Below are 72,089 nucleotides of genomic sequence, written 5' to 3' on the forward strand. Positions count from 1 at the left end.
GCCCAGCTTTCTCAAGCACTTGCTTGAATCCTTTTACCAAAACACCTTCAATAAGGCGTGAGATTTTTTTGCACCTAATCAGGAAACCACAGCCAAATTAATATGAAAGAAGGAAAACACTTAGCAAAAATTATGAGCCAATGTTGCAGACATATTTTATTTAAAATCTTTCCTTAAGATTTTTTCCTCCTGAGAAGCTGAGAGGCCTCAGGGACAGAATGTAAACAATGATTATCTGCTGCTGCGGAATGCAACAAGTGGATCTGTGATTGGTCTCATGTGGATGTTTGGAATTAATGGCCAATCACAGCAGAGCTGGCTCAGACAGAGAGTCTGAGGCAGCTGCCTTTGTTATCATTCTTTTTTTTTAATTTTCTATTCTTAGCTGAGCTAGCCTTCTGAGATGAAAGTTTTCCTTCTATTCTTTTCGTGTAGTTTTAATGTAATATATATCATAAAATAATAAATCAAGCCTTCTGTAACATGGAGTCAGAGCTACATCTCTTCCCTCATCCTCAGACCCCTGTGACCACCGTCACAAGCCAACTTAAATGTGAACAATGTAAAATACAGAATCTGTAATATGAACACCCTACAGCAGCCACAAACACAGGTTTCAATTAACTAATTGCCTGAATCATCCTTTTCCCCATCCTTCTCTTTCTTCAATATTTCTTGGAACTGCTCATATTTCTGCTTGTCTGAGATCTTTGTCAGTTAATTTGTTACAGGTCTTTAGTCACATAACTCAATTGGATTTAATTCATTTACTGTTCTGTAAAACTAGATTTGATCCTAACAATAATTTTCAGAAGCGACTTCTGCACCCATCATTTTTCTGACTCTTTTCTAGCTGTGAGGAACAAAGGAAATTTTGTTAAGAAGCTTCACTCACTAGTTTTCATGTGAACTAAACCAGAAGCCTGCTCTGAGTCACTTCTTCCAAGGAGAATCTTCACACACAATTAGAGATCTACTAGTCGTAATGTATGCTTCTGACCCCTGATTCACACACTCCATTCATTGGCTCTCCTTCCCCCCCCCCCCCCCCCATTGGAAAACAGACATAATTTTAAACTTCAGGAGATGGGAATAATGTGCAAATGATTATAAAATATAGTTGTTCAGGCTTATATTACGTCCCAGCTGATGACTCACAATAAAATATCTCAAAATGCAAGCCAAAAGAGGAACGACTTGTCCTATGCTACAAGATAAGCTGCCACTAAACTGCCTACAAATGCGTGCTGATCTCACTCTGAAAGTATAGATTATAGACATTATGAGATGGTTCTTCACAGCTAAAGCAGTTGCTGCTTGTCTGACTACATTCTCACTCTTTTTTTTTTTTATGCCCATGGTTTGTCATGAATATCTGCAGGTACTTCTTGGGCACGGTGAGATCATAACTGTGCATTTGGCATAACCATCTGGGCTGAAGCCCTAGACTGAGACCCAAGAGGCAGTTTTTACAGCCACAGTTTAATAGAAAGTTTTCACTCTCACTTTGAACTGATCACATAGGAGTAATGTCAGGGAAACTCACTTTTGTCACAGGGATCTAATAAAGCCCCTAATTTCAAAGTGTTCAGAAGTTGGAGTTCAGAAGAGATAACCTCAAATGGGAATAGGAGGAAGCCCTCAAGGTGAATAAGGTCAGTCTTTTGAGACAAGCCTGAGAAGAAATTTGCCTGTTTAGCCACATAAAAGATAGACAATATGGGATCTTTACCTGTGTACATATACACAAAGAGCTGGGAGTACAGGAGGAGAAAGAAATTAGGAAGAAAGAAACGCTGTTATTGCTAAATAACATATTTAATATAAGATCAATTGATCTGAACTAATAATTCCTACAGTTAAGCTAACAGCAGGTCACAAAAACTGTCAGGAGAAAGTTTGTTTTCTCTTAGGAGCTGCGTGTGGAAATATTCAAAAGCCAGGATAAAATTGTGGCAGCCCAGACCAGGATTTGATTGTGCAGGGTATTGTCTATGTGAATTTGCTTAAATGTAAACAAATACACACATATTAATGTCATACCATTATTTTTCTCTTTTTTTATTTCTGAACTAAAGAGTAGCGACAAGAAGCTCTCAGCTTTCTTGTCTTTTGCTTTCTGTATTAGCCTCAAAGTTCCCCTAATTCCTCAGTACCCTGCCAATCTTTCCTGCTTTTTCTTTACTCATATTTGCATGGGTGACAGTTGCCCTCTACAGCTGGTATTGTCGTTTCAGTGCGTCTGTCCTGTCCTTGTGATAATCTGACTTTTTTATGTCTCTGTTTCTGCCATGTTCTAATTTGTGCTCTTTCCCCTTAAATGGCAAATGCCTGCAGCACTCAAATTGCATCACTGACCTTCCCTCTTGGTACAAAACCTTGTTATTTAAGAAATCTAAGAGTTTGTTCAACAGAAAAAAGAAGAATATGGAGGAAGGATGTGTGCTGACATTTCAAATCCTCAGAGCTTTCCTGAAAATTCACAGTGACAACAAACACCTGCAGTTCTCCAGCAGGCTGATCTTTCTCTTCTCTTCACTGGCAACTAGGGAATGCTTTTGGCACCTGTGGGCTGACTGTAACCAGATTGCCCCTGCAATCTAGACTTAACTCTGCAGTCTTCATTGAAACCTAGTTAAATTAGCCACCAGCCCAACTGGTGCTTAAAACTACAGTCAGAACTGAAGAGACATGAAAATGGGCTTTAGAGCCCATTGCAGAGAGTTGCCCCAAAATGGAGAATTTGGCCATGATAGTCTCTCTTGTGCTGTGGTCCCCGGTGTACTGAATGGGCCATGATGTGGTCACGGTACTGTCCCAGTCTGTCCTCTCTTTGGCCACCACAAATGCCAAGCAGTGTCAGGAGCACAGGAACCTGGGGCAGGTCTGAGATGTCAATTACAGTCAGGATGGAGGGACTTGGCTCATTGCAACTAGTGTGAACCACTGACTTCCCTTTAAACCAGGATTTTGCTTTCTGCTTGGTGCTAATACTTTGTCATAGCACGCCAACAGCTCAAGATCTTTTTCCTTTCTAAATCTACCGCATAAAATTCAAATATTTAACTGTGTCTAGGTATGAAAAACCATTTCATGTTGCACTTAGATTGCTGGCCAAACCACTTCAGGTTGCTTGTGAAAAAATGCCAGCTTGTCTTCCTTAAAAAAAGAGACAGACAAATCAATAAAGTGTGGTATTTCATTTTGCCCAGCATAATGGCAAAGCAAATTAGTCAATAATGGGATCTTCTAGGGAAGTCATTCTAACTCCATTTGTTTCACACAACCTTTTGGGATAAGTGTGCTCAATATCTTTATGTAGAATCTCTACAATTTGTTATAATTTTATAGTCTTTTCTCTCTAAGGGCAACAGAATCTCAGCAATGCTTTGGAAATGGGATTAGAAGAGAGGCTTGAAAGGTTTGAAAATCTTTTTCACAGTAAAGCACTGTAAAGCTGTCATCAGAGTAAATTTCTATAAAGGAATTTCCCTAGATTTTTACTGCTGTAAATGAAAAGTGTAGCCCAGTGAATTAGAGTCCGAGGTTTGGCTTGATGTGGGTAATCTATAATCTTACAGAAGCTGGCAAATGTGAGCTGTTCTCAGTAAGCAAATGTTTTCACAATTGAGAAAATGCATGTGTCATAGGAGATATTTCTTCACAAGAACAAGAAGACTTTTATTGCTCATTTACATCTAACTTGCACAAAATGTTTCAAAAACATCTTGCTAGAAAATGTAAATATATAAAAACACAGAGTTTAAATATTGTGTGTTAGTTTTGTCTTAACTATAGTTTTTGGTGAGACATTTGTTGGTAGCACAGCTGATATTATGTATATTAGGTTTTTTAGTGAAAACAAGTATGAAGTGGTAAACATCCCTGTGCATGATAATGCAAACAAGACACATAATTCTGTATCTGACAATTTGTGCAAGCAGAGTTGAGTCATGCAGGGCTCTGTTCAGCTGAAGAGCATACTCCCACCTCACTCAAATAAAAAAGCTTGCAGAGGTTTGAAAGAGAGTTTCACTCAGTGAGTTACTTCATTTAAAAAAATTAAATAAATTGTTGTAATGCATCATTTTATTCTGCTGTACATTACTAAACGAAATTCAACCGTGTCAAAAACCTGCTTGGAGGCACTGTTGCTTTTGAATAGCTGTGTGGATTAATGCAAAAAAACCTACTACACTGATGTTGGAACTATGGAGTACTCCAAGAAAGCTGGGTTAAAGCAGTTAGCTTTTACTTTGAATGTTGATTTTGCCAAGGACATGTTGTACGTCAGCATCTAAACCTTGGTGATCTGTGTTTATTTCTTTTCATGGTGGCAGTGAAGTCTGTCACATGCCCAGAAGCTAGTGTAATGACCCTTAAAAACAGTTTACTGCTTAAAAACTCAATGTTTTGAAAGGCTGAGGAAAATTCACTTTGTAAGAATGGCTTCACAAGAAAACTTTGTTAATTTTTTAAACTATATCTCTACGGTATGACAAAACAATCTGCATTTAATTACTTTTTTTTTTCTGTGTTAGCTTCCCTGGGTTGTAAGATGCAGTGGGGATCCAACTCATATTCCTCTCTCCTTTATCCAAATTGTTATCCTGCTACTAGTGACGTACAAAATTGTATTTTCATGGTTAGGATCATGAATCAAATTTACAAAGTTGGGGATGAAATCAATAAGTAAGAGTATTTATGACACTGAGAATTCATTGTATTATCTATCTTAATTTATCTTAATCATATTGCCAGTTCTTTGTGCAGGAGACGGTCTCACCTTTGTTCTTTGGTGCCCAGCAGGAATGTGTGTCTGCACATGTAAACTCTTTTGTGTTTTGTGCATTCTGACTTCACCAAGATCCCGACCATAGTGATGAAAAATAAGAAACCTTTCAAGCATCTCCATGATATATCTATCAACAGAGCAAGGAAAATAGCTCAGTGTTCAAAGCCTAAATTAATTTAAATTTCCATTACCAAACCCTCATCCATACTCTGCAGGATTGCGTTGCTAGACATTAATAATATTGAGCTGTGAACAGCCTCAGTTGAGAACTACTTCACTCTTACTTCAGAAAGAAACTTCTCAGGCTTCTGCCCTCCAATGGGTAGTCATGGTACACTGAGTCATCCAAAAATACTCCCTAGTTCTAATGAAAAAATCATCTCAGCTGTGTAAATGTTTAACTTCACTAGAAAGTCTACAGGGTGCATTGCTTAATACAAATTGTAAATAATTGGATATTCCATTCTGTTTTCAATCAGGCTGAATATACCTGCTTGATTTCTTCTGGTATCCCAGGATTTCATTTTTTTTTCCCACAAGTTTATTTTGGAGAAAAAATAAGACCACTTCATAGTATGCTGAAACAACCCTGAGAAAAGGAATGAGCCTGGTTGTGTAATGTGATTAGAGACATGTGGAATTGGGTAAAATATCATCTAAAATAAAATAAAAATCCAAACATTTTATTAAATTCATTTTACATTTTTCTAAATAACCATTTGTTATCACATCTTATCTAAAACTATTAAAGAAAATAAAATAAGCTCAATTTGAATGAAAATTTAATGTATCAAAGCAGAAAAATTCCCTACTGACTCAGTACAAGATTTCAAGCAGTTAATTACATTCTTTTAAACACTTTTTCAGTTCAACAACTTTTAGCAGTGTGTGGAATAGTCTCTATTTTCTTTAATTACCTATCACAGAGGAAACATGTAAGTAACTTAGTGCTTCAAATAAGAAACCAACATTCAACATTTTCCTTGCATTGGGAAAGTTAGAGGAAATTTCACTGTGAGGCACAAGGCAAGAGTAGGCATTTCTAAAACAGAAGTGTAACATCTATCAAAGAAATTGTCTTTTACATCATGAGGAGGAAACTACTCTCTTGAACTTTTTAGTAAGGTCAGATGAAAGCCGATATACTTTCAATACCTTAGAAGTCTCACCACTACAGCCTTGTAGGTTCCCAAGGAGGAACCACCTGGTCAACATCTCTACTCTTTTCTGTGGTTTTTTTTTTTTTTTTTTTTTAATATCTGAGGTCTCAGTACTCTCAGGCACATAGGGATGGTGCTGTGCAGGAGTTGGACTCTGTGATCCTTGTGGGTCCCTTCCAACTCAACATATTCAGTTATTCTGTGGCCCCTGAACTTGTATTAAAACATTCCTTCGGCTATTGCTTAGACTGCCATAGAGTTTATCACACTAAAAAAGCCCCAAATCTTCAGGAAGTTTATGATTTCTGTGGGCTGTCTATGATTTCTGTGCTCTTGACTGGTCTCTTCAGCCATCACAGAATGGTTAGTTGTGAACTGGACTGTAGGACATAGGAGTTTTTTCAGCCACTCACACTTCTTACTGGGCTGGGACTAGCAAGAACTGATGACCAAAACTTCATCAGGACTTGAGTTATGCACTTCAGAGCAGTTAAATTTTAAAAAAATGCTTATATCACATGGTTGCCATTTCTGGTTTTAGCAGGCAATTTTAAATTTATCTCAAATTTGCATCTAGTAGCGTTAAAAGATAAAGCAGTCTTAAAAACTTGTTTTCATGAGCACAAGGCTAAAATAATACAGGTGACCAGAATCCCTTTTTTCAGGTGTAAGAGCTTAGGGCTGAAAACTTTAGAAATTAAAATGTTGCATGAAGATACAGGTCAGAGATCTTCGTGCCGTGTGATTGCTTTGCTGTTCTGTGGTCCACTAGTCTGTAAGCAAGTAGATTGTTTGATCTCTGCCTGTTCCATTCCTTAATTACTCACTCCTGAATCAAAGTCAATTTCCACACTGTCTTTGATGAAATAGCCATTAATAGACTGTTGGCTTGCAGGTTTGTTGACATTCATTTGTAAAAGCCACCTGAGACAGTAGCATAGCAGGTGATACACGCAGCTGCTTAAGAAAAGTAACTTATTGTGATGCTGGTTCTCAAGTTTTATTTCTACAAGTATCAGGAATCATCCGGACTAATTGGTCAAAAGACAAAGTAAATAGGAACAGAACAACTTTCCATCCTAATCTTTTTAAGACCAGCTGCCTAAATTTTAAGTCAATATATAAAGGCTGGATATAGTTGGTTTTTAGGCACAAACAGGAAGAATAACAAAAATCTCCCCATGGTAAACAAATTGTTTATACCCAGGTTTTGAAGTGTCTTCCCAATTTCAGTTTACAATAAGAATCCCTTTTTCACATTACCTAGGAAAACTGATGCTATTCACAGCTCTATTCTACAGAGATATACTGCAAACAAATTTTCATTTTCATTTCCTGGATAGCTGCCACATTATGCATACTTGATGAAAAATGAAATAAAAAAATTATTTTGATTTAGTCAGATTAATCATATCTTTGGGATTTGATTATTGAAAGAGATATCTAAAAGAACCTCTAGTCTCCTCAAAATTTCCTACAGTGTCAATTACACCAATGCAAAGATTCCATTCAAATGCAGAATAAAGTTGATTTACTATAATTGTAAAAAATTCAATTTCAAAGCTTTTTATTGCTAAGAAAAATGCTAAATAGAAATTTGTGATTGTAGTAAAATTTACAGATTGAGGAATATATTTAATTTATCCTTTAATTTCTGTGTTAAAATGAAATTACCTAATGTGATCTAAGTGATTTTGTTGTGTAATATTATTTAATACTTTATCAGCTGTCTCTACAGTAGTTTCCATTGTGTAAATCTTGTAGTAAGCTTTCACTGAGACAGATATACATTAAAGAATTTTTAAATTGGCCCAGCTTGTCTGCAGTTATCCACAAGAAGAGCATTCTCATTAAGCAAAGTAGAATATCAGCTTTAGGGAAATAATTTGGCTTCTGACATTGAGAGATACAGATACATCTCAATTTGTGTCAGTATGGACTTTCATCTGAATTTCAAAAATAGCTCATGTTATGCAAAACATTTATATCTAATGAGTGCTTCTTATTAAAGGATAAAATATCCCCTTCTGTTTTCTTCCTTAACATTGTTTTCTACTGTCTTCTCTGGTGCAGCGATGCAGAGATATTCATATGGTTTTCCAACCCCAGAATGTGAAGGAATTGAAGGAGTCTCAGTGTGATTAAAATCACAGAATCATTGAGTCACAGAATATTTTAAGTTGGAACGGAGCCACAAGAATCATCCAAGTCTAGCGCCTGGCCCTGCGCAGGATGGCTCCAATAATCACGCCATGTGCCTGAGAGCATTGTCCAAATGTTTCTTGAACTCAGGCAGGCTTGGTGCTGTGATCAATGCCTTAAACATTTAGCTTTGCACTTTTACTGAGTCACAGACCTTTAACACTGCTGTAGGGGTTTTGTATGTACTGTCAGAAGGATGTCAAACATGGACCTTTATTCATATGAATTCTATACAGAGATGGAAGCTAGGCACAAAAGAACAAGCCATGATTTTCAAAGAATTCTTTTTGCAAACTTCATGGAACAGCAAAATCCCCAAACCAACAAAACCAACCAACCCCAAAAAAAAAAAAAAAATCAGAAAGAAGGTAATTTCAAAATATCAGGCTCTTCTACCATAACCAACAGACCCTAAGGAGAGTGAAAGGCATTACAAAACCAGTAACTACCTGCTGGTTAAATCCTTTATGGATGTTTTCATAACCTACTATAATCAGATAGCATGAAGGACTTTCATCATGCGGATGATGCTGGACTTAGATGATAGATTAATTAATCTAAGAAAAGACGTAATCATATTAAAGCTGCCACGGGGGGGAGGTCTCTTGTGAGAGACACTGAATATGAACATATTGTGCAGTTGCTTTATGAAATACTTTTGGCAAAATATCAGTAGCAAAATCTTAATAAAGAGCATGAAAAAAAACTGTATTGAGAAATACCTGTAGGTTTAAAAAATATATTAACTGAACTAAAAATGGATGGAATGGGACTGATATAAGAACTCATACTGCTGGCTGCAACACCAGTGCTCTGGAGAAAATTAGAAGCTTAGAGTAACATATTCAGGTTTCCTTTCACATCTTTAGAGTATTTGCATTTTGGGGTAGCCTGAATTTTGTGTGGAAACTGCCTCTGTAGTGATGACATTCTTTCTCTGATGTTGAAAACTTCCTGGCATCCAGAAGACTGATCTGGAGGCTTGCCTACATCTTTTATTCCACTTAAGAATGCCCTTCTGCAGTGCATTTTGGCTGACTGTCCCCACTCACCCTGCTGTGGTTCACAGCACGGTGCTTTCTAAGGTATCATGAATTGGGTTCATTCCAGATGCTTTCCAGGAGCACACCTGTCACCAAGCCACATTCTTTCCTTGAGACAACACAAGATCTTGTCGAATGTTAAAAACCAACTAAATAAAACCCTCCAGCTTCCCATCCTGAAATCAGTACTGCTTCCTATTGTAATATTGTCTCAGTTTTCTGCGTAATGGGGTAATCAACACTGACCTCAGGAAAGGCTCATGGAAGTATGTGTACTGGAGAAAACTTTGAATTAAGTTCATTAGGCCTTTTCCTATGCTGGGTAATGGACTAGACGTAAGACAGCAGAAAAAAAGAAGGGAAATCAGCTTTCCCTGCTCTTCCTGCTGATTCAGTTTCTGAGCTTTCATACTTACATAATATCATTGGACAAGCTCAGGAGAAGAACTTAGAAGCCAGTTCATTAATAGAAGTTCTCAAAACACAAAATCACACAAAACTTTGTTGTCTTTACTGTTGCTGATATGGGCATCAAACTTTGCACTTATGTGGAACCATTAAGTTTGGAAAAGGCCTCCAAGATAATTGAGAACAAACATTAAGCCAGCACTGCCTAGTCCGCCACATCCAAAAGCCTTTCAAACACTCCAAGGATGGTCAACTCGATCACTTCCTTGACCACTCATCCTCTGAGAAAAAACTTCCCAATATCTGATCTAAACTTCCCTTGGTGCAAATTGAGGGCATTTCCACTGGTGCAGTCGCTTGTTACCTGGAAGAAGAGGCCAAACCCAGCTTTCTGCAGACTCCATGGAGGTATTTGTAGAGAGCAGTAAGGTCCCCTTTCAGCTTACTTTTCTCCAGGCTAAATAATCCTAGCTCCCTCAGTTCCACCTTGTAGGACATGTTCTCCAGACCCTTTGCCAGCTCTGTCGTCCTTCTCTGGCCATGCTCCAGAACCTCAATGTCTTTCTTTGGGGCTGAAAACTGAAGATTAGAACTGCAGCTTCACTGGTGCTGAGTGAAGGGTAAAAATGCTGGAAAATGTGGCCAGAGATTCTTCTACCTCTCTCATGCTAAGTAAATGCTCCTCCATTTGAGATAACTCCCTCTCATTCTTAATTCGGGACTTTGTCTGTGACTGCTGACATCTTATAAACAAAAGTCAATCCTATTATCTGTGTCCATAGTTGTTTACTCTTCCAGGTACAATCACAATGCTAAGATGACTGCTGAGACTTTTCATTCCACGTGGGAGAATTTAGTGTCCACACTCCCCTAAAAGATCCTTCTATTTAATTGCAAAGGTAATATTATTGAAAAATAAAGTGTATGCCAAGTGATCCTCAGCACTTAATAAATGTAAAGATCCCACAGCTGTCTGTATTACATTTCAGGGTGATACTCCTGAAGAGTCCCTTCTTCACAGGAAGGTTTAATAGCTCATAAAACATGTTTGTCGGGTGTCAGTCTATTATATAGTCACTTGATGGCTCTTCTCTCCTACATAGACCTGTCATATTATTTAATATTGTGTCTCCACAAGGTGGTAGAAGTGGGTAATTAATTCCACAGCATGTAGCATTCATAGTTTGATTGCTTTCCCTTTTACTCTGGTGATGAAAAGATAGCTTAGTCCTTTATTTTATGCATTTTTATAAATATGCCAAATTTTCTTATAAATCTCTTGTTAATGATCAGCATTTCATTTATCTCTCTTGTCATATTTTGTTGTAAACAGTTTTTCCTTTAATTAATCTCATCACTTTTTCCTGAGCTCCCTTTAATGTTGACTTTTCTAAGATTCTTTTATTTGCTGTTTAATTGTACTGGTAAAGCATGATACGTAATGGCTTGAAGCCAAGGTCAGGTAGCTTGGAATGCATGAATCAAACTCTTTATGGGTAGATCTTAAATGAAATACTGAGTGGTGAAGCCATCAAAAGGGAGTCCAGGCCAAAATTGTCAACAGGAATGACTCATTCTATAATGTACACTTCAGAATATTCAATGCTGTTGCAAACTGTCACAGTAAAGAAGCGGAAGAAAAACACTTCTTGTTTCCTTTGTGCTGCTGAGATTTTAATGGGCATCTGAATCCTAACTGTCTAGTGGGAGAACATCTTTCTCTCCATGTGTTCCAGCTTCCTCACTCATGAGCTTTATCATTACTCTCCATAAATGCGTAGACTCTATTTTTGTATACCATGACCATATATTTTCAGTCTGTTTAGATAAACTTTTGATATAAATACAGAGATCACTATTTTAGGATTTAATTAAATTAAAATAAAATACTTTTGTGGATGGTAGTGCAACGTTTATAATTTCAAGTCTTTTCTCACATCAATTGTGATCTATTTTAAGTATCTAATTTTCTCTGGAGTTTTGATTTATATGGTTGAGAAGGGTAGAATACAGGATATTTTTACAGATGAAATATTCTTTTTTTTTTGGCTGCATATCAAATCTGGATATTTAATTTAGGATTTACACATTCAGGGCTTGCCACCAAAATAAGATTTTTTATTACATGTCTTCTAAAACAAAAAAATTTATTATATATCTAAAGTTTTTAAATAAATAGGGCTGAATTAAATAAATGGGACTTTCAACTTACAGTTGTGGAAAATTTGAGTAATTTTGCACTTCTAAACTAAAGAAATATGAATCCAGATTGCCAGTATTCTTGAAGCCTAACCTATGGTCAGATACCAATCTTGCCCAATCCCTCTGCTTTATCTTCTGAGAAAACTAATTAATGAATAGAAAGGTATTTTGAGTACTGCTGAACAAAGGGTTTCTAAGTTGAAAAAACTTTTTGTAATAACCTTCACATGACATTCAGCAAAACCACCATAACTAGTTAAACATCCTTACCTTTTCTGAAGTCTGAAAAAAACCCTCATAGTCTACAAAGCCATAGAACATTAGCTTCAAGAAAATAATTTAAAAAATACTATTTTCCTTTCAAAACAGGTGCTTGTAAGTGCAGGTTACAAGTATGTACAGCTTTGTGACTCAGAAAGTGAAGATTTGAAAAGTTGAGCGCATCTGTCAAGTTGTAAGCACTGTCTAGGCTCTTTTTCATGCAAACAGTCTCAGAAATCCTGAATGAAAAATGTTTTATAACTGTGAAAAAAGGATCACAGTTTAAAGGAATAATTTTGCACACCTCTTAGTTCCTCTTCAAATTGAAAGGAAAACCATTTAATCTGGAACAGAACACAATTCTCTAATGAAGATGCCAGTGGAGCAAATGAACATTCAATGAAGCAAGTTCTGTTCATCTACATTTTTAAAACATCATTCCTAAATATACAGCCTCTTGCAGAAGGACCTGTTGAATGAAGTTAATGGTGTTGTGTGAATCACAGGTTCTCATTTATCTATCTATCTGGTATATATCTTAATGTATATGTTCAGGAAATGGGAACTGAAACTTCTGCATATTCTTCTGCTCTGTTGGCCATAATCAGTGTCTGAGGTACTGTCTTTGATATTTTAAACTCTGCTGGAGATTTGTACATGATTGATCAACTTTTAGAACATGGAGCGTCAATCTTAATCAGGGCTCTAAAACATATCCAAATAAAAGTACAGAATAAATGCAAAGCTATTCCGTAGGCACATTAAACAATATTAAAAAAAACACTCTAAATTCCAGGTGAGTAATGCACTTCGACTCATAATGACCAGAAAATAATTTCATCTTGGAGGCTTTAAAGAAGTAAGATCACAGGCTGCCTTGTTATTAATAGCAAGGAAGAATTAGAAACATCTATCTTGAGTACTGCAGGTATAGACTCCTAACAGTAACATTTGCCAAGACAATGAAATACTGCTTATTTGCAGTAAGGGATTTAATTAGTACTTCATACCATGATTGAAGAATAGTCTTTCCCATCTAGTGAACTTGTTTTCTATTTTAGAAAATTTTAAAATTGAATAATGAGAAGATTGCACATCAACGTAATTAATTTAATCCCACAGAGATGTTTTTTAAGTTACTGTGTGGGCAAGAACAGGAGAGCTGAAATTGGTCTTTGGGTAGATGATGGAATAAAATAAGTATTTCATAAAGGGAGTAACATGACAAACTCGTGATGGTATCATGTGAAAACTCAGATTCAAGTACATCTATGTTGCATGCTTTCTTCACTAATTTGGCATTCAAAAGTGGATATAATTTTTACAGTCTTCATCTGTCTCTCACACGAAAACTTTTCAGTCAAAATGTCCCTATAGAATGCCTTGTCAGAAAAGTACATCTAGGTTAGATGGATTACTGTTCTGGTTTTGACTTGGACAGAATTCATTTTCTTCTTAGTATCTGGTACAGTGCTGTGGCTTGGGTTTGGTATATGAGAATAATGTTGAAAACAAATGAATGTTTCAGCTCTTGCCTAGAGCTTGCCTGAAGTCAAAGATTTTTCAGTGACCCATGAACTTCCAGTGAGGAGCTGCATAAAAAGCCACAAGGAATTATGGCCAAGGCACATGGCCAAAACTGGCTAAAGGAATTTTCCATACCACAGAATGTTGTGCCAAATTTATAAGTTGGGGGATTTACCTGGCAGAGGGTTGAAGAGTGAGTAGGCTGGATATTGGTCAGTGGGTGGTGAGCAGTTTTGTGCATTACTTGTTTCTTTTGAGTTCTGTTATTCTCTCCCCCACTCCTTGCAATTACAATTATTATTATTAATATTAGCAAATACACAACAACAACCAGAATGACAATAATAATAGCAATAATTTGTTTCTGTTATTAAATTGTTCTTATCTCAACCAACAAGGATTACCCTTTCTTTCTGATTATCCACACCCCCAGTGTGCCAGGATGGGGGAATGAATGAGCAGCTGCACAGTACTTAATTGCCAGCTGGGGTTAAACCACAGCAATTACTTAGGGCGAAGAGTTTTGAGGAATGTTTGTTCTTGTGGAAGAGAAATGTCCTTAATTTCCAATTTCTATTCTTATGAGATGTTTAGCAGCTTTTAATCTGAGTTATATTAAACCATGGCAAATTTTCCATTCTAAAGAACTATCACCAAATCAAATCAGGTGATTGCAAAAAGAAGTTTTGGTGAACTTTTATGAACTACAGGCATGAACCTCTTTCATCAGTGTCTTACCATTTTGTTTGTTCTCACACTGCTCTGAAGATAGTGTATTTTTTGACCACAGAAACTGTAAAAATTGAAAAAAAATTTCTATACGAAAGACAACACAAGATGGTAAAAAAAAAGGCGTATAAGTACAAAATGCTAATAAGAACTTCCATTCTCATCTCAAATAGTTTTCCTATTTAATGGCTTAAAAATGAAGGATGAAATATTAGAGAATCTTTTAGAAGTTAGCATAAATGTCCCCATTCTTAGTGGTTGTTGAATGCACTCATAGTTTTGCAGAGAGGTGCAGATATGTTTTGCAGAGGGCTGTTTTTTAGCCCTTGGGTACTGCACATACTCAGTGTGCATTTTTGCATCCCAGTCTAAACTGGAGTCCTGCAATATGCTGTGCACAGAATGAAGGAGAAGCTCATTACTAGGGAATTCAATTTATCTCCATTAACGCTATTATAATGCCTGCCATAAAGATACTTCCTCACTTGAATATAGCTGGAGAAGACAAAGAAATAAGTAAAATTCTTGGGTGTTCCTCACCTCTGTGGCCAATCTGGACTTCCAGGGAAACAGTGTGAAAACCAGGGGAGATCAGACAGTGCAGCACCTGCTCCATGGCAGCAGTGATTTCTTCAACTTCAGAGTTCTTATCTGTTTTCAGAGGTCAAAAATTTTTCTGATGGGAACAAGCAGGCCTTTACAGTAACAAAACATTAATTTATTTGATAAGGAACTTTAAGACCTGTGTGTTTTTTCACTACTAAGAATTGTCACCTGCCACTACTGATGGTCTTACTGAAGGTCACTAGGAAATGACAATAATTACTGACCAAAGTAAATCATCAACCTGCTTTTAAGAACATTCCCTTCAAGATATGAAGAAACCAAGTTATTCACAATGGACTCTGTGTGAAACCATTCTTACATTGAAATGTCACCTAATAATTTAAATATGAGTGATAACATTCTGCTTACTATATTGGGTCAAAAGCACTTTGGTCAATGATAAATTGATCAGTCATACACACAGGAAAAGTATCTCACACTTTAAACCAAGCTGTACTGAGCATGTGGCAAATCTATGGGTTTACAATATCAATAATAGAGAAAATTTCATCATTTTCTCATCGGGTTTTCTCTATTTTCTGCACTTTAAAAGTCTATTTTGACACACTGAAAGCTATCTGGTAGCTGAATCCAATAAACTCTTCAGTCTTTTTTTTTTACTTCAACACCATGACTCTGTAAAGAAAAGCCTGAGAAATCTAATTGAAATTGTCACTGGTTTTATTGAAGAGCAAAACCTCCTGTTTTTCTGATGTCTAAGAATGGCTTGCATGAGTCTGTATTTTTAATAAATTTTGCACTACAAAAAAAAAATTACATGGATACTTGAGGAAATACTGGAGCCAAAATTGAGCAAAAATTTTCTTCATACACATGCTTAAAATTCACCAGGCAAAATGTCTTTTGCATGTCAGCTGATGAAAGTAGTACTTTTTTCAGTTTTTTCCTCTTCCAAAACTTTGGTTACTGCCTGAAATTCTTAAGAAAAATTTCCTAAGCTTTGCTGTAGCATTCACTGTCAGTGATTCAAAGTAGCTCTATTTTTGCCGTTTGAGGTTTCTGGTATCCATGTATGATGCTTTATCTGCAGTCAATTTCAACTGTGAGAATATATCCTCTGGAAAGAAAGTGCAATGTAATACCACCAATTTTTAATTGAAATCATAGAATATCCACAAGGATCATTGAAGTCTAAGTCCTGGCCCCGCACAAGACAACCCCAAGAATCCCAGCACGTGCCTGAGAGCATTGTCCAAACACTTCTTGTACTTTGTCAGGCTTGGTTCTGTGACCCCTTCCCTGTGGAGCCTGTTGCAGTGCCCAGCCACCCTCAATGCACTTGACTATTTGCCATACAGCCTAAAACATCCTACATGCCTAATATAATTTTCATATTAGCCAATAGCCTTATGGTAATTAGGCTATTGCATTTCCAGGGTTACAATTATGTTTTCAAAAGCATAAAGAAACTGGAAGTTCTCCTGCATGATGTAGAGAAAAGGAAGGGGAGAATTCCCCTATGCATCACTTTCCTGATAACAGAGTACTGACTTTAAATACCCATGCTTTGAGGCACCACACCTGATCCAACCTTCTCTTCTCAACTCAAACCCCTCTCTTTCTCTCACAGAAATCTCAAGAACCCTCAGCCTTGCATGCAGCAGAAAATTACTCTTATTTTCCACCAAACAAGGCCTAATTTACATTAGACATTGTTGAAAAAGATTTTAGGATATGGCCTTTAGTAATCCCCAAATGATAAGAGAGTAACAAGAGAGGATCACCTCAAGCTTAAGTGACCCATGCACAAATCAAAGTTAAATAAAAGTAAGCCTTTCAAAAAGTGAAACAAGTTGCAGTCCAGCTGTGACCCAGTGCCATATCTGAGATGCTGGTGGAGTACAAAATATCCTGCAGGGTGCTGAAGGAATCTGAAGAAAATCACTGGGATTATGAAGCCACAGATAGATATGGGAATGAGAAACTAGCCACACAGCTCAAAAGAAAGAGATCTGCAATACCTGTGCTGGAGTCCCTAAAGCAACTGAAATACTAGGAACAGAATAACCACTTTAGTTACTGCCCCAATTGCCAGGACTACACTGTATGTCCATATCAGCTCCTGCATGCCAGCCAATTCTGAGTGCAAATGAATTAAACAAAGGAAAAAATGCAGATGGAAATATTTGGGTAACCCATCTGGGCCACCAAGGTCAAAAAAAGACATCATGACATACCAAATCTGTTTTGCTGTGCTTAGAGGACTGCTATGTGCTGCATGTAGTGCCAGCATATGCCATCCACCCACAAACACTTCTGCTGCCATGACTCTCACAACAGACTGCTGGAAAATGAGTGGTGAGGAGATTTGCAGTAGGACAGGTGTACAAAAATATGTGTATAACAAACTATGGGCAAGGCACTAGATGGAAACAGTGTCTTCCACAAAAGACCTAATCTTGACTCTGGTGCTCAACAGCACTGAGAATGATAAATGAGGTTGTAAGTAACTAGATAATTGTAATTATGTGAATAATGCCACATTTCTAAGGAGTAAATTTACTTGGACAATTTCTCATATTAGCGGCATTAACAATCAGTTTAGATATTAAGATCTGGAGGGTGTCTCAATGTGCATATATATATTTTCAGAAACAGCAACACATGGAACTAATGTGTATGGATATTTATGGGCATGTCAACAAAAAAAAATGTGGAAGTGTAGCAGTTCATACAGGTTAGGTCCTGTTGACATAATATTAACATATGGACTTTAGTTAACAGGATAAGGGAGTAACTTAGTTTTAAGGAGAAGAGAGTAAGCAACATAATCCTTGTAGTATTGTCTTTGAGGCAAGCAGATTGTGAGCACCAAGAAAGGTGACAGTTTTTGGACATTGCACAAATTTTATAGAGACAACCGAGAATTTGATTTTGTCTATCAAATCAGATAACTGATGGTCATCAAGTTACCATCAGGAGAAGACCCAAAGAACTCCAAGCCTGGATAAGATCTGTGCATAGCATGGTTAGAATCTAGCCTAACTCAGCCAACTTCTCTCTTGGACAATGCTATCCCACTTGCAGAGCAGAGAAGTACAATAATTTTTAAAATTGAATTTATCTGTGATTAAGTTTTTTTGTATCCAATTCCAGGTAGGCACTGCTTTATCATTTGGCTTTAAATCACAAAAGGAGGATTCCACATTTCCATGGTTGCACCTGCTCACCAGTCCATCCAACATTTATCCTTTTATCTCAGACCTGTCAGGATTACGCCTGTATCTCTCCAAACACAACTGTAGTCTGTACATATTATGGCTTTGGTAGCAGTTGTCATTGTATATTAGGGACCTAATAAAACTGGCTAGCCTGAAAACACAGGCTTTTCACACTGTTGCCTCTTAGAGATTTCTTATCCTCTATTTCATTCTGATTTTAGGCTTGTCCTGACAAGAGATGTTTCATTCAATTCCAAATCCCTTCCCTTCTAAGCCCTCCATTATCCTGGAGAGCTCAACCCCTACCGCTCCGAAGCTCACTCTTTGACTTCTTCCAAGCCTTATCCAAATCTCCATGTCTTTGTTTGACTTGCCTGGTCACCCAACAACTTCAAGTTCTCCATGTTTCAGCAGTCCTTCAGTCCTCATTCTCATTCGTCACACTATGTCGTGATTTGACATGGTCCTTGTCTGGCTATTCTTGTTCAGTCTATCCAAAAATCACTTTGTTTTCCCTGGTTGTCCCTGGCATCTCTTTAGATTTGCTGCTGCAGCCTAGTGAAACTCTCCATCCTTCTGCCTCTTCCTATCAGCTCTAACAATGGATCCAGATCTGACTGCTATTTAAAACACGAAATATAGCCATCATTTAATCCAAATCTACCCACGTCTACTTTATTGTCTGGAAAAAATGACTTTGATGAAGGAGGAGAAATTGAAAAGGAAAAATTAAAAAAGGAAAAGGAAGTTAAACAACAGGCAAACAGTTGGTTTATATTTTCACAGGAGGTATTTAGGCACTGCTTTTTGTTCTAGCTTTAGAAGAAACATAGTACTTATAAACTTATTGTAGCATGCCTGTTCTGGTGGAAAAGGGGACAAGGACAAGCCTGTGCCACTCAGAAAACTGTAACTAATAGAAATCAAGTTTGTATTTTAATAGATAGCACTGAGAAATAATGCAAATTTCTTTCTGTTAATGGTGTATGCTTCAAATTTAATGCTTTGGTTCACATATGCTTGAACTGAAGTAAGGATATTCACTAATGGAGTTTCTTTGGGCTCCTTTCCTTCAAAGAATAAAGGAAAAAAGTGAATTGAATGGAAAGTTGGTCTTTGAAAGGGCTGTGCTTCTTTCAGAACTAGAAACTTTTGACCAGTATGCTAATCTGACCTATCAGTGATAGGTTCTCAGGAATACATAAAATCAATCTCTTGACTCAAAGTCTTTCTAAGTTGAAAATGGAGAATGGTAACTAAGTCTCCATAGAACTGCTTTTATTAACTATAACTAATAATTTTGATTGAGGATTTGGCAGGAAATGCCTGCTTTAAGAATGAATATTGCTACTCGGTGACACTCAGTAGATTTGTCAATGCGGTATTTTATTCCAGGACAATTGAGTCATCCACCACATAGCCAATATATTTGCTAAGAGTTACACAAGTGGCCTTGGAAAAAAATGGAATATCTAGGCCTTATGCATCTCAATGAAGGAAGCAGATTGTCATAACAACTTTGAAAATGCCATTCTTTTTCAGTCACAATTAATTTTAGCCCAGCACAGGCACTTCACAGAACTGAAAACCAGAAATTCAACAATAAAGCTGAAGGCGACTGCTAAAAGGTGCAGGTTATGGACTCTTTCTACGTCTAGCATGCTCTAACAGTCCTCATTCACAGCATGAAAGAATAAAAGCCAGAGAAGACAGAAAATGAAGCCCATGAAAAAGTCTTATTCATTCTACATTGTGGAGAATTTGAATAGTGTATTTTTAAAGGTAAGCTTTCAATATTACTGGAGGGTCTCAACTAATTAACAGCAATTAATGAATTTAAAGCACATATTCAAGTGCTTTGCTGAATTGAAGCCTAAATAATGGTTACAAATAATCCTGTGTATGTACTGCTTGCTTCTTTTTGAGTGAACAATTTCTTCTGTATCATTCAGAGACCTTATCACAGTAAATAGTGCTTGCCTTTTGTGTGGCTTTCCCTAAGTAGCAAGGACAGAGAGACCAGCCTGTGACCTAAAGACCTTACAGACTAACACTTCCTCCATTTTAGAAGTGGACAGTCAAGAAGATCTCTTTTAATAAAGTGTGGATCAGTGTTAGTTTCTTTACATAAAAAGTTTATTTAATGTATATGTGTTACTTACAAAGCAGACAACTTGTACAATTGCAAATATATGATACAAAAATTGCTTTAAATTAAAAAAAAGTTGTTTCTCCTTTTCCTTCTTTATCATCTACTGTTTCATTATCTTGCCCTCATCCATATCATCTCAGCCTAGAGCCAAGTAATATTCTTTAAGCGGAAATAGGAGATTCTGCCAAGAATTTCTCCATGTAAAATCCCTTTCCATATTGTCAAGACTCATGGCAAATCATTTTTTCTCAGTTGGAGTGTTATCTGCTTTGGCTGAGAAGTGAGTTTTGAAAAAAACAAGGTGTGAAAAAATGTCACTCTTTGTTTTGTCCAGGCTGGTGTCATCTGTCATATGTATTGCTGTTGTTTATTTAGCTGGATTGAGCAGCAGTGTGTTTTTATTTGATCTCTTTGACTTTTGACTTTGCTTCTCCAGAAGTCCTTTTGTCTCCCTTCTTCATCAGCTTTGTCCTATGTGAATGGGCTGTCAGCATCTTGTGGATGTCATGGTCTACCCTGTTTTTGTTTTGGTCCTTACAGGCTCAAAAAGGCAAGATGAAACAAGGCAAAGGAGAAAGACTTCTGTTCCTGACTTGCAAGAAGGCAGGTCTTGAAAGTTTCTTTAATTTTCAAGAATATTGCTAGATGGAAAGAATATTATTCTTTCTGAATAATAAACTCTCTGCTTATTAGACAATACCTTTCTTCAGAAGATCACAAAGTACCTCTCAAACCAAATTAACATCATTTCCTTTTTTTCATGAAACCCTGATTATTGAAGAGATTTATCTGCAGTGACTCAGCAGGTCTGAGGAACTGTAACTGAGACCGAGATATTTTTGAAAGATGAGCCTGACCACTGTAGCTAAGAATATGAATTCTTTAAAAGATGTTTCAAATGTTTTACTTTTTGAAAAATTACTCTTGGTTTCCTTATCATCACTGGGAGACCTTCACAGTCAAAGGTAAGCCTGGTGTACTGTACCATGGACAAGCGCACCACTGACTAGAGCAAACACAGACTCTTCTGCAGAAATGTGGTGGGACTATAGGAAAGGGGGTGTGGACAAGATTGCTGTTGCTATATATGGGCTAGTCATGTTTATTTTCAAATGCATATTCTGTCTCTGTGAAGTGGTCTCACAATGATGTGCAGTCCTTCCAATTTGGCTGTACTACAAAGGGACTTCAGGTAGTGTTTGCCACCACTTTTCTGTGAATTCTGTGCACTCATACCACCTGTGTGCTTCTAGCTAGCTGAATCATTGCTTCACAAATTAGACTTTATCTTTAAATACATTTTCTTAAAATACTGATCAAGTTGATGCAAGCTATATGTTTTAGGATAGTTATAGATGTATAAATGTGAAGTAACACAAGAGAAAATAAACAACAAATAGGGATAGTCTATCATGTAATAATTTGCTCCCATTTGTATAATGTATCAAGAAATTCAGTGTATTAACTGTTGATTTCATAGGAAACCAGTGTCTTTTGTAGGTAAACAGTAATATTTCTCATATCATATTCCTTGAGCAGGATGATTTTGCCTTTGTATAAGGCAGATACTTTCACATAGGTGGATACTATTGTCTTTACATGTGCAACAAAAAATTTAGAGAATTAAATTCTTTAGCATAAGAAGTGGATCTTAAATGGCTTAAATCAGTTGATCATGAAACTCTGGGAAACAGAGCAAGCAAACGATGACAGACCTTCAAACAAAACACAAGCTTAGTTCAATGTATAAACTTGTGATTTTTATGTGATATGTGATATTTTCTGGTAATGAGCAGTTGAAGACAATCAGGTAACAGACTGTGTTAAAGCTATCCAAGGGCTGCCGAGGTGTTTCATTTCAACATGTCCTCAATTACAGCAAAAACTCAGGACCAAACTAACACTGAAACTTTTCTTCTTTTGTTTCCCACTAGTATAGAATTATCCACCTTACATTTCATGGCAAATGAAACAGTTGCTGTCCCACTATTGAACTGTAGTGCTCTCAGATTCACAGAGAAGATGCACAAGATTATCAAATAAGATGTTCTGTTGTCTAGCTTACCTCCTTGAAACTAAAATATGAAGTGCCACTCCAAGGAATTCCTTTGGAATCCGATGCTTTATTCCATCTTCTGAATAAAATTGTTTTATTTTAATGCTGAATGTCTATGGGAACGATTCTTCCAGCTGTGGCATACTGAAATGTCTGTGGCTTAGAGGCTTGCTCCAAGACCTCTATCAGCAACACTTTCACAAATGCATGTGTTCAGGAAACTATGGCAAAATACCGGTGTGAATCTTTTGCACTGCCTTTGGAAACGATCAGCAAGTCATAGTCATGAATGTTTTCACATAAAAGCCTCGAGGTGCATGCACTGTATGCGTGTGTACGTATGTAGAAATTAAAATGCATATATGTAGGTGCACACATACATAATAAAAAAAATACAGATTGCAGTTTCTGGACACCTGCCACTGGCTTGTAGCTAATAATAAACATGATTGACTCCTGCAAAATGTAACCCTAAAAAAAAAGTGGATTTAAGTCTCTTGTCTGTCTGGACATAATGTCAGAGTTTTGGATTTTAGTTTTCTTGAAATGAAGCCCCTCAAACCTCTAGGGTAAAAATATCGAGAATGATATATGATTGCTGTAAAATTTATGTTGTCCAAAAATAATCACAAGGGGATTGTTAATAACATATTCAATGTTGAATCCTTCATTGTGGTTTCAAGATTTAAAAGAAGAAAATATGCAAAGAAAATATTACTGAATATCAAGTGCATTTTTCTGTGTGGAGTAGAATACAGAAGTCTGTCTTGCTTAATGAGGATTAACTAAATCTTACGAAATATTTAATTGTCATGCTATGTATTTTAGAATTACAGGACAGCAATAATCAGTTCAAACCACACAGATAAAATGAGGAAAATTCTAGTAATCTTAATGCAGAAAGCGTGTTCCTATATGTCAAGGTCTTTCTTACACCAGTGAAATCAAGTAAAGAGAGACATTTCAGTTTCTTCCTAGTTCCATAGCAACAGAAGACCAGACATGTTGATATCCACCATCAACAGAATTTTCACTTTTAAAAGGCACTTAAACCTCTTTTAAGTTAAGTTCTTTAAGAATTTTTAAGCTACCTTTCTTGGGAAAGACAGTGTTGCATTGTCTCAGAGGCTTAGAAATTCTTTCCATGAAGAGGAAATTATTCCTGTTCCTTGTTGGAATTTGTGGTCGTAAAATAAATGAGATTTCATCTCATAGCTATAACAGTTTGAAAAATATTTCTGTAATGGTGTGAGATCCAATCTCTTCTGGCTACATATGGGTAACTAATATTGATAGGAAGGAATTTTTTGCATGCATATGTCGAGGAAAATAAACAAGGGACATGCAACTGGCATCACCCTGCAAGCAAAATAGGTCTTGATATCAAGCTGGAAGTTCAAAGTGGGGGTTTCTATACAGGTATAGGCAATTTACGTTTCCATACAGCTGAAATGAGAAATGTTCTTTACATTAAATACTCTTATACACCTCTTTGGAATGAAGAATAGACCCTTGCTTCCAATAATATAGTTGAAGTTCAAGGTTATTTCCCTACATTGAGAATGCATTCATATTTCATAGCCAATATGCTTAGAAATACTTCAGAAATGGTCCAAACACATCAAACACATCAAAGCATTGAAAATGTGAGATTATATTTTATACAGGGATATGAACCACTCTGTATTTTGGGTCACCTTGCAAAGAAGAAATCACTAAGAGTCTCTTCTCTGAACAAAATTACTTTACATTGTGGTCACTCTGATTCCTTTCCCTTTGAGAAAAACTCCCATGAGTGTGAATATGAGACATGATAACAAAAGCACACAGGGCTGAAAAGCCATCAAGAAGGGAGCATGAATTCAGACAACTTCCAACCTTGAAATGATGAGGTTATTATAAATCATATCCTTGAAATGCCAAGGTGAAGGGAGAAACCTCGTGTGTCCTTACAACTGCACTCAGATTCATCCTTAGTGTATTATTCACATGCAGAAGAGGGCTAGTTGAATAGATGCTCCCAACTCCTATCCTATTCCACAGGCTTTCAACACACAAGAGCAAAGGTAAAGGATGAAATCATTTCAAGCATCTCTTAGGACTTAGTAGAATTAAAGAATTTCAGGGTCATGAAATAGCTCGTTGAGTGACATTGTCCTCTCAGCATCTCTAGTGGTATCCTGGAGCTTTAAATTTATTTATTATATTCTAGAAGCATGTTTTTCATAACAGTTATGAAAGTTTTGATTTTCTGATCACTGTTTATTCCCACTCTGTTCCCTATGCAAATTTCATTTCTGATTGCAAAATGTCAGGATTTTTATGTTGTGCCCTGGATGACCCGGAAAGGAATCTTTTTGGAACTCAGACATTACATTACTACATGGAGTGGTAAAATTAACCAAAGCATTGCTGGTGCACTCTACAGAATGATGGTGCCACAACAGCCTTTCCTAACTCAACAGATATATGCCACTTGCCTCCCATTCCTCTTTTGCTTAAGTAGAAAAATTATTACAGTGTTAGTCTAATCCTGGACAAAACAAAACCTTCCTTGGTGGGGGAAACAAACAAATTAGTCTTTATTCTACTCTAACCAGACCAATCATCTGAATATACTTCTATCCTTAAAAAAAAAACAAAATTCATTTTTACAAGGGAATTTTTCTATTGACTATTTAAGCTGCATGGTTAAAGGAGCTTCCACCCTCTTCCTATGTCTTTTCAATATTCAAATGCATTAAAAAAGTCTCTGCCTTTGCACAAAATTAACCATGTTGCCATCTTTGGATCACAGAGACAAAATGCATTAGGTGTGTCTTTAAACCTGTTTAGTAATTCTCCTCAGTGTTTAATGCATGCTCTCTTGCAATCATATCCTTTAATCATGGTAACAAAGTACTATTTTATTCTTCTAGATGGATTTCAAAATTTATATCCATAAATGACAGTAATCTTTTAAAAAGCTAAGTTTAACCCTTTCAAAAGCTGTACATTTCAACAGATAGTTCTGCCACTGTCTCTCAGTATAGATTTACATTGATTTGTCAAAACAGTGAGATAACAAAAATAGTGCAACTGCAAACCAAAATAGTGTGAAAAAAGCGCAATTGATTAGAAAATTAATAGTTTTGCTGTACAGGACTATCTTACAAGAAAGTACTGTTCCAAAGAATGAAACTGTAACTACAAACTGTTATGACAATGTGTGATTTTAATTATATCACTAACATTGATAGATTAGCAGATAATGAACAGAAATACCAACGACATCAATATTACTTCAAATGCAGGCTAAATATTTAATGTGCAACTTGAAAAATCAATGTAAAAGTAAAATTTCCTGAGCTAAAGACAAAGTGTGTTAAATAGATCTGAATGGCAGAGATTGGTTAACTCCCTAATTGGAAGAACACACAAGTGAAACTAACCACATAAGTCAAAAAATAAATGAAAGAAAAGCTGTCACAAAGATTAAAGATTTATACAGCTGTTTCATCCATCTGGTGTTTAACCAAGCAAAGGCTGGTGGAGAGCATATGACTCAGATGCCTATATTGCAGGATAACTGACTGATTAAATGAATTTGTACATCCATCATAGACCATAAGATTTAAAATTAGACTTACCAAAAAAAGCTACACAAAATGTTTTGAGAGCACAGAATTTGTAGACAAGTTGGCACTGATTTTAAAGGCAATTTTAGAAGACCACAGAACAAGACACCAGGATGGGTTTTGGAGCTGCAGCATTTATTAGGTGCATAATTGTTGAAATCTATAGGCTTTGATGCATTGGCCAAAAATACTGCACATACAGAAAATGGGTGACTTTTGAACTTAAAACTGAAGCATTTGGTGATGAGTTAGACTTATAAACATGAAGCCATGGAGAAAATTTTTTGCCCACTGGATTTGAACAAGTTATGCATAAAATTTCCCATGAATTTTATTCAAGTGAAGAAAAAATAAACTGATGTTAGTACTGCCACTTGTCAAATCAGCCTTACAATCCACTTAACTATTCACCCAAAATCTCAAGAAAAGCTGTTGACTTAATTGAGATGTTTTTCATATTGCCAAAACATTCTGATGTGCTGGTAATTGAGAAAAAAATCAGTTTCCCACTTCTAAACTTTTCAATGAAAAATCCCGGTGATTTGCAGTGCATGGGTCAGCAACCAGTAGTTCTTTGTTTCAGGGTGAGCACTTTTAAACACGTCTCATGCCCAGCAGAGCATACAGAATCTTGGAAAAAGAAACATTCAGTCTATCTTCTTACAGTAGTGAGATTGTTTTTATTTAGCTGAAGTAAATATCATGTACATAAATGTCTTGAGATGTTTGCCTCTTGTATTCTCTCCCATCCATGTACTAATGGGGAACCTTGCACACCAAAACATGCAGTGGCTGAAACAACAGGCAGAACAACTTGATGAGTGTGATGAAAGGCAGAGATTTGGGAGGATCAAGGTTAACATGTTGGACATCCTCAGAACTGTCTAAATTTGCCATGAAAGAAGATGCACCAAAAAAATTGTAGTTAGATAGCCAAAAAAAGATATGTAAATGTTTTCAGTTTTCTCTAAAATCTCTGTAAATTTTCTCCCTATCTGTCATGCACTGGTGTACTGCAGCAAAGAACATGCCAAACAAAATCTAAACATGCTATCTGAGAGAACACTGGCTTAGGGTTTTCCCACATGCTTTCTCTTTGCCTTTTTCTAACAACTATTTTTTTTTATTTGTCACAGCTTTTAACATCACATGGTACCAAAAGCCACAACTTACAAAATTTTAAGTGCGTTTAACTTGATACTATGTGTGTTATTTATTAAATTAACTACGGACTATGCTGAGTCTATATAAAACACTGAGTGCATAAAACATGTAAACCTGTAGAAATTCTAGAGCTCAACTTATGTACAGGCAGGTCACTTGCAATAGTTTAATTGTGCTTGCTTTTACACAACACCTGAAGCACAAATCCTGCAAGAATTTAGGGCAAAACCTTGAATCCCTCCTTTTACTGCAGGTAAGTCGTCTCTGTCAAATAGACAGGGCATTTAGGTACAGCTACCTCCAGGCTGTGTGAGCTAGGGTGATCTTCCTTCACTTGGACATTGGTAGACATTTAAGCCCAAGTCAATCACCTTCAGTAAGAAGACACAAGGAGCTCAAGAAGGTGATCTCTCCTACAAGTACCCAGTTTACTTTCATATTAACAGTACTTTAGAAGTGGTTAGTTCTTTCTGGGGATGTTGAAGGAAATGTTGGCAGACTGATTGCCTCGAAGTTTAGATGCAAAACTTTTAGATATCTGCTTTAGGATCCCTTGATTTTCCATGGTTGTACTCGCCTGCTACCTAACACTAAAGGTGTAGGACTGTTTCTTTTACCATCATGTCTTTGTATAGGGTCAGCACAAAGCCACCTGTGGGATAAAATGTACAGACAATTCTTGCTCAAGTTTCTGTCTGCCTGGTATTAAAGTCTTGTGCAGGTCATTGCATGATAATGGAGAGCAGCAGAGCAAGATGTGTGCAGCCACTCACAAAGCAGGTCCCTGGCAGTCAGACATGGTGAGTTCCTCATGGACTTCGGAAGAAAACAGAACACAATTTTTATTTCTCCCCTTGTGGGGAAAGTGCTGCTGTTCACTGGATGTCATATCATAGAGCATGGATGGATGAACCATGCTATGGACAAGGAAGCCTTGAAGAAGAAACGGGGGACACCTAGCTGGACATTTCACTGTTCCCTTTTTGTCTTAAATGACCTTGAATTTTGTACCAATAAGCAAAAGGGTTAATATGTATAGAGATTTAGAGTATTTCAAGGATGGAAGTAAATTTGCAAGTGAGAAAAAAATTGAAACGCTACTGATTAAACTCGTTATCAAGCTTTGGAATCAATAGGTTTACTTGCATTAGTTCTCTGTGAATTCCTTCCCACAGTTCTGCTTTGTCCCAAAAGACAAGTAACAATATCTACCAATGGCATCATCTACTTCAGACACCTTTTATCTGACAAGACAGATGGCAACATTTTGCAGAATGTATCCGAAATGCTCTATAGAGAGCACTTAGAGATAAACATGAAAAGACATTTAGAGCACAGGGTGCACAGGAAACATTTGTAAACACACACATATATAAAAGTAAGATAATTACTGATTTTTCAAAAGTGTAGGGAAGATCGTCTACAGAGATATTGTTTTCCTAAGAAGCAGAGGTAAACCATTGAAGGCATGGTCTAATTGGAGAAGTTTTTAACCAGATTTTGGAATGAAGAAGATACCCAAAAAATTATGCAGATGATTGTTACCCTTCTCTATGCCTGATAAGAGGGCAGTAAGTCACACTTCAAATGACCCAGATTTTAGAATTCCTGAAGTGAATGTCTTGGCAAAATAATGGTAGAAATGGTTAGTTCAAGGAAAGTGGAAACCATAGTTAGAGAACATATGGAGGATACTGTAAGGTTGGTTTTGAGCAGATTATCTTTCTTTCCTTAAGAAACTTTTGGGACACAACTCTTTTTGCAGTATTTTCAAGGATGTATTAGTATAAGTCAAACTTTCAGCAGGACCAAGAGCTTTCAAGAGAATGATTTCACTGATGACCACTCTCACTAGAGACAAACATCTCACACACAACACCTGCTTTTTTCATTCTAAAAAATTTGCCCAGCTGTTATCAGTGTGTCTTTTCTCCCAGGGAAAGAATGCAAAATGAGGGCACCTGGGAAAATTGCCTCATTCTTTCTATCCCATTCAAGTTAAAATTAATCAAGGATGAAAAGTTTTAAAGGTGTTTTTTCTCTTTCCCACTGGATTTAGACAGTCAGAAGAAAATTAAACAAAAGGAGGAAGATGATGAATCAGCCTCAGAATGTGAATAATTTGGAGACCAAGGAGCTCCAGACAAAAGGAAACACAGTTCTCATTTTCACAGTTCATCTTTCATTTTTGAATACTCATCACCATCTACTGCCAAGATGTCAAGATTAAAATCTGTTTCTCCATTTGTCATCTCTTATTTCAAGTGAGTTCAAAGGGATCACTGGTCCCAGACTGAAAGTGCATCACTCAGAGCATGAAAAACAACATAAGAGTTTGCAGGGAAGATCAGCATGAAGTCATTCATGAAATTGTGTTTTCCTGACAGTAAAGAGCGAGGAAGGAGAGAAAAGAAAGACCCTTTCCTCAGGGTATTTTAAAGTGTCTTCTTTCTGTTTTATCTATTCTGGAATCCTTTTTTCTGAGTTTCATCCCTTTTCTTTTCTGTTATAAATGCAAAAATATATTGCTACTGCAAAGAGTAGTCAAACACTGGGGAAGTCAGAATCTGGATCCTATTTCTCCCAAATTTCATGTATGATCTCACAAGGTCTCATAGGCCATCTTTTCCATGGTTGCACACTTGTGATAAGAGCTATCTTGTCTACTGAGTTTGCAAGGCTAGACTCTCACTTTGTGCTGCTACCAATAGATCCAGCCTCCCACAGCACCCTCCTTCTCTGGACATTCTGTATTCTAGGCTGTGGCAATGGTGCCACCTTTCTTCTAGAAGATCTCAGAAAATCTTGACCCCAGGTGCCATATCTACACAGAAAAACTTTTTGTATCATGGATACAATGACCTAAATATCAATTACTTGACACCATGAGGAGCATAGAATTTTGCACCCAACTGGCAAGAAAAGAAAAGCCCAGGAGCACGGAAGTTTTCTATACGGACTGACCAATGGCATGGAAGCAGGAGGAAGGTGAATACAGCGCTGGTGCCTGGCAGGATGGCGGCTGTACTGTCAGCAATCCCTCAAACCAGTGTGAGTAGCCAGAGTTGTCAGTAAAATAAAATAAAAGCAATCCCCAGTTTCTTTGGCCAGCTTTATTGCCCCAACTCCATTGCCTCTTTTCCAAGTGGCTAACTGGTTCTAAAATCCCTGAATCCTGGTGGTATTTCAGAATTGAATCCAAGCCCTTGTATTTGGAGCTCCAGCAAGTCCCTGGAGTTTGTCCATGCATCTAATTCAGAATGGGATCTCCCTGTCCAGATTCTTCTTGCCCTGGAACTGACATGGCACTGAAGGCATGGATCTGAGAGCATGCCCAATAAACTTGACTGGGACTGTCAGTGTGAAGCTACATTTAACACCACCAAAAGATTGCTGTCAATGAACACACTTTCACAGAACCACAGAACCATAGGATGGGTTGGGTTGGAGGGGACCCTAAAGAGCATCTCATTTCAACCTCCCTGCCATAGGCAGGGACACCTTCCACTAGACAAGGTTGCTCAAAGCCCCATCCAACCTGGGCTTGAACACTTGAAGGATGAGGAATCCACAGCCTCTTCGGGCAGCCTGTTCCATCGCCTCGCCATCCTCAGTAAAAAATTTCTTCCTACTATCTAACCTAAACCTACTCTCTTTTAGCTCAAAGCCATTTCCCCTTGTCCTATCACTACATGCCCTTCAAAAAAGTCCTTCTCCAGCTCTCTTGTAGACCTCCTTTGGGTACTGGAAGGTGCTGTAATGTGTCCCCAGAGCCTTCTCTAGGGTGAACAACCACAGCTCTCTCATTCAGTTCCCAGAGAAGATGTGCCCCATTCCTCTCACTATCATCATACCAAAATCTGTTTAATACTGAACTTACATCCTGGAATCCTGCTCAGCAGTGAGGTTTTATAGGAAAGGGTATTTGTGTCTTAAATAAAATTGTGTCTTAATAGCTACATCTTGCTTATTGTCTTTTTTACCACCATTAAAGAAAAGTAAAGCTTTTGGGTTTTGCATCTTGGTTGAAGACATAATTACATAAACACGCATGTGTGTATACAGGGCAGATTATAAGTATACATATATATTATAAATGTGAAAGAATAAATGTAGGTGAGCACACAGATTAATATTATCCTAACTATGGCAGATGTATACATATGTTCACATATGCATGTTTATGTGCACAATACAGAGTGGACTAATGCTTCCTATCCTACTCAAAGGATAACTATTGATATATATAAAATCACAACAGAAATACTTGCAATAAGGTAAAAATCCAATGGCTTTCAGATTAATGGAGTTGCTGCTACAAACACTTATAATCATCAAACTTAGTTTTTGATTTATTGTCCTCCTATACCTGTAAAAACAAAAAGAAATATGTACATTTTATTTTATTTAACAAATTTGAGCCTATACACCAAGTTACCATAGAAATTTCCTGTAATTCTCTGTAAAAATGCTAGTATTTTATTTTTATTTTGAAATATACCAACCATTATTATGTAAAATGCATTAAACAAAGACCAGACATTTCTCCTTATTTATTTTGTTTTTCTTTAAAAAGATTCCTTTCAGCCTGGAAAGCATTCTAACAATAAAAATATGAATAAAATACAAGTAATTTCAAGATGTTCTGGGACTATGGGGAACAGAAAAATCAACATTTATAATTAAAGACTACATCATAATGCTCCTGAAAAGAAGTGATTAAAGCATTTTTCATGCAATTTCACTGCACTGAGGCCAAAACAGTCCACAGAATAACAGTGTAAGTGTTGAAAGGGGTGCTTTTAACAAGAAATTGTTTAGTCTGGATTCTCACCTCAGAAATGACCAGAGCAAGAGACTCACATTTTTAATGCTTCAGTCCTTGTAAGCTGAGGCTTTATCTTCACTCTGTCCATTTCAGAGAGAACTACCTGGAGATGCTCAGCCCTAAAAGAAGGAGGCAAAGGCTCTCCCAGCCAGGGTCATCAGAATTTACTTGACACACTAATAACTTTGAAAACTCACAAGACAAAAAGGTTTCAAGGTTCATATGTATTTTGCAGATGTTTTTGAAGTACATGTTTGGATCTCAGGATAGTCCAGCACAATTCCATAAACCAACTACAAAGGTTCGACTCTGGAATGAAAAGAGGATCTGGAAAATCAAATATTGTCATGGAAAGGATCTGGGAAATAAAATGTCATGGAAAGGAACTTTTACTTTCTTTCAGCTTTGAAGCTGAAATCTTTTAAATTTTCAAGTTAATTTGAAATCCCAGTTCTCTTTTAATGAAGCATTCTCCATGTTTACTCATTGGTAGGCATTATACTGAAATACACATCTTCTTTCTGGAGTTTTACCACGATTTCTGGCTTTTCCTGAAATTTGATGTCCTGATTTTAGAATTTTTTTCTTGATTCTCTATATGGAAATAAGAAACAAAGAATTCCCAATTCCAATAAGGAATAAGTGCTTAATTACCATTACCTAGGAAATTCTGCAACTCCGCTCTTTGAAACTGTAACAGGGTGCCTCAGATACATTATTAATAAGAGGATCAGACCTATGTGCCCAAGTTGGAGACTATTACAAAAATAAAAAATAAATAGCCCAAAAACCTGACAATATTAATTAATACCAGGAGCAGCCACCTGCCCTTAAGTCACAAATGGAATAAAGGAAACTGAAAGAATATTGAAATGCACAAAAGCTCATTCAAGCCTTCATGAACCTAAGAAAAAAATACATCTCTTATTTATCTCAATTAAGAAATCCAAAGACTGGAGCAGCTGTTGTGGAGAAACTCTCCTACATTGAAAAAATGGTATTTACATAGGGAAAACAAGCATTTCCTCTAGAGTTTATAAGCAGATGAACTGTACGGAGCTTTGTGACAAACCACAAGACCATCCTATGCAATGAAGAGGTGAGGAATGCATTTTATGCTCTCATTTACCAAAGCATTTCAGACACATCTTTGCTTAAAGGAGAAATTTTGTAAACACCAATTCCTGGGAAAAGATAATTGAATCACAGCATGGCAGGAAGAACGCATGACCTAGCAATGTACCAAGGACAAGGGACTATTTTTCTGCAGAATATGAGAATGGCACACCACGGACTCATTGGAAAGACAAGTTATTGAAGATAGGATTGCCTGTGTGCCGATGTTCCACAGCTGCCATCCAGGATGCAGCTTCAGAGGCAAGCCAGTAATAACACCTACCTTGGACAGCTTGTTGATGTTTGTGTTCAGCTGAAATGTTAAAACAAGATGAAATATCCTGAGCACAGCAAGTGGACAAGCTAAGGCCCCTGGAGATCACAAAGCCAAATCACATTTAAGCTGATATTGATCTGGGGGAGATGACCCTGTTAGAAGAGGACTATCAGTGGAAATTAAAGAAATTGCTTTGCAGGCAAACTTGACAGGTAGCCCAATTTTTGTGATTAAATGTTGGGTTATTATTTGTAATTCATCAAAGACTGTTCCAAGGTAGAAGCTCTACTTTTCATATTAACTGTCATAATATTGAAGAAAAAGCGGGCAGAGGCCAGAAGTGCACACAGCAGCCATATTTCTGGATGTGGAATACCAAGAAACTTCCAGAAAGGCAGTACAAAACAGCTGGCTAGCTAAAACAAACAGACTGGGACATGCCTGTAGACAAAAACAAAGTTGGCAAGCAGGAGAGCCGTAATACATTTGCCTACTCTTTCCAAAGTTCTCAAGTGGGAAAAGTGAATCTTATTTGGGACTGCTGGCTTAATGGGCAGAAGCAGAGACTGGAGGGAGATTGCTTTGCCTTAAACCATGTTCAGAGAAGAAGCTGGCTCAATATCAAGCATTGCCAGTGCAGGGGTGAGGACAAGCCAGGCGCAGAAGTCAATCTGGTCATTCAGAGGATCTCATCATTCAAAGCTGTTTCTCAGGAGAGGGAAGGGCATATTCTCACATCCAGCGGACTGTGCACTTTCTACACAATTTACTGGACATTGTCTACCATATAATAAATGCATATGTGATGGTCTGTGGCTCAGGCAGATTTTTGTCTCTGCTAACATATCTGGGAATCTATCAGATCATCTTAGTAGGGAATTTGTGCTAAGGTTAGTACAATGCTGAACAAAGGGACTTCATGCTCCCTCATTTACTTATTTCTCTCTCTGTGTCCTCTCTCTCTTTTCCTCCTCTGTCACCTTCACTGCTCTTTCTTCATTTTTCTCACTCATTAGAATGTCATTTTATTACTTCAAAGCCATTTGCAAATACATGGCCTAAATGGTGACCTGAAAACAGCAACATTAGACAAATCCTGCATGGGCAGGAGCATCTTCAGTCACAAAAGTGTACTCCCTCTGGGCTTCAGCTGGGTCTCCTGAGACCTCTCCTCTTGGCTCTGTCAGTGTCATTATCTCTTCAGAGCAGTTTCTCTCTGACAGACCTTTTAGGCAAGGGCCAGGATTTTTAATTGCATTCTGAAACAAAGGATGCAGCCCTACACTGTATCTGTCTCTTTTTTCAACAGGCAGGCTGGATTTGCTGGATTTTCTGTGCAGTGTGCATGCCCTTGCAGACCTTTCCTGCCATAAAACTTAACAGCAGACTTTGCTTGATCATGAGGGCTCATAAGCACTGTTGCAGATTTTTGTACTATTTGTAGTTTCCTTATTTGCTAGGAAAACATATTAAATGCCTGTACTAATTACTATAAGACAGTTTCAGCAGGTGATTTGTCAAACCTATGCGAATATTGCAGCCTGATGAAAATGAAATGTGCCTGAAAGTAATTTAATTTGGGGAGAAAACATAATATAGAATTTTAAATTATTACCTTTTAACCATTAATGTCAATCATATTGGTAACAGACATCTTCAAAACACTCTTTGGTGGAGGAGAAGAGTATTTTTAATTTATTTCTCTATCTTCCTAACAAATTGAAAGGTTTTCTGCAAGATTTTGCCACACAGTATGCTGGCTGCACTACTAATTAAAAGCTGGTAGTTTCTAAATTAACCTGTGAGTACCTACAGGGATGGAAATTGCCTCCTTAACATTATTATTTACTGACAAAGCAGGTGATGACCTGCTTGTATCTCCAAAACAAGCTCATTAGCTTGTCCTAATGACTATTGCAGATAAACACTCTGATATTTCACTATCTATCATGCTGCCCATAGAAGAATGAGCTGCTGAAATAAAAATAAGGAGAAAAAGAAAATAAAAGAAAATCAGCAAAAAAAGCGCACCACAGATTTCTAGCTAACTGGGCCTTCTAGTAGGGCCTGTGTGACTCATTCTTGGTCAATAGATGCATACCTGACAGCTGCCATTAATAACTATTAAAGTGCTGCTTGAACTGCAGGGTGAGACATGCTTCAATGTTCTAAAAATAAGATATTACCATTCTGCAAGAGTAATAGTTTAGGCAGCAGTGGTTTCAACCCTCTTGGTCTGACTCTTCAAACTGACATCATTTAATCTAAATGTTCTGTCCTGCCAGGTCTCCTTTCGGGTACGCAGTATGATGAAAGAGCTCAGAAGTCATTAATACAAATGTTTCTATAGAAAGTACTGGTCCAGTCTATCTAGAAGTGACTGTCTCATACATTACCTGCTGAGAAGACAAACATAAATCCTAGGCCAGCAAACTCATCAACACCCCTCATGTTACCAAAAGGCTGGATGACAACACTAGTGCACTGGGAAACTGAGCACCATCACTAAACTGGAAGGAGATGAATTCGCCTTTTTGAATGCTGCTGCATCCCCTGGTAAACAGAAATTGCTTTAGAGGAATTTCAAACACAATTTCTGAGAATCCTCTTCAAGTTGGGTTTTTTTTTGTTTCACTGGAATTTACAAGTATAGATTGATGACTGAGACTCTCTAAAAGACCTTCCAGCATTGTGTCCTTGGTTTGGTTTACGTAAGCTGATGCTGGATTCTATTTCTTTATAACTGATTTAATTTTAGAGACAGCCAAACTTCCGCTCCCCAATCAATTACAGTGGCCATTTATATGTACAGAGAATTTAGCTTAGGACCTTTTTAGTCCAATGCATTTAGGATAAATTTATTTGCCAAAAGATATGGACCTTTCCTATGATTCTGTTTAAAGTAAGGTTTTGTATTAGATGGGAAGATTAGAAGATTTCACAATGTTCTTCTCTGTCTTTAAAATTAACATCTTTCCCAGATACTATGTTCTTGTCTATTTCTAGAGAGGGATATTACTTTTTTGTGTCAATCCCCATGTTAAAATATTTGAACAATGAACAGTGAGTAGTGGGGGAAATTAAGCCAGTTCACATCACTTCTAGTCGTGGTTGAAGTATTTTTTCCTGAGATGAAAAGAGGGGGGATATTGGGAAGTATTTTGTATAAATTACCTTCATCTAAAACTTCTCTAGTGAGGTTTTGAAGGCTGTATTAGTAAAACTATTTTCAAAGCCATTAACCTAAGTAACATGATTTGCTACTGATTATGTAACTGGAAAAAATCTTATGACTTCTTGGCATAATGCTTCCTTAGACACCAAATTATCCCCCTTTATTTAGCTTGCTTCCTCCTTCTGTTATTTCCATTTTGGTGCTAAAGATTTGCCTACACAGCACTCTGTAATGCTGTGTCATCATACCTGAAGGAGGTCAACCCTGCAAGCACAGGATTCTCCAGGGTCTTGTGAATTGCTTTTAAACCAATGGAAAGAGGATCTGTTTGCAGAATTTTTACTTTTTCCCTTTGCTTCTGCTCAGTGTTTTGCATTTGTTGAATCATAGTTTTTCTGATAGTCTCCAGGTCACAAGTTAAGAAATTCTGGGTCTTGAAGTCTCAGGTACATCTGAAACTTAATACAGGCAGCTGTACTTTGGGGTGCTGCATGGAGGTTCAGCCACACTGGTGCCTAGATCAGGGCACTGGGGTTCCCAAACTTCTTTCTAACATGTTTGTTGGATTCTTATTCCCATGCCTGAAAGAAGACAGGGAAGCCACAGCTGAGCCACACCCAGTGTGTGCATCTGAACTCAGGTTAGAATAACTCTTGAGAGAGCTCAGTCCTGCCCTGAGGTGTCCTGCCTCTTACGCGAAGGTGGTGCCTTCTTGTAGCAGGACGAGGAGAGAAGTTTACACACTGTGCATAAATGACACAGTGAAAGGATCAGACTGCCAGTCTGCCACTCCTTCATCCAAGGTCCAGAAATCCATGTCTTTAACAATTTTCAGCAGGTTAGGTGGCGCTTTTTTGTTGCATTGTTTGGGTTTTTTGCTTTGTATGTTTCCTAGGTTTCATTGCTGTTTTCAATTTGGTTTGAGTTTTTTGTTTGTGTGTTTGTTTTATTTTATTTTATTTTTTTTATTTTAGGCTTGCAGTCTTTCTGCTGGCTGAAATATGCATGACTTCTTTCCAAGACAAGCTACTTGGAATTGCTGATCAGTGATCTTTGTTTTGCTGCTGAGGCCAGATTTTCTGCTGGGTCTGTGCCACTCTCTGCAGTAAAGCATTTGCCCTCCATAGCCAGAGAGCCTTGTGGAGAAGCCATGGAGAATGAGAATCTTCAGTATATCTCTATACACACTACTGCTCACAAGGGAAGTTTCTAAGTTATGATTTTATTATTTTCTGTGGTTTAACGTGACATGAGAACAGAGGTGGACTGTTCTTCTTGTCCCATGTGTGCAGGATGATATTGCTGTCTTTATTACTTTGGAACTTCAGGGATTAAAGCTATTTGGCATATAAGAAGAAGCAACAAGTGACTCTTTAATTAATCCCTGGTTATCACAACAGCTGATAGACACAGAGGGAACATTATGTTCTCACACAGAAAACGAAAACAAAAAATCTTTATCTCCTGCATACCGTGGAGACTAAAGAAGAGTTAAAACCACTGTGAAATGACTGCAATGAAAGAAAGCTCTGACTGTCTCTAGTGCTGATTTAGAGCCTTTGCAAGACTCTAATCAAGAATGAAATTAACAGTGCAACAATAAGACAATGTTCTTTGTATTTTTGGACATGCCTGCTCACTAGGGTGCATGTTATCTGCAAGCACAAAGCGGACAGAAAACCCTGCTCAGCTATTTAGGCCACACATGCGGCAGGCAGCACTTCAACAAGCTCCAGCAAGAGAAAATCTCATTATTTCCATGTTTGCCTTTCCAAGATCTGAGCTGCTAAGGAAGCACACTGAAGAAATACCTTTGATTCTGGATAAGGGTTTATAAAACATCATGTCAAAATTTTCAGATACAATTGATTATTCACATGTCTGAGGTATATGAAAAAAAAGTTAAAGTATGTGTGGTCTGAATTAGATGTTGGTGTACTTTGAATTTTATTTACTTACAATTAGATTGCTCATTTTTATGCTTTTTCTTATTAGTCCTCATAAGGCCTATGTTTAATCTGAAGAAATGCCAACCTCATTGTATGGAAGGAGATTAAACAAGGACTGTAAAACACAGCTCTCCTTGTGTCTGTAATTCCCTCTACCTCACTAAATAAGTCACCAATAGCAAAATGTATTGTATTACACTTCCAAGCTCTGTTTGTCAGAGAAGGTGAAAAGGTGACAATGGCAGAACTCAGAGGGCTGGGAAGGAGGAGAGGAATTTATTTGCAGAATAGTGCTCTAAGATAAGAAGACAAAAGAATCCAGAACTTTTGAAGTTTTAACAGGCTCAGCTTTCAGTTTTATTCAGGAGAAACACATGCAAGTATTTTTCTCCAGCTAAAAAACAAAGACAGCATTTTGAAAATAGAAACATTGTACTGGAAAATATTAAGGCAAAACCCATTTTTTACAGTCTTAGTCTTGATACATTCCAGATGGAATGATGAAGCTTCTCCATAAAGAACCCCAAACCAAAAAACAACCAAACAAAAATACCCACTTCTGTTCATAAAGTGCAGAAAAGTAAATTATGATGGACACTAAGACAAGTTAAAATGATAATCAGAAATAGACAGGATCTGTCTAAGGGTAACTATTACAATAAATAAATAAAGTGTGGGATAACAGTACTTCTGTTGATGCCAACTTTATGATCTTTCTTTAATAATAAAAATCTTAGAGAAATTTTAATAGAAGTATTTAGAGTTCCAGATGTAATTGACTGTATCATGTTCCATTGCAGGACATTGCTGGGTAAACAGTACAAAGAAAAGACATTTAAAATTGATTTTTTTTTCAATTGACTGAAAACTGAGGCTTGTGAGGACACTGATTCTAACATCAGTAAAGGTAGTTTAGCAGACCATTTCCTCCAGAATTAGACAGTGTCCACTCAGGGAACAGAGTAGTGATATGCAGTTCCTTTCTTGTATTTTTTAGAGTCCAATTTGAAATATCTGGAAATTCAGATCTTTCTAATAATTTTCCCCATGAAATCTTGTAATTTCACCATAGAGAATTTAGAATAAGGATGATCAAAACCCAGGCACAAAAATATTCACTTTGAGAAAACATTAAATTAAAGAACTTTCCTGTTTAATTGCAAAATTTTATTTACTTTATAAAGTTAAAAAATTATCTCACTTTAAAATGAATGAATACTCAATTTAATGTAAAATACGTACCACAATCTGATATTTTTTCCTTCAAAACACTCAAAGAACCTGTTAGGTTTTTTATGTTGCCTTAGCCCACTTCAACTTACCTTGCTTTCTATTTACTTCAATTATTTTATAAATTGTCTCCTACAGACAGATGCTTGCTATAAAAAAGCAATTCCTGTGTAACTCTGTCAGTCTGTCTCACTCCTGATTCTGCCCTGTCTGTTTCCACCCCTTTGGCTTCTTTCAGCCACATTTGACAGTAGCAGAGAAGACGAGCACCTCACTGCAAACAAGGTGCTCTCAGGCCTTGGAGGGGAGAGTATGATGCCTCACTTTTTTAGGCACCACCATTTCATGTGGAACCAAAGTATTTATGGAAGCCCCGAATGCTGAAAAATGGTTTGTGTAAAGCTTGGGAGCTTCTGGGTAAGGCTGTGAAGACAGGCTGTCTCTACACTGTGGGATTTGGGGGGTTTGCGAGGTTCTGAGCTATATCCTGGCTCCCTGGTGGTGGTGGCAGGCCAGTGTCTGCTGTGCCATTTAGCATTTAGCCAGAGATGGTTAGAGGAGGTCAGGCATCCTTCAGGAGTCAGACAGGTCTGTATACTTAGCAGAATATTGACACTTTTCCTGGCAGATAAGGCCATGGATTTTCATACTCTGTACTTTCCACCCAGCCAAACCACCCAGGCCCTGTTGGTGCAGTGGGAAGTGACTCTTTTGGATGGGGACAGCAGAATCAGCAACTGGTTTGCCACTAGTTTGTTTGGTGCTAACTCAAAAATAAAGGAAGCATTGTTTATAAGGTACATGCAGCCTTTTTAAAAGAGCAGTCTTAATACTGAACTTTCCGAATTAAGTATAAAAGCTTCAAGTTGGCATGAGGACTGAGTCATACTGCATGCAAACAGGAAACAACAGGAGGCTGATCCCTAAGAAACTGTCTCAAAATATCAGTTCAAATAAACAGCCTGACTAGGCAGTGGAGTCTAAAATTTCATTATATAATCCTATTTTTCAACATTTTTAAACAACAAGCATATGGGCTAAACAGTAGGTCATTACCTTAGTGAGAATTTAACTCCTGATATTTGCAAAATCTGCAGCCTGAAAAATGTTCACTTTTCTTTTCTGGTCCCACAATGTTCTAGAAAAGTTCTAAAGATAACTTGACATTTACTTTTGTATTTGCGTATGACAGGATTTGGATTTCAAAATCAATGCAGAAAGACACATATAGAGAGGTAAATAATCTACCAAGAAATCTTGCTGCTTTTTTTTTTCCCAGATCCTGTGTCGATGACAATACATTATAAAAAACCTGGAAGACTTTATTTTTTAGCTATGTTGCTGAAAAATATTTAGATTAATCCATTTCCACCAGGTGAACTCTGGCTTGAATATCACTAACTGGGTGCTATTCCAAGACAAGCAACTTATAGTGCTTGCCCATGAAAAGCCTCCGTTCATTTCTTACCAAGGAAGAGGCATCTGCCATCAGATAGGACCCAACAATGGATTTAAATTGTAAAGCACACTGCACAACACCTAGAAAATATACGCCAGCTCACCTGGAATGTGTCACTGATGCAAAAACAAAGTGCATGAAAATGTGTAAGTGAGCAATTAAGGGACAGGATAATTTCATTCATGTCATCGTTTTCTTCTCCCGTGGCAAGCGAATTACCATGAGATGATTGGCAAAGTATCCTTTGAATAAGAAATTGATTTTATAGTTTTGTAATTTGTTATCTTGACCTTTACATGTATTTTGCAAATTTTATTGGAGGCAGTGTTAAGGTTCAGCAGTTTATGTAAATGGTATTGAGGTTAATGAGGTGTGAATGATTATATGGCAGTGAAGAGCTGCCTGGATCCTTTAATGGTTCGTCTCTAGGCTTTCTACTGTTTGCAGTTACAAAATGGCACATTTCAGGGGAGGCTGAAAGAAATTTCATCATGTATCAGTTAACTGTGCACTTTTTAACATATGTTCTGTCTTTTTTGAAAGCATCCTTTAAACTAATAGTAAATTATATTTGTAATAAGGACAAAATAACTCATGTGAATAAGTATTTCTCAGTTGAACTGAGATCGGAGAGGATTTTTTTTCTCTCTAAAATCCTTTCTTCAATATGTCACAAGTTTTATGTGTCTAAAACTCAATTCAGTTACAATATTCTTACATGAAAGTAGTGGTTCAGGTCACAGCTTTGTACAAACCTAGGTTTCCTCCCCAGTATATGGCCATATGTGCTTCTGTTTCCACTGTTCTGTAATGTTCGCTTTATTTACCCCTTTTCAAGCTGTCCTTCTCCAACCTAGAAAAAAAAAAAGGAGCTTTCTGAGATTCTATGCTATTCAATGCTAAATCTGAGATCCATCTGGAATTTAAAGAAAATTAATCTGGGACATATATTGAACTATGTCCTTTACTGGAGTCAAGGGAACAGCCTGAATTATCCCAGAGACTGACTCACTCTTATTTTGATTTTCCTAACCCCACTAGAAAATTTCAACGCCAGCAGGAGCTGAGACAGGTATTCTGGAAAACCATCTCCCTGTGAGGGTGAAAAACAGGCTTTCAATAAAAGGAAAACTTCATTCTTAACCATAAATTAATTATCACAACTGCATAAGAAAAACATAAAACAACATAATTATGGCATTTAACCAGTTTTGATTATGTCAGTTTCAATACAATGTCAAAGTGACTGAAAATAATAAATACCTGTGCAGTTGCATTAAAGAAAATTTGAAAAGAAGTCTATAGTTTTGATGAAAGAGCTTATCTTTTTTGAACTAGCCATCAGAAATTTGCAATAGGGCTTATTGTTGTTACACATTTTATTTTCTCTGTGAGAGCTGACTTTTGCCAAAACCAGACCTGAGCCTGGACTCAAGACCATCTTCTCCTAATGTTTCAGTCATCTGAACTCCAACACGTGCATAGGTGCAACTAGCTGCTGAGCTCTGAAGAACCCTCATAGGAAAAGGATAAACACACCTGGAAAATCAGCACATGGCCAAGACCTTTCTGCCACCCAGACAGCAAGATCTGTCCAGATAAGGGATCTCTGCATTTCAGGGTTCAGCTGATTTATGCTGGTCTCCTTGGAGATGCCACGTGGATGATGTGTCTCTGAGCTACAAAATACTTGAAGAAAAATTACGAGGCATGGCATTTGTCATGAGGGCCCATACTTAGCTACCACAAGACACTTGACCAACAGGAGGAACACAGGAGTTTTGCCACAGAAGTTCTCACTGATAACAAATTTAATGCACAGTGCCTCTCAAAAGGAACTGCTTAAACCAACCACCAAGATTCACTGCCTTGATTGAACCTGTGACTACAGGTTCAATCAAACTTTTTTGTTAAGGAATGATGGATCTCTCCTTTGGAAGTTAATGTGATCTCTGCAAATGTGATCCCCTGTTTCCACGTAAAATAGTGGGTATGGCAAGTTAAGACAGATGGAAATGAGTTGGAAATCTCATTTTCAGTTGCCTGGGCTTCACAACAGTTTTGTAGTGTAGTTCACTAGGGGCTGTTGGGGAAATGAAATATGTGGTGACAGGCAAGATTCTGGCCAAAGAGGAAACTGGGAAGATGGTAGGCAGAGGTACCTGCTGTCTATGTATCAGTGAGTGGCACTGAGATGGTGTTAGCCAAAAGGGAGTGATACTGGCTAGGAAAAATGGCCAACTTTGTAGGTGAAGATGTTATTCCCAGCCAAAATCATGAGGATGATGAATAAGTATGAAGTGATAAAACAACGCCAGAGAATTTGGTAAACATGACAGCAGATGACACTGACAGGATAAAAGCAAGGTAATGGATGCTGGGATCAGTAATTCTCAGTACTCAAATTTGTCAATGGTAAGTGAATTAACTGTGACAATACAGGACAAAGACAGACATGACAACGGGCAGCTGAGTGAAATCATCTGCTTCAAATTAAAGGGCCTCTTATTTTCTTTCAGGGCAAGGCAAAAGATTGCAGGAGCTGTTTGTGAAACAGTTACTTAGGTCTAGTCTGTGCATTGGGGCATTGCTGGTTTAATCACCTCAGAGTCTCATTTGACATATGGCGCAGGCATGTGAGGAGATGTGTGCAGGGAGAAGGTGTTCAGGGTATAGCTGTCTGCAGTAAGATTTGCAGTCAGTCGTAGCTTTTACCAGCTTGTTTCTTCCCACTGGCAGCCCCAGATCCCACAGCTCAACTAAGTCTTTCGCAGTGTCATTGTGGTGCTAACGTCTGTGAGAATTTGTGACTGTATTGAAACAATCATGCTGGCTTCCTGTCACAGCAGATCTTGACATCTGGAGGAAATATTTGTAGCTAAAGGCACAGGCAAAGCTACAGCAACATCTGTAACAAACGATGAGTCACAGTCCTCTTGCAATATTTCTAGTATAACATGAAATAATAAAAAAACAATAGTGTTCATGCTGTCACTCAAACAAGGCTCTGTAAGACATTCTGGGTACTTTTCCACTATGAGGAGGTGTTTGTATGGATGTCTAAGAAGCAGATGTGCAAATCTGTTGTTCATTGACACCATCTTTCTCAAATTGCCTCTTCACACTGCACATCTATTAACATTTTGGGTTGCAGGGGGAGAAAAAGGGAATGAAAAACCATAGTAAATCATAGTGGGTGTGTCAGTGTGGTTGGCTTCCATTCACTTGTTCAAAATTTCACATAATGCTTAAAGGTTTCCAGACGGGAAAGGGGAAGGCAAGAATCATTCTGTAATTTTTTTTTTTTAATTTCAAAACTGTTCTTTTTCAAAATAAAGATGAAACATACCAATCTGAAGAAAATTATGTACACAAGGAAGATTTAACAGGGTTTTGTTCAGTGGGGAATGTTTAAACATTTTCAAAACATGCTATTTTAATTATCTCATATAAAAAGTTGTTAAACTGTCTTTACAATATGTATTACCTTATTTTCATGGTTTTAAGCCTAGCTGGAAATTAAGACCCACACAGCTACTTGCTCAACACCCAGCTCTTCCCCACCCCACCCTGGTGGAACGGGGAGGAGAATAAAAGTAAAATTTGTGTGTTCAGATAAGAACAGTTTAATAATAAAAAAAAGTAAAATAAGTAATAACAATGAAAAGGAAAAAAAAAAAAAGTGATGCACAATGCAATTGCTCATCACCTGCTGACCCAATGATCCCCCTTCCTGAGCCCAGACTGACTAGGGCATTTATATATAAAAACTAGTCCTGTCACAGAAAAAAATAAAACTACTATTTAAAAATGTAATTAAACAGGATAAATAGCAACCACAAAAGATATTTTAAGCTGGAGTAGACATACAGGAGCCACCTGTATCTCTTACAGAAAGCTTTTATAAGGTGCCGTTGCATTCTGAGGTTAAAACAAGCACTTACTAAAATTCCCTAAATAGATCTAGGAAGAAGATGCTGCCAACAGGCATCTTCAGGCATTCAGGTTTACATGACCACATAAAACTTGAGACCCTGTGCTCAAAAGCTGAAGTCCTCAACTTCATCTTTCCCTGTCCAGCTCTAGAAACATTAGCTCTTTCCCTGGCCTCCAGTGCTCAGCCACATCACTTGTGATGGCCCCAGTGCTGGGTGAGGAAGATTTTGGTGGTGAAATGCTTTGTGGCTCCATAATGACTTCCCAGTTGGATGGGTTAGCTGCCAAGAGTAAAAAAGCTCTGGAAGAACATACTTGGGCTTGCTGGATGAGCAGAGAGTAGGGGACCAGACTTGTGAGTTTCAAAGAAATAAAGCCTTAGTTCAAACATATGCAGGACTTGTTTCAGTCATCACACACCAGTCACTGTGCTAGGGAGGGTTTTATACACCATATCACTGTAAACCCCACAAAGCAAGGACTCTCCCTTCTCAGCCAGGCTGGATGGGATACAAGCATCCTTACCATAGTGCTATGTACAGAATAAGTTCATTTATTTCAGCCTGAGAAAATAAAATGTTGTTTAATCTAATAGAAATTAGTTTATATGCTGCATGTGAAAATACAGATTGTTTTAGATAATGTTCAGATTCATAACTCAGGCTGTTAAAAAGAGATTGCTTCCCTTGACAATAATGCTAACACTGATCTTCTGCTATATGCTAAATGTCTGGGGGTAGGAGACACTTTTCAATCACTGTGCTGGTGCCAGATTTTTTTGGTTTTCATTATTGGCACATTCAATTCACAGGATGATCTAAAAAAAGAGAAACTTGTGGAACTCCGCCAAAATTATGTTACTGGGTTTGATTCCCCCTGATTATGATTAGGAATTTAAATTAATATTCATGCTGTATTTGTTTCTCCAACTTTTCACATTTAATGCATTTTAAATCAGCTGTGCTGGCATCATCTGTGTGAAATAGTTGCACAAATGGCCAGGATTCTCTAGTCATCTTAGTCATGCCAAGCATAGTCTCTTTAAAGGGACAATGTTTTTTTTCTTTCATTGGCAGAGCAAAGTTGTCCATCTCTTCTGGGATGTGAATGTGACTAGCAATGGAAAGTGGTAGTTAATTTTAAACTGTCTCATTCAGAAAACCTGAGATGTTGAGACATCCTCAGATTTTTTGCATTGCATCAGATGGCTTACAAGCAGCACATTCCTAATATATTTTAAAAAGAAACTGCTTAAGACAACTTGTCAGAAGTTTTAGTGCAAATTGAAGCTAAGGCATAAATTAATGTAAAACATTTTCTAAAATCACAGAATCATTCTGATTGGAAAGAAAATTTCGAGATCATCTGGTGCAACCTTCTGCACAAGCAGAGTTAAAGTGGGTTTCCCAGGTCTGTGTCCAGGCAACTATTGAGTATCTCCAAGGATGGAAACTCCACAATTTCTCTGCATTCTTTTAGTGCTTAACCACTTCCACAATACAAAAAGTACCTTCATGTGTTCAGATTTTGGGGTTTTTTTGTACCCATTGCTTTTTGCCCTGTCACTGGGCACAAGTGAGGAAATCTTGACTCCCTCATCTTCATTCCCTGCCATCAGATATTTAAATATGTTGATGGAATACTCCTGAGCCCCTCTTCTCCAGGCTGAAACAGTACCTGCTCTATCACTCTCATATAAAAGATGATCCAGTTGCTTTATGGAAAACAGAGGCCCCTTCACAGGACAAGAGGAAATGTCCTGAAGTTACTCCAGAAGCAGTTCGGATTAGACATTAGACATTGCAGCCCATAGAAAGGGTTGCAAGGCATTTGAACAGACTGCCCAAGGAAGGGGTGTAGCCACCATTCCTGGAAGCACTCAGAAAACCTGAGGAAATGGTTTATTGGTGAACATGGTGGTACCACCAGGATGGCGCTCAGACACAATGATCCCAAACATTTTTTTCCAGCCTTACCAGTTCTGTGATTCTATGTCCCTTTGTTGGACTCAAACCAGCATGTCCATGTCTCTCTTCTGCTGGGGAGCTCAGAAGAAGACCCAGCACTTCAGGTGTATGTCACCAGTGCTGAGTAGAGGGAAAGGATCACATCCCTCCATGGTCTGATTACTCTGCTCCTTGGAGGATACTGCTCGCTGCCTTTACCGTGAAGGCACAGTGCTGGCTCACTGTCCCCATTACTTTATATTAATATTATTATGGCTTGCCATTCGATTCACTGCTTCCATAGAGTAATTAATAGCCTGACTTAATTAAAAAGGGTATAGACATATTTAAAACATTTTTTTTAATGTATGGATAAGTGAGGTTTAAGTGAAAAAAGCAATCTATCACTTGCCTAACATAAATTTTTAGTTCTCTCATTTGGACAAACCCCACTCTGGTTTCATTCATATAAGGAGTGTTTTGAAAGTGTAGCATTCAATGCTTTGAAATTACAAACAAGAAATCACGCCAGAGCAGATAATATTGCTGAAATTTTTCTTAGAACTCAAAGAGTGTTCTCATAGTTTGTAGACACATCTCTTGGAAGTTAAAGGACTGAGAGAAGGATAATAGCTTTTAAAATCTTACTTTGAAATTCATTATTTGTGAGATTAAATACTTGGTTCTTGTCTTGAGAAAACAGTAATTGAGGCCTGCCATTAAGCTCCTTTTAACTTTGCTTCAGTTTTGTTTCATAGGCAAAATTATGAAACCTCACATGAGCACCTGCCCTAATGTGATGTACATTATAAAGCATGTATCAGGTTAAGTCCTCTGAATATATAGCTCGAAAATGTGCAATACAATAGAATTATCTTTCCAGTCCAGTGGTCCTCAAAATGTAGATTTTCTCAGTAACCACAAGGCTTCCCCTATTTCTCTCTTAGGGGCCTTGTTCAGAAGAACTTATGATAGTCCCCCATTTCTTCATTTTGAGTCAAATTAATGCACTGTACTAAAGACAAAATGTCACATTCATATGAAGGTGCTTAACTTTGGAGGACACTGGAGCAACAGTGTTATTAATGGGATGAGCAACTCCAGAGTTATGGTGTTGCATCTCTGACATTTCTCACTGATAGTCTGAGAAATTTCTTCATTAATGTGAAAACATAAAATCAGAGAGATGACAACATTCATACCCTGATCATGCACTCACTCTCTTCACAGAGACATTTAAAGTGAAAAGTTCTCGAGTGTGAGAATTATGTAAATTAGATGTAGGTAAGAATCCCAAGTAAAATGTGAAGCTGTCATAAACTCAAGTCATTACAACTTTTCCACATAAATATAATTTTTGCCTTGAAGGTCTGTCTAGTATCAGCTCAAGACTGGGAAAAATGGAACAGCATGCCAGAACAAACATTTCCAGTCAGTCATATTTTCCCCTGCTTCTCAATTTTAAAAGTAAGGGTCCAAGAAACACATGAATTTCTTTCTCTTTATGAACCATCATCAAAATAAGACAATTTTTTTTCTCTTTTCTTTGCTTGCCTCCCTGTCCTTGTCTGCATTTAGCTGAATGAAGGAATCTAGGATTTATACACAGGATACATTTCTTCAAGAGAAAGAAAAAGAAGTGGAAAGAAAAAATAAGAGAGAAAGAAATGACAAATATGGACCATTTGGGGCACAGCCTACACTTTAGTGAAGGAGAAAGTGCATTGGCTGCACATTATCTGAAATACTCTCTAAGGTAACAGATCCTACAGGTACTCCAGCCATGGAGCAGACCTGGCAGTCAGGTCTACTAATCCACTTTAGAAACATTCTTTACCAGATGGGAAGCATTAGCATAAGTTCATTACTTTCAGATGTTCTTATGGAAGTTCACTGATCAGTCTCCTCTTAACTCAGCAATGAGATTTCTCAAAGAGGGACTATGAAAGCATGCACAATATTGCCCAAAGTAGCTTTGCTCTGCAGTAAGGGTTGTCTCCACAGTCATAAGAGGTAAACCTGGAGACACTAAAATATTTTGTACTGTCATATCTGACTTCAGAATCATCAGATGAATTGTTCCCTGAGTACACTCTGATTCCCTGGTTAGTAAGGTAATTGAGAACATTCAGCAGACAGCATTTATTGTTATGGTGTCTCCCACTAAATATTCTAGTATGACAGTAGACTTTTTCAGAAAACAAATCAATGCAACAACTAAATCGCATGACACCGAAAAGGAAAAGAAATCCTTTTTTACCTGCTTTCTTTGACTTGCTAATCCTAATCATATAAAATTATGTATAAAATTATGTATAAAGGTGATCAAGCGTAGGACTACCCTCAGACAACTGCAGATTCACTGTGTACAGCTTTATTCAGTACATATTTTCATCTTGTTTTCTTTCTTCTTCTTATGTTCCTTCCATTCCTTGTTCTGATTTCTGCAGGAGTGTGTCCTGTCTGGCAAAATCCTGGAATCCTCTCATTTGGATTGACTCATATGTAGAATCTTCAGGGTAGTAAAACCTGGAGTCTTGACTCCCCTCCTCTCTGCCTCTGTGGAGACAGAAGGATAGATAAATAAACTCAGAAGACACCTTTCCATGACTCAGTTAATGGGGTTAGATTAATTGCTTAGTTTTCATCATCACTCAGAGATCATGACAAAGGGTGATTGTCCCTGGCTCCTTTCCTTCTGCCAGAGGAAAGGCAGGCTCCAGCATTTATTTCTTCCAGACTGGACTGGGATAGCATAGGGGACCAGCAACACATCACTTGTGATGGATAACCATCCCCTTCATCCTTCAGACACATGAACAACTCATGTTTTCACAGATTTAAAGATTAGGTGAAATTAAAACTTTGCTGCTGTAGACTTCATTATTTTTCTTGCTGGACTGGATGATGGTGATGCTTCTCTGAGTGGTGAGTCCACGGAGCAGGTTATAATCCAGAAAATGTGGAGGACTGGGGTGTGAAGCTTGGCCTAATGTATTATGAAGTTCAAATAGCTGAGGCAAAGAATAACTTTTAATTTGCTACAAAGAAACACACATCAAGAGCCAGGACATTCTTTTGTTTTAGGTAAACCAGTTGACAGCAAATGATCCCACCAGAAGGGTCTATTATGGTGTGACAGGGATCCCTAAACCATCTCCAAATGAACCAATGCAACTCTAAGGAGAAAGCAGAGCTGAACAGATATATTGGATTGGAGTCCAAGTGGAAGAGCTGTGGGAATGTGGCATAGAGTCCAGGTGTTTATTAACTCCTGTCTCCACATCTCTCTCACCCAATATTAGCTTGGGTGCTTTATTACACAGAAGTTTATGTTTATCCTTCAGGGAATTTCTACTCTGCTGGGGGCACACATATGAGTAGTTCCTTTCTATTCAGTACAAATGGGCTGGCAAGAAGCTGCAGAAAACTGCAAGAGTTTAATTAGCTGGTTCAATGATATAATTTTCAAAATATTTTCTCCAGGGCACATAGTTCTGTATTGCCTGCTGAAGCCTTATCCTTGGCCCCTGAGTATAAAGTGCCATGGATTCAGTTTGATGCCATCTTGCAAGACAGGTAATAGTGAAACTTTGATGAACACTTGGACGTACACTTAGATGAAAGCCCCACTAAAGAAAAAGGCAGTTTTTCTCTACATTTGGCTGGCTTTGGATAAAGCCTTTAGCATTGTCAAAATCTGTGAGCAATCTCACTTTAAAAATAAATTTTGAAAATATGTCAGACGCAGTCAATAAACATACTGATAATATAGTAAATAAAAATTGGTTGTTATAAGCCATACTGGGATTCAAGCAGCTAATCTTTATGAAAACAGTATAATGGTGAATAAATCTTCACTGACAAGTGTAATTTGAGGCATCAAAAGTGATGGTAGCTTTTCCTTCATCTCAAAGAAATGGCTATCACCAGAGTTCTCCATTATCACTACTATATTTTATATAATAAATTACCTTTAAAATGATTATTATATGTTATTATATACATATATATAATACTAAGAATTCTGATAATCGACAGATTATGCAAGAGTAGAGATATCACTCATTGGGAACATGCATAGTAGAAGCTTCTGTCCTGAAGTGTCTGCTTCATCTTTATTGGCTGAATATTTAATTTGCTTTCTTTCATGGGAAGAATAAATTATATTAAAAAAAAAATAAAAAAAAGGGAAAGAAGCATAGCCTCAAAAACACTTGTAACAGAGAAAGAACCAGACAAAAAATTGCCATATATTTCTCCCTGCTGTTTCATTGACCATATATTATTTGTGGACTGTGACTTGGCCAGAGTGTGTATTCACAATGCTAAAGGGAGGCAGAAATTCTCACATCTCCTTTGTGGCCATCTGGATATGAACAGGCTGCTAAAGGGGAAGCAGATTTTATGGATCTTTGAAACACATCTCCTACACCCCAAAATCCACAAACCAGAAGGCTGAAAGGCTGAAAGGACGCTGGTGGAGAGTGGGGAAGAAGACTGGGGTGGTGTTGGCCTTTGTCTTCCACAAATGTGCTGTCCAAGACAGCTGGGCCAGTTCAAGGGATTTCTAATTTACTTTTGGGATAGACTAATCCAACAGCTACATGCTTTCCACCTACAATGAGAGACATCTGCTGCAAAGGTTTCTGGCTGGTGCGTGTTGTACTCCATCTCATGATCAGCACTAAGCCTGTACAAACACCTACATAAATATTATTGGAGTTACTATCAACCAATTTGTATCACAGTAATGCCATTGATTTTCGCTGGAAATATACTGGCTATACATCAGCTGAAGAACTGGCTTGCAAATTGAATTTCTTTGCTGAGGCATAAGTATTTAGGGACAGGCTTCTGGACAACAAATGTGCAGAAGTACCATATAAGAGGAATTTGAAAAAGGCTTTATCAGCTTCTGAGACTGAAAGACACCACTGTAGGGAACAATTTTATAAAGGACAATGCTCTGCAAGGCATACTGTTGTCGTGAACATCAGATACTAAATTATTTTTCTTTCTTTTTTAAATTTAGAAATTGGCAGCTCCTCCTCCAATTACACGTTTACAAATGGTGCAACTCCAATGTAGCACAAACATATTTAGCCCCTGAAAAAGCAGAGAACTTTGGGGAAAAAAATTACGTATCTTAGGCTACTCCAGATGAGTCTGTTTGACTATAGCCATTAATTGCTGTATAAATTTTCTCAAAGTAGGTGCAGGTACCTTACAGGGACATCTAGGAACTACTTTTGCTGTACAATAGGACAACTGACCATAAACACATTCTATTAAAACACATTCCTACTTTTTTGTTCTTGCTGCTTGCATTGAGATAAAATCCAATTTTATCAAGATAAATGGGAAAGATCCTACTGATCTTGGTGCCCTTTGAATCAGATCTCTTAGGGCTGGGTCAATTCCAATTGACAATTGGAATTATGCTCATGAAGTTTTGCTCCAGCAATCCTTGTGTCTCCTTGAGCACTTCATTCCTTGCCTCCAAGTTTTCTGTTCACCTTCTCCAACAGTGTGTCTTTTTAACATGAACTGTTTTCAGGTTCATTTTTCTCTTGAGCACTGCAGATGGATAAGGGTACCACAGCTAGATGACGTTTGGAGTCCCTGTTGATTCCAGATTGCTTACAGATTTCTGCTATGTCCTGCAGTTTGCTTCATGAATCATGCCAGCCTAATCTTTGATGCTATGAAAGAGCTCTGTGCCCTGGGGATGGCTTAGGAATAAAACCAAAAGCAAGACCTAGTGAATGGGCTCAGTATGGCAGAAGAGTATGACCTGCAAAAAATGTATATATAATCCTTAAGAAAGGATTCTATTAGTTATACTGAATCATATTCCTATGTAATTTAAAGAGTCTCTAATATAGCTTCCCTCAGGCCTGCTGAAACCTGTTTACAAAGTGAACTTCAGCTAAACTTCAGCTGGAGCTGACAAGGAAACAGGCAGGGCAAGCATAGCATTCTTGGGCTTTCTTCCCACAGCAGTGTGTTGTGGGGTAACATCATTCTGATTTGCTACAGTGATTTTTTCTGAAGAGAAGACAAAATAGAAAAGGGTAGGGAGGCAAGAGGAAGGGATGCCTGAAGATAAGAGCGGCTCTCTTAGGCCAGCCTTAGACTAGTCTAGACTAGAGGTTGGTAGGAAAGAATTAAAAATAACAAGCATATAATTTTACTTTTCTGTGTATAACCCTTTCAGCTTCAGGTATTTGCTGACCGAGATGCTTCTTAATCCTCAGTTTCTTATTGTATCTTTACATTCAATATAAAAAAGAAGGAGGGCAGCAACAAGAGTGAAACAATAGCAAAGGTGTTGCATGAATAATAGCTTGAAAATTCACATGACGCTCAGGAAACAAGGCTATGATGACCTTATTTTCTATTCTCATCTGACCTAATCAGAATACTTTTAGGGCTAAAAAATTAAAGTCAGAGCAGTGTGCTGGAAAATCCTTGCAGACTGCTCTAGCTGAACAGGTATGATGTTTTGACCTCTTCTTAGGTTATAAATGGAGTCCCTCTGTACTTTTTTTCATGCTCACTCTCCACCCCTCCCTTTTAGTTTTGGCTGGTGTAGAGTTATTTTTCTTCACAATGGTAAGTGTGGTGTGGGGAAGTGTGGTTTTGTGCTGAACACAAGTTTGATAATATAGAGATGTTTTTTGTTAATCCTGAGCAAGGCTTGCACAGAATACAAGCTTTTTCTGCTTCTCATACCACTCCATCAGTGAGGAGGCTGGGGCTGCACAAGAAATTTTGAGGGAACACAGCCATATCTAAAGGTAACGCTCTTTTGAAAAGGAGATGAAGGCAAACAGCACAGCCGAGGCCTTCAAAATTACAGCATCCCCAAAACTTGCATCTCAAGCCCAAAGGAATGCCGGGGGACCTCAGCCATGGGACACTGCCCTTTCCACAGTGCTTCTGCAGCAGCTGTCTTCTCTGGAAGGTGCTCTGGCCGCCCGTGTGAGACACCTCCAGGAATGAACATAGAGAGACACAAACCTATGGCTGCATATGGGGGAACAACAACTCTATAGTCGGCACTGTGGAATAGCTCAGGCCAGAACTTTCTCCCCTTTGGGCTTCTTGAAGCTCATCCAAATCATAACTTAACCTCAGCATACAGTGTGGACATGTGGCAGCTTCCAGCACGAGCAGAAATGATGGCTGGCTTGTGCCCAGGTGCAGCTCAGAGATGGTGCACACAGAGAATGGGTGCACACAGAGAATGAGTGCACAAGCATGGCTACAAGATTTTGGAAAGGGATGGGTTTTGCCTTGTGTGTCTGTGACAGCATTAAGCCTTTCCTCTTATTTTCCATGTAAAAATGAAATTTTTATCTTGACATTGCTAGAATTACACTTTAAATATGAAGCTACATGCTGTAAAGTTTCATTAAAATGCATGCAAATATGCATTTGCTAAAGGAATGGCACATTTCTCCAAAACATGAAGCAGGATTTCCCTTTAATTAGATTTACACAAAGAAACTGATTATTTTCCTGCCATTTTTTCCCCCTTAATTTTTTTCTTTTGCTAAGGGAAGCCCTTGTGAAATCCTCTTTTCTATCAGAGAAGTAGTCAATTCCCTTTATTTCCAGGAAGGCAAAACTATCTCTGAAATGTCAGGTAATCAGCAGCTTACAGCTTACTTTAGAATTTGGCACAAATGAGAAAATTACTATATTATAAAAAAAGCCATAATGCAATAGCTCTTTATACCTGCTTATTATTCTGAGCAGAGCTTTCATTTTCCTTTATGGCATGTGTACATTAAAAAAAACCCCACCAAAACAGAAAAAAAACTTCACTGAATTTTATGTATTTATATGATGCATTTGCAGGAAGCAGAGCAAACCATGAAAGCCGTGATATGAGTGTGGATTGAAAGGAAGTAGCACAGAAGGGTGACATTCATTAATTTACAGATGGTATTACTCTAGCTGCCTGAAACCATAGTGATCTGGTAACAGACATGGAACTCCAAATGCCTGAAGCAACCCCAGATGTCACAGCATACACTCCAGGGAATATAATTTAATAATAATTTATATGGTAAGTATAACACTTGTGAAATATGTCATTCAGCACCATCACTGTGTGCATTCCCTGGTGAGTAATTTAAGAACATATAGTATTTCAGAGCTTTGAATTGGGAGATGATAATTAGATTCCTACTTTAAATCAGGTATAGGAAGGGGAAAGTTAATCAACTTAAAAAGATAATTTAGCAGGTTTGGATTCTCTAATGACACTTCTTATTAGAATTAGGGCATAATTTGGGACACATATAAAGTTGCTAATTATGATGAAAATATTTTCAAACATGCTGCAGGCTCAAAGGTGAAAAAAGTTTATGCAAATCTTGACAATAAAGCCTGTCAGATGCTCCATTGCTTGGAATAAGTATGTGTTCTGAGCAGCTATGGGCTTCATGTTAAAAACTGGAATTGGAAATTTTTCATTTGGGCCACCTGGCTCCTGAACTGAATCCTATGGTTACTGAAGAGGTCTGTGGGATTTTTTGAGAAGGAATCCATTCTCTTTCTAACTGTGTTTTTCTGTTTGTGGTCCCTATAGCCTGTTAATCATCAGGAATTGCAGCCTTTCCCTAGCAATAAGATTGAGGCAGAAACGTCTTATCTTCTAACACTGTTCAGTGTGCTCCAATTCAGTGGAAAGAATTGTATGACTGCAGCAGGGCTTAGAAAGCACTTTGTAAATCATCCAGAAGAAATGCAAATACATTTAAGACAGGTCTTAAAAGGAGGACAGTATTTTTCAAAGTGAATATTTTAACCACTAGATTAAACTGTGCACCCTGCAGTGCATCTCAGCTTCTCCAGAGGAAGCAGGTTTGTTTGGTGAGCAATAATAAACTGAGACAAAATGCCTCAATGCTCTAAAAAAGAAAAGGGTTTGATCTAAACTTGTGAAAGAGAGGTTTGAGTTATGCCCATGTTAATCCTGAATGCACTGTAGTAAGAGAAGAGGCTTTGCATGGTGCTTCTGTCTCTGGAGGACTTTCAGACTCCCAGATCCTCATTTAGACAGTACAGCATTAAAGTTTGTGGAATTGTTCAATCACATGAAGGATCTAGTGCTGCTGATTTTAAAATGCTTTGGATATCCCTCACTTCAGATCTATCTCACTTTAGGCACCTAGAAGTTACACCAACTAGTCCATCTCCTAGGCTTCCTCTGAAGTGAATGGAGAGACCTGAGGATTTTCAGGGAACAATTTATCCTCCTTTTCTAGACACTAAGGACAACATGAGTCACACATCTAAAGGTGCTTGCTTTTCACCATTGACTACAGAGAAAGTCAAGATGTTTAACTTTTTGTCAGTTAGGGAGATAAATTCCACCCACGGTGTCTGCATTAGGCATTGTGATTTAAAGAAAACTTATACAATCTGGGACCTTTGCAGATTAAGGTACAGAAGAGGAAAGATTTTTACTGTACCTCATTAAATCTCATCTCTATATTCTTCTTTTGCATCTAAAAAATAGGAAGGTATTTAAAAAACAGTGCAAAGCCAAAATATGCATTTTTGCCAAATACACAGCAGTACTTTTTCAAGGGTGTTGCTACAAAGTGGAAAGCTTGCACCATCATTCAGTGAGGCACTGATAGAAAAGCTCATTGCCATCCTTTTTCCTGTGAGTTTTATATTCATGAATCAGCGTTCAAGTTAAGGGTCAAGGTGGTCCCCTTGCTCTTTGAAAAGTTACATTACTGACAAATACCAGAAGAGTGTCCCATTGTATAGCAAGTGAGTTGCAGAGACCAGCTAGGATTGCATTAATTCCACTGAAGTTTCATAAACAGGCTTTCTTGAAATAATCTTCAACACACTTGAAATGCTACTGAACTGAGTAACCAGGAGAAGATGAACTTCCAGAGAAAACAGAAAATCCAGCTAGACAAAGGACCAAGTCAAAATCTTAAAGCACATGAAACCATCTCATGAATAAAAAAATCTGTTGTCTCCACCTCGATAATGTAGAAAGGCCAGGGTATCCTCTTCATGCTAATGGAAAGTATAAAAATGATTTATTGCAGAATGAGAGTTTTATAATTTGCTTCATGTGCAACAGACCTTCAGACTATGTACATCCTTTGATAAAAACACTGTTTTCCAAGCTTTTATTCCCTGCTCTGCTTTAGCTTAGCTTTGTTCTTTTACCCAGCTTGTGAATTGAGAGAAATTGTCTCACATCCCTAAAGTTGTATTTTGAGAAACAGGAAAACCTCTGCTGGTGCAGTATTTCAAAGGATCAACACTCATGTGCAAGATTGTTGTTATAAAATAAGGCATAGCATGGCCGTGACTGTCGCTGTCCCCTTCTGCGGACAAAAGAAATAGACAAGTAACTCGGGAGTATTTGGTGTACCAGGAAAATCTCTGCTGGACATGCAGACCAATTTTGTATCTGCCAAGTCAAACGATGTTCTTCTGAACATTGAATGAAAATCCAAACCTAAAGTTCTGTCAGGCAGTTGTTTAAAGGATTTGGCTAAATAGGGAATTGCAAGGGGTGAAACGCTGCTTGCTGATGCCATAAGGGAAATAGGTTGACACATGGGCAAAGAGAAATATCTCCATGGGGTTCTGGAGATTGATCTCTTATGAGGGGGTAGAGCAGTCTAGACTGAGCTTTTTAGTCTTTTAATTTGGATGTTGTAGGTACATTTTATGTTTGTTACTGTGGTTTGCCTTATAATGATAAACTACTTTGGCATTAGGGCTGTGCTCTCTGTGAGAAAAACTCTTTGATATATTCAAAACTACTAAAGATGAGAGCCCATTTGTGGTTGTCAGAATTTAGTTTTGTTCTTTCTTTGCATCTGAGTGCTGAGATAATGATGTTTTTTTCTGAGGCAGAGAAACCACAAGGTTAATTACATAAAAGTGGAAAATATTCAAAATAAAATTTGTTAGTTTAGTTTGACAGTTTTAGACCTTAAATAATATTTACTTCCAATCTCAAAGTAACAATAATTTAATAGAATAATGTATATTGCTAGAATATTTTTCTTCATTCATATATTTTTAAATCTCCAATAACATATGTAGATCTCATCATAGCAAATTAAGTACCAAGCAATATAAAGTTTTAGAGACAATTTCTTCATCATTATCTACAGGATCATTATAAAAAAGAACATAAAGTTGGTTTCAAGCATCAATTTTCAAAGTCAAACCATGAAGCAGATATATTTGAGACAAAAAATACCTAATATCCCCTTTCATTAAATCTGATGGCTATTAGACTCCTCAGAATTACTTGCTAATGTTTCTTTATGGTATCAAGTCTCTGTAATAAGAAGTAATTTGTTACTCAAATGTCTGATGCTTTTAGCTGAAATGAAGGTTTGTTTTGTTTTCATGCATAAGTCTGTATTTTGAAAAATCAGAATCATAGTAAAATATACCTCAGAATGTATATATTTACATTTATATTTATATATCTAGTATATATTTACATATACAGTGTAATGCCTACCAATATGTAAATCATTTATTTTATCGTGGTTTTAATTCAAATCCAGTCCAAACAACAACTTTACCCATGAACCATATCTGAACCCAAACTATTATTCTGGAGCTTTCAACCAAAATCCCCAGCACTGGTGATTTCCTGTACAAGATGATGGTTCAACTACAGCATTTCTGGGAAGTACTTCAAAACAAACCCATTTGATGATAATTAATGTACTCCCAATGCACATTCAGTTTACCCTCATCCAAAAGGCATCCCATGTGTATGCTACAAGACTGCTCATCAACCTGACTAAAACCCCATCAATGGGAGGGAGATTTATTTCCAGAACTGCACTTCTGACTCAATGCAGGACCCGGTAGTGGATGGCAATGTGGGCAGTCTCCACAAGCCCTATGCAAACTCATTCAACTTCAACCTATGTTTGGTTTTAGGCTGGAATTTAGAGGTCTGAGAAAACCAAAGGTACTCTTCAATCTCATTTTAAATTTTAGCCCTTCCCTTCTCCCCAGGCAGAACACTTTCACCTCTAATATTTAAGGACTAGAGTAAGCCTACAGTTTTCCTCCAGTTTTTCTGCTACAGATATGCACATTTGAGAGTGGTACTCATCTAGGAAAACCTTTGAGGTTTCAGCATTGGACTGGAAAATGGTTTAACTATCCTTGTTTTCAGAAGGCCTCCACTTCACAATCACTTCTTTATTTATCACAATGTTTATCTGAACCAGAAATTAGGCTAAAACTAGTTCTTTATTTAACTATTACTGTAAAATGCGTGGTTTAGTCCACATAGCTTGTTTTTATTTTATTTTATTTTATTTTATTTTATTTTATTTTATTTTATTTTATTTTATTTTATTTTATTTTATGAATGTTTTTTTAATTAACATACATAGCATTATTGCCTCTTGATTGTGTTATATATGACTGATTTATTTAGTGCAGCAAACAAATTTGCCTCAGCACTGATTTCTCAGCTTTGTTCTATTGAAGAATATTTTTATTGTCAAAAAGGTGGAATGGAACCACAAACCCCTGAGATAGGAGTGCAATCAATCTTGTTAACTGCTGCTTTAGCCAGTGATCTTTATTAGGTGCATATCTCCTATTGAATACTCACTAAGCTCAAGGCTCTGGTACCTGAGCATTGATCTGCCACTGCTTCCAACACAAGGTGGTTGTGCTCAGCTTGTAGGTCCTGTTTTGTTTGGTTTATGACTAAAAGGTCGCCCTCAGGGAAAGCAAAAAATCCACCAAACACTCGAGAATAGTCCTGCAAAATGTTTCCTTGGACTCACTGTTATGAGTAGAAAAAGCTGCCAATTTTTTTTAGAAGGTTGCAGAGTGAACAGGTTGGACCAATTGCTGCCAGGGGGGAGTTCTAACTGTTTGTTATTGTAATTACCAGACGTTTTTGTTAACTACCTGTCCTTGATGGTTAAGAATTTCTCCTTTTGTTGAGTGACACCCTGCTGCTTCCTGGAAGATGACACCCAGATGGTGGAGGGGAAGAGACATCAGAGACATCGAGCTGACATGCAAATGACATTGGATCCAGCATGCAGCGGGAGAGATCCCTCACCAAACCCAACCAAAAAACCTCTAAAACAATGAGCCAACACAAAATTGATGAATCAAAGTGATGACTAGATGTGAGGAAAAAAGTCCAGAGCCTGCAGAGATGCTGAGGCCTCTTTTTGCCCCTCACCCTAGCCACGGAGGACCTCGGCTACAGGCAGGACCCTGGAGGTCAAACCAAAGGTGTGAGGGATTTCCCAATGCTGCTGTGAGAAGAGAACCCCCAGCTCTGCCCACAGACGAGTGGACAAAATTGAATTTTCCCTCCTTCTCCGAGTAACTCCTAGGAGCAGTGGCAGCGTGATCGCAGACCCATTGTGACCCGAGCTGGTCACTTTTAATAAAGGCATTGAAAAGGAGAAAGGTGTCTTGCCCGTGTTTATTTCACTCACACGTTCTCATTTTACAGGTTGTGAAATTTTCCTCCAACTAACAATATTTAGTTCCAGAAAATGTTGAGTTCAGGTGGGTTTTCTTAAATACCGGACAGCCACAATCTGTAGTCTTCTGCTCTGTCCCAAATATAAGTATGGTTTAAAATTATTTCCTCTTGCACTCAAGGAAAAAATCTCCATGATAGAACTACAGTAGTGAAAAGAGCTAAATACATTCACTTCTAATATTTAGAAGAATTGTATGTCTGGCACAATGCCATTCCAGGGACACGAGGTCCCAAAGAACCCAACAATAAATACTAGATGAGAAGATACTGGTGTTTTCCCCGCTGTTAAGTCAACTTGATTCCAGCCTTTTGGTTTTCCTCTTTCATGAGTGAGAAAAGATTACACTTCTGCTTTGCAGGAGTCTTACATGAAGAAAACAAACAAAAAAAACCCCAAAACAACAACAACAACAAAACTCAAAAAAAACCACAAACAAACAAGCAAAAGTACATTTGCAGTTGCTTCTTAATTGCTTTTCCCTAAAGACATCTGCCTTGCTCTGACTTCACAAAGCTAAGATCAGTGGTGAAATTAAGAGAAGGGAAGACACGTACAGTTTTTCTGTGTGTTCTTTGCTTAGGCTTTGAATCAGATCTATTAATGAAAACTGAAACTGAACTTCCACCAAAATGAGGTGACTAATAAATGAGGAAATTGCAAGTTCTTCAGTAACCAGTTGTTACCAAAGTTGTAAATCTGGCCGGTGAGAAGCATTAAGTACAAGCATTCCATTTTCTAACAGACAAGAGGGTCCAAAGCAGCAGAAGAAGCAGCCTTAGAAAGAGGTCCTTAGACACGTACAGGCCATCCTTTCATGCTGAAGGAAATCCAATGCATGCTGCAGCACACTTATTTGTAAAGTTGGAGGGGTAAAGTGTGAAGTTCCTGAGTTCAAAGCTAACCTTCTGAAACTTAACTCATTTAAATGTGTGGAAAAATAAAATCCTATTACTGTGATATTAAATATTTATGGGCACTTTCAAAGACTGAAAATTTTTAGTTGAGGCAAACACATGACTCACCCTTTTGCTTGAGCTTTCTTAATAGTTTTCTGCTGCTTTAACATTGTCATGTGTACAACATTTTACAGACAATCTCTGTGCACTCCTGTGGATAAATATACATAATATTCACAGGAAATATTCATAATACGGAAATATTTATTTCTTGATCTGGTTTGCTTCAATTCTTTGGAAGATGTTGCTGATGTTTCTGGAAATTTTTAGCAGCATTTCCTGCTTTGTGCTTCTTTCTTATAACAGGTGAGTCAATGGTCATACGCTTTGTTGAGACATGAACTAACTGTTATGATTTCTCCACGACATTTATTTTCACTTTAAAAGAGTATTTCTTCAGAAAGTTAAAGTCATCCCCTCCTGACTTGACAGCATACCCCGGAAAGCTTTTACATGGAGCTAAGAAATCTCAGTAGTTCTGAAATACTGAGGGAGCCTTGCCAATTCTTAATCCCTGACACAAACCTATTTAACTTTTGTTTAAACATAAACCTTTCTTGTAATACTGCAAAATATTAATCCAGAAGGTTCTCCTTTCTCATACAAATAATTTATTCATTTGTCTGGTTTAACAATTCATTTCAGAAAAAAAAGTGGCAAAACAAAGTAACACGTATGTAAAATTCTGACTGGTTATGCATAACTTTAAAATATACCTTTAAACATTTTTCATAAGGATATACAATCAGAGACAAGAAGCATCCTTCTAACATAGTGAAGACTGAATTGCAGTACTTCAGATATTATAAAATTCATCCAGAGGGATTATCTATTATCTAAAAATGGCTGGTGCTGAAAACCTCTCCTGTGTGGAACATTTGCCTAAATTTGTTCCAGGGCTTAACTGTCCTTTAAATTAGAAAAGTATCTTATTTTAAATAAGCCTATTGCTTCTTACCCTGTTCCCTATGGATAATGAAGAATTGGTTGTTTCTCTTTTTGCAGCATCCATTTATAGATTTAAAGACTACACTATGTTCTACCTTAATCTTGTTCTGAACTGTTTAAGATTTTTGAGTCTTTTCCTTTGGTAAGTCATAACAGTTTAGATCATTCTCCTTTGAAGTATCTGTATGATACTGTGATTATCTTGAATGACAGAACTGAAAATCAGACAAGGATACAGCTGAGACATAACCTTTATGCAAAAATTCAAATATCCAATATGTGGCACTTCCATTTACACATCAAAATATATACTATTTAAGCTTTTTCTTCAGTCATACTTTGGACTCCATTTCTCCTACTCTGCCATCGTCCTTTCCTTGAGGTTCTGTCTGAGGTCCCTGGAACTGCTTCAGGCTGTTGCAGTAGACCCACAATGGGAGTTATGAAAAAATAGACACTGCCCAAGCCTAACAGGCAGTTTTCTTTTAGGTTTCCCACCCAGTGATTAGTATCTGGTGAAGTGGCCTTGAAGGTCATTGCAACACACTATCAATGAAGTTTTTTTCTTCCAAGGATATAATTACAAAATATTTAATTGAGATTTTTTTAAAACTTGGTTTGTGTTACCAAAAATCATGTAAAAAATAAAATTATATTGAAAAATTATATTAGCCTGCCCAATCTACTAACACATTCTTACCCATGAACATGAATGAAATGTCATCTTGAATAATTTTTCATATATCATGAAGAAAATAGTTGTATTGATTGCTTGAATTTTTTCAGAAAAGAGTTAAAACCAACATTATTAAGGGTATCCAGTTTTTGGAATGCAGCTTAACTTTTCTTCTGCTGAGTCTCTGAGTCATTCTCTTCATAAAGCACCTGCAGACATTTCATCTTGTCTTAATTTGAAAACTATTTTCTGCAGTCCAATATAAAACTTTTTGTTTTTTCATATGCTTCTATAATGAGGTTAAATTTGGATGATTCATGATGTTAAATGATCCTCAAGGCCATGCTTCCGAATTCTTCAATAGTACCTCAATAAATGCAAACCAATAAAATGCAACAGCTATTGTGCATAAACTATCTCAAGGTCTCCTGATTCTCCCTGCACATCCTAGCACACCACTGGCCTGGCTAGACAGCTCTATCTCCTCACTTTGTATGTAACATATCAAAAAAACCTCTCTACCTACAAAGAAAAATTAAGAGCACAAAGGAGACAGCAGAGGAACGAAAACACACATACAAGCAGTAAAGCATCAAAAAGACGTGAGTTACAGAAAGTTGGGTTTGCATCCTCCAATTTTGGACAAGCTGCTGGGCTGGAACCATGTTTTTATTACCTGTCTTTGTGCAAGATTCTATCAAAAACAGAAGTAAGGATTTGTCTATGGAGCCATGTGACATAGCCATGAACATCCAAGCTGTATTTTTTGACAGTTGCAAAGCTATATTATAGAGCTCAATAGTCTGTAGGAAGTCCAGGAAGGCATTATCATCCACTGCCACAAGGGAAATGGAATACTTTCACACTACTGCATCCTCCAGCATAGTGCAAATCCATGATATCCATGTCAGAAGGCACAACAGCTGGATGGCTTGTAGCAGAGGAGTCCAAGCTGCCTTTAAAAGGGTATTGACCAGAGGGTTCTGCACTCCAGAACATGCCTGTAGTATTGCGCTGTTTTCATTGAGGTGGTTTGGAGACACAGGTGAAAGTTTCTAGAAAAGAGCCTGCAGGACCTCTTTCCTCCAGGATGTCCTCATCTGAGGAATGAAGATGAATCATGAACCCATTAGCATGTAAATTTATTTTTTCCTTCCTGATGAGTCGCTTACAAGGATGTGGAATAGCCCTGGGGAAGTCCCTGGGCTTGTGAAGGCTTTCAAGGCACTGTTACAGAGATTCACCAGAAGAGTACCTTGCTCTCCATGTCTTCCTAATCACAACCCACAACCACTGGAACACAAAAAAAATATCTACTGTTTATTTATTGCATTATGTGTGGCAGTACTTGAAAGGAAAAAATGAAAAAGTTTTTCTTCAAGACACACAGCATCTCTTCCACTTACCTTTTAATTTGTTAAGCAGGTGGTCTGAAACACAGATGCAGAATACCCACTCTTGACATTGCGAAAGAAAAGAGATTCAGAAAATACCAGTTGCAGAACACCATTCTGGTTTTGTTTTCCCTCAGCCCACTATGGAGACCCAAATTTTCCCTCCCAAGATAGCTGAGTTCAATTGCAATGTGTCATGTATAGCAAACACTTGTTCAGCACACACACATGGGTCACTGGGCTGACCTGGGAGGTTGCCACTTACACTTCAGTGAGCTGGCTGAGATGTAATGTACCTTTCCAATAAACTAAATTACACTGCTTTACTAGTGATTCCAATGCAACTTCTGCCTCAAATGCACTCTTTTCTAAACCATCCGCAAAACTGGAATTTGTGTGCACTCTGCTGGCTCACTTTTCAGTCGTGGAAATGTACTTTCCTTGCCTTGACAAATGCAAGCTGATCTCACTGTTATCCATTTAGAACATGGCTGGAAATGGCACCTTTTCAATCCATGCCACTGACCATGTCTTCTCCTACTTTTTAACTTTCTCCTACTTGTCAGGGATATTCCTTCTGGCCTCTGCTGCCATGTGGCACCTATACCCACCTGATGTAGAAAAGGAAATAGAGTATTTTATGTCAGTTAGCAACAGATGCTCTCAGCCATATCTACGCATTCCTCTTGCTTTTTAGCATCTCATAAGCAACTGCTTTCCCAGGTAGGACCAGTGCCATGGGTTGAAGTTCTGTGATGGTGCTCCTCTCTGTTCTGGGACACTTGACAGCTGTCATCACTAGCTAACAGTGACATGTGAGGAAGCAAAGGCCACCCCACAGAGCTGCAGCACCAACTCACTTGAGGTTTTGTGTGCTTGATTCACGGGGAGTGTATCAGCATTACCATGATTACTTTTAAAAGGTTATAAAATCAACTCAGAAACTTCTTAATGGTGACATGTGGTTCTAGCCAGGAAGCAATTTTTTTTTTTTTTTTTCCCCAAGTGAAATTTTTCTTTTAGAGCATATTTTAAGTGACATAAAAGTAAGATCAATTACTATGCTATATTGGCCTTGGACACATTTTCAGATTTCTAATGGCTTTAAACTAAAAATCACTTGTCTTTGGCAAGTGATTAATTAATTATATTTGAAAATTATATCTGTCAAGATAATGAAGTTCAAAATTAATTGCTGAACATAAAGAATGTTTTTCTCTCTATGCAATTTTCATAATATTTAAAATCCTGGATGATAGAATAATTCCAGAACATGAGCTAAGTTTCAAGGGAGCTATTTTCCTTAAATTAAAAAAAAAAAAAAAGGAATTTTCTACATTGCTAAACCACCATCCAAGATAGTCCGATTAGAGCACTGTTGAGTGTTAACCCTGGGAAGATGGCTAATCTGCACAAAACCACTTACCCATTCCTCTACAACAGGATGGGGGAGAGAATGTGAGGTGTAAAAGTGAGAAAACTTGTGACTTGAGACAAGGACAGTTTGATGGGTAAAGCAATGCCATGCAGAAACAAAGTAAAACAAGGAATTCCTTTAGTACATCCCATACGTAGCTGGATGTTCAGTCATTTTCAGGGAAGTCAGGCTCCACCATCCATTAGCAGTGCCTTGGGAAGACCAACATCATCAGTCTGAATTTTCCTTCTTCCTCTTCTTTCTCCCAGCTCCTATGGCTGAGTACAGCATCATATGGCACGGGATATCCCTCGGATCAGTCGATGTCTCTCGGCTCATCAGTGTCCTCTCCCAACCTCTTGCGCATTCCCAGCCTGCTGGCTGGTGAGATGGAGTGCGAAACAGAGGAACCCTTGATGCAGAGTAAGCACTGCTCAGCAACAACTAAAACATCAATATTGTTCCGGTCGCTAGTCCAAAATACAATACCGTACATAAATTACTATGAATAAAATTGTCTTATCCAAAAGCCGTACAAATATTAAAAGTTTCTGTAAATCTGAATAAAAATAAAATGAGAATAAGGGAAAGAGAAGCCTGATGACTGAGAAGTTTCCTTTCTTCTTCTTGTTAGGCATATATCCTAGTGTCTTGCATTGCTGAGTGGCATTTTTCACCTAAAAGAACTTGGATGCATGCAAGTAGTTTTCATGTCTAGCAACAGAATACAAGTCAGTCATGATTTGTATGTGCATATCTTTCTCCCCCAGATTAAAGCACAGTGAAAGTAGTAATTTACAAAAACTTCTAGATGACTTGCTAAGGCTGTCTACTCCAGCTACTCTGGTGGATAAGTCTAACTAAATATTCCCTGGTAATATTTTTCATGAAAATTCTTTAGTTCTTGGAATAATTTCAGCTTGTTATCTTTTAAATATAACTTCAAAAAATAGACATACTTATTTCCTAGTGGATTTTCCTCTGTCTCCATGTAATGTAGCACCATTTTATTTATTTGCTTCTGGATCTTTGCTGTTATCAGTCTTCCCCAGTCTTCCCCAAAATGACAGAAAACAGTGAATAAAGAGTAGTACTGCTGGATATCTATGTGTCTTAGAAGAAATAGATCTAGAGCTAACAACCAACCTTTTCCCATTACTTACTAAGCTGAGATGAACACCTTAAATGCAAACATCTGAAATTCAGAAATTCACACTGTGTCATGAGAGTTAGAAAATTTTAATAAAGCCTGATGTGTATCTGATTTGAATCTTTCCTATCCAGACAGAAAGAGAAACCAAGGGACAGTTATCTCAGAATCCTTTATTGTTTTGATGTGGGACAAGACAATTTGGTGATATTTTTCTTACATTCAGCCTTCAAGAAACCACAAACAGAGGAACATATTTACTTAGTTTGTTTTGAGTGAAAAGAAGGAGCCATTTATTTCTAAGCAGTCTCTATGGAGATCAAGGGTAGACTAATTAACTTTAACTTAATCTACAAATCACACTGACAGTCAGTATCCCACAGAAAAGCATTTCTCCAATACAGTGGCAAATTGGTAAATAATCACCTCTTCATACTCCTTTCATTTGCCAGTCTCTTCTCTATTTTTGTATAGGGATGAAGATAAACTTTCTGTTTCTCAGCAGAAAAGGGACACGTCAGTTAGCACTGATTGGGAGTAGTGTAGTTTTGGATACATAAGGATGAAATTTGAAAAGAGCCTTTTCGTCTGTCTGGATAGTTACTGAGACTCCGGATGTAATAAAGAGTGCCAACGTGATGGTGACTAACTGATGATGCTGTTCAATATAAGTTTCAGAAAGAAACAATGCAGTATTGTTTCTGTACTTTTCAAATGAAAATCCTTCTCTTATTGAAATCAACGGAAGTCACACACTTAACATTCTGCTCAGATATCCTGTTCCCCTGAGTCATCAGTAAGACTGCTAAGCATTTCAAATTATGCATTCTGTATTCAAAGACAAAACATATACTTGACAAGTATATGTTTCAATATATCTCATTAATAAATATTTATAGACATTTATAAAAAGTGTACATTATCTGCCATATTTTTCAACATATTTAAAAGAATATGTATTTCACTATCTTACAATTACATTACCATATGTTTTATTTCTGCCAGTATCCAAATGCTCTTCCTACAGAATAGATTGGTTTTGCAAGTGGATTCATAAGAAAATTCTTTTTAATAACTCTGATTCTTTTCTTTCTGTCATCTATTTCTTTATACCTGTCATCCTCCCCTATTACTTATTAACTTGATCTGGCTACTAAAGCTTTGAAACATGCTCAAAGCTTGGAATTGCATCCAACGTTTTTTGACCACAAGAATGTATTTATCTTTGTGGAACTTACATAGCTGTATAAGTGTCTAACACCCTATACAATTCAACATGTATAATGAAGTATGAAACAGGGCCATTATTACGAAACCAGACATGTCTGCAATAATTGATACAGAAAACATTACAAATCATCTTCCATTTTAAATCCAAGACTTTTACTTACTGGGAACCCACTGAAAAATGTTAATTTGATGGAGACCAAAGGTGGTACCTGTTCATAAAACTTTGCTTTAATAAGATTTTATTGTTGGGATTCAAGAGTACTCTTGACAGGAACTTGGTACTCAAGATAAATCCTAATGAAGTATTCTTGTCTCACTGGAGCAGAAGTTATGAAGATTATGTCAAACATCCTCTGGCAACTATCAGAAAAATCCAAGAAGACTTCCAGTTTTGTACTCCAAGTACTGCTTTTAATACTTTGCAAATGTAAAGTTGATAGGATCATCTCTTATCCAAGGCACAACAGGTATTCAGAGTACTCTGGATACAATACAATTGTCATTTCATCTGTGCACTCTCAAGTTTCAGTAGACCCCACCGTGCTTGTCATGAATTGAACATCTTTTGGTCCATAGAATTTCAGAGAAGAATTTCATTATATTCTGAATTATTTTTATTTTCTTCCAAGTTGCAGTTTTCCATGTTCAGTCATTCCAGAATAAAATATTATTAAAATAGCCTATTTTCTGAAAGCATGTCTGTAGTACAAAATCAAGTATGGCCATGTGCAGGAAAACAAAAAAATGATTACAGAAATTCATCCCAAGTGGTGGGTCAACACTTTTGTTAGTATTGATATTGTGGAGAGAAATCTCCTTGAAATTTTTAATTTTTCCATTCAGGAATCTAAGTGCCCTTTTGTCATGCAATGAACCCCCTGACAGCCAGTGTATGAATCATCCTGGTAATGAATCCCACACTCCTTGCTATGAGGAGGAATGAGAGGACAGATGAAAATCTGTACAGCGGAGGTTCAAACCCTTGACGTGATTCTGGGCTGTTTCTCTAATGAGCAGTGCAAGGGTTTACCTGCCACTACTCTGAGGAACTTGTGAAGCCCATGGCTTCCCTCACATCTCACCCTTGCCTCCAATGGCCAGAGCAAATGGAGACTATTTACACCCTCAAGCTGACACATGTCCTTAGGAAACGTATGAGGAGGATGTGGGATCAAGGGACATGCTCCTCGCCTCTTCAGACCTAAACCCTGTTGTGTGCTTGTTCCTTTATTGATTCAATCACTGCCTTCACACTGCTTTGATTAAGGATCTAATCTAATCTCTTTCTAAAGTGAGTTTCTTAGTCATGCCCAGTCAGTGAGCTATTGAGGTAGACTACTCCAAGAAGGTGTCTGTCCATTTAAAGTAGAAGAAACATTTTCTTCTTGTTGTAAGAAGGATATGTGAGGAAGGCAGATGATGTAGCTTTATTTTATTAGTTTTCAATTAATCATGGACCTAATAATAAGCATTTAAAATGTAACATCTTAACTGTTTGGATAAAACAAATGTCACAGTTAGGAGGAGAGAGAAAAAGTCATCAGCTCTGATTAGACCAAAGGAAGCATACATGGCATGATGCAGTCTGATGCATTGAATTCTTCAGGGATGTTCAAAAAATTCAATGATCTGTTCAAAAATAACTGGCAGCAAACAGATTGTTGTCTCGTGTATTAGGCCTAGGCATTTCAGGCTGAAATACCTCTTACCTGTGTCTCATCCTGACAGTTATTAAATGGGGGCAAAAGGAACAGAACTTTTACATGTTTTAATTCAGAGGCACAGAAAATCAGAAAACATTCCCAGTTCTTGTCCTATGTGCCCTTTGACTAATTCCAGACCTGCAAGCATGCAGCAGATCACTTCTTTCAGTCAGTAATCAGTGAGCAGTTTACCAATACTCAGAAGTGGTAAGTCAGCAACATATGGTAAGTCAGAAGAATATGCCTCCCATCAAAATGCTTTCCACTTCATCATTGCTAGGGTTAAAAAAAAAAGGAGCTTGGGAAAATAATTCATGTCTACAACTTTCAGTGGGGATATTTAGAGTATAAAGTCAGGTGCCTCTTCTTCTGCACCTGATTGTATATAGGTCAGATAGCCTACTTCTAATTTGATGTAGGTCTAGGATATGTTTATGGATATTATTTCAATGGGATAACTTAGCAATTACCAATACTCAACTATCTGTAAAATATTTTACAGCAGTGCTGCACAACTTTTGTACATTTTCTTCATATTCTTTAGTAAGTCATTGCATCAGAGCTCTTTTCAAACTGCTTGTATCATGCTGAGGATATATGCAAAGAATTATATTAATCAGGAATGTTTTCTTGTGATCTATTTATATTATAATATTTTATGGGCACATGCATTGCTTCATGTATTACTGCATATGTTAGTACATAATAATAATATATAATAATATGATATATTATACAGTATCTTGCTAGTTTGGAAGCTATACAACAATCGTCTGTGTTCACATTGTGAGGATCAACAGCTGGACACAGTATACGGTTCCAAGCTTCCCAGTCGTGGGACAAGAACTTCTGCAAAAAATCAACATTTTTTTTCTGTCAATACTTATATCTAGGTTGATACAAGATTACAAAAAAATTTAAAATAGTTTTTCTGCTGTATAGGTTTATAGAGAAGATGTGGCAACAGAAAATGGGGTTTGTTCCTCCTGAGTACTATGCAGCAAACAAGTAGAGATATAAATTGAATATGTTAGTTCAGAAGAAGTGAAATGAGCATTGACACACCCCCTTTCTGCTGAACTCTTTCACCTCATTCTCTTCTTTTATTCCCACTTTATTTTTCTCTTTACCCTTCACGCCATCTGGCAGAATGGATAGTAAATACCTAAAAGAAGGGACAGGAGTTTTTTTAAAAAGCTGCCCATGCACCTCAGTTCTGAGTTGATATTCTTAGGCACTATCATAAACACTTAATAATGACAACATTTATCAAAGAATGGATGCAAAGGTGACCTATTTTAAAATAAATATTTCTCTAGTACATATTCGCCCTGAGGGTTTGTTCCCTGGTATCTCTTTGCTGTTCCCTTAGCCTGATTTCTATATTCTATATATTCTTTTGTTACTGCTGAAGCATTTAAGATTAAGAAAAAAAGTTCCACTACATTAGTTGGGGTTTTTACTACAAAATTTACGATTACAGAAATACACATAAGAGATTGCAATGTTTATTAGCTAGGAATAGAGATGAGCATGTAAGTATTTTCCTGTCCTATGTAAGTAAGATTCAAATAGCCTATTATGCATGTTCTCATAACTGATTTGTCTTATTTCATTTCATTTCATTCAAAATTTCCATAAGTTTATCAGTGTTGTATTTCATGTTTCCAAGATTTATTTGTAATCCTTCTTGTAGTGGACTTGGCACCGTTAGGTCTGCAGTTGAACTCAGTGATCTTGAAGGTTTTTTTTCAACCAAAATGATTCTATGATTCAATTATTTCTTTAAGTTCTTAAGACTTCTCTAATTTTTGGTTCTGGTGACATTCTGATAGTCTAGGTTAGCACATTGCCCTCACAAATATCTGTGTAGAGAACTGATCTTTCATAGGCTTCTATAAAACCACTGAATCCTATCCTTGTTAAAAACAACTCACTGGTGTGAACAGAAATGATTGGACTTTGAATCAAAACAGTTTGCTCTTGATTCAAGTCCATCCAATAATCCATTTGATTAATTATGAGAAATTCTCACAGTC

The sequence above is a fragment of the Melospiza georgiana genome, chromosome 1 (genome assembly GCF_028018845.1).
Source record: "Melospiza georgiana isolate bMelGeo1 chromosome 1, bMelGeo1.pri, whole genome shotgun sequence".
In the NCBI taxonomy this organism is placed as follows: Eukaryota; Metazoa; Chordata; class Aves; order Passeriformes; family Passerellidae; genus Melospiza; species Melospiza georgiana.